We start from the raw sequence: 68,894 nt of genomic DNA on the forward strand, positions 1-68,894 counted from the left end.
AGGCCTTGCCCTATAAGACCCGGGTCAGAGGAGGAATGCAGGAGGTCAGGTGCTTCCCAGCTGCACTAGGACAGGAATGTGCTTTGAAATTCCCCGCGCTCCAGGCAGCCCCTTTCCCTGTCTGTCCTCAGCCTGCCCAGAAGAGGGAATGGTTCACCCTCCGGAGCTTAGAGCAAGCGCTCTCCCCGGGGGTGTATGGAGGTGGATGGGGCAAGGGTCACACTCGCAGGGACCCTGGGGTGGGGGGCAGCTGGACTCAGGGTTAACTTTCTAACCCGGTGAGCTAGGTTCACCCCCCGTGAAGGGGCCTCCCAAAGGGGTCTCTCCCCATTGCTCAGCCCGTGGCCTGCCTGGGGAGGTGTGCAGTCCTGGGTCTGGGAGGTCGGATGAACCCCGTGTCTGCCTGGAGGGGCCTCCAGGGGTCCCTGTGGCCTCAGGACAGTGTCCGAATTCCGGGAAAGAGCATTCGGCTGCAAGGACTGTTCTGACTGATGCGAACAAGGCCTCACTCTGCTCTCTGGGGATCGAGAGGGACCCCTTCCCTGGGAAGGCTCAGGGGCCCTCTGCCTGGAGGGGGAGTCCCCGTGGGTTGGAGCATCATGTATTTAGAGTCCTGGCAATTATCTATCCCTCCTACCGATGAGGAAGCTGAGGCCCGGGGAAGGAAAGCCGCTCACCCAAGACTTTCCAGCAAAACCACCCTCCGGTGACAGATCCCAGACTCAAACCCAAGCCTCCAAGCTCTCACTGAGGGCCAGTTAAACTAGTCTCAGGGTCCTGTCCCTGCAACACCTCCTTGGAAGCACCCAAGGGAACGGGGCCTCCCCCAGCTCTGACACCCTCTCAGAGAGGACCCGGGGACTCGGGACAGAAGGGCCAGGCCGCAGGACACCCCTCCCCTCTCCAGAGCCTGCCCGAGCCTTACCCAGAGCAGGAGCCGCCGAAGACCGGTCCTGCGGTGTCTGCGCGGCCTCGCAGGGTCTGGACGAGGGCAGGGGATGGAGAGGGCTTTAAGCAGACACGCGGTCGGCGGGGAGCCAAGCCCCTCGGTGGAGGAATGTGCAGCAGGAGACACCCTGGGGGGGCGGCGGGGGCAGGGGGAGCGGGGCTGCTGGCTGCTATTTTGGCAGGTGCCGGGGACAGGGCTGAGGGAACATGCACCCCAGGCCATATAAGCCCATGTGGTCGTCCAGCTGCTCAGATAAGCTATTTAAAACCAGGACAGATAGGCAGGGGACAGGAGGCGGCAGGCATGTAACACAAACCAGCTGTCCCTCCTGAGAATCCCAATAAAGTGGATGCCAGCGGCGGGGTGGCAGGCTGGGGGCAGGGCCGGGGGCACAAGGCGCTTTGTCAGTCTCTGGGCGGGGGTCTCGGGAGCAGAAGCAGGGCTTATCTGCAGCTCGACGGAAGTGATGCTGTGGATGAGGACGCCTTCCAGGCTACTGGCTGCTTCGAGCAGGACGAGCAGCCTTGTGGGGGAGGCAGGCTCTGCTGGCCTCAGTGAGCACATCTACAGAGTGGGTCTTCTCCTTGACCCCCAAGCCACGTGGCGAGCCCTCCTTACTGGGCAGGGATTAAACCCAGTACAGGAGGTCAGATTCAAGGTCGAACGTCCAGCCAAGAAGGAGGGTTCTCCTCCAAAGGCAGCTGGTTGAGGGAAGGGGCAGGGGAGACGGTTGAAGTCCACGCCGCCACGGCTTTAGAGTTAGGCCCCGTGGGACTACGATCTGCTAAACCCACTCGATTACAAGGCCCGTGAGGCCAGCACCCAGGGCTTTGGTGTTTGCTTGCACGTGTGTGGCTGCCTTGGGAGCCACACGCCGTGTCCACCACCGACGTCCTTGAAAGGGTCCTCCACGTGCTGCTCACCCACTCTGCTATCAGACGTGCCCCGTCACTCAGCTGAAACGGTCCTTCCATGGTCCCCGGTGGCCTCTGAGCCCAGGGGTCTGACTCCCCTCCTCCAGGCTCAACCCCCGCCATGTGGCCCTGTACTCTGCCAGCAGATCCGGGGCGGGGCAGGCCGAGGCCACATGCCTGCTGCCGGCCTCCCTGGGCAACAGGGAGGAACACTGAGTGCAGCCAAGCTGCCGGGAAGGAGGGGCGACGCCCCACCCCCCGCTCTCCCGGTGCAGCCCGCCAGGACCTAGCCTTGCCCTGTGTCCTGGCCTGGAACCTCCTGGAACCTCCTGGAATTGAGGAATCACTTTGCCTAAGTCCTCCCGTAACTTGAGCTACTTCAGTGGGTTCCTTGTAAGCTCAACAGTCCTTCAAGTGGGACGTGATTTGCTTGCACGGATGCCTAGGACACAGATCTGGCCACCTGAATCCCCACGGGGAAAACCTGGTAGGTTCCTGGCATCCCTGGACTCACTGTGTGAGGCTCTCGATAAGTGTCCTAAGGTGGGAATTTGACTCGGACCGTGGGCAGCAGTCACTCAGCTGCGAGTCCAGCCACCCTCCAGCCACCACACCCGACCTGCCGTGGACGCCCCGTCCCTGCAAACAGATGTAACGTCACCCCCTCGTGCTAACGGTAGAGGGGAAGGAAGAGAAAACAGATGGTGCTTGGCCAGAATTTTACTGGAAGAAGCAGATGCTGGTATGGAGCTTGCACATTTGAGGACCCACAGGAGGAGAGGCTGCTTGTGAGGTCCTGGGTCTCCGGGCAAGAAGGCAGGCAGGCAGGGCTCGGAGTGTGGGTGGGAGGGTGGGGACCAGTTCTGTCCCCGGAGGGAGGGGCCTCCCCCCACCTCGTCACCCAGTCACCCCCAGGCTGCACGCTCTGTCTTCACACTGTCACCAGCTGAAGTCATCCTGGGCGTGCATCCATCTCCCGGTTCACAGACCATCCCCCGATAAGGGTGCGTGCAGGGCCCTCGTGTGTGGGATGCACGAGTGCAAGGGGGCAGGAGTCGTGGGGTGCTGTCCCCCACACCCTGCCCGGCAGTCAGCCTTGATGGGCACCCCAGTGCGCGGCTGCGGGCACCAAGGGCTCCACCCCCGAGGGCAACAGCTACCGGACACCCAGATCCCCAGGACCAAGCGCAGCCCCTCGGCCCGTTCTCGGGTCTCCACGCTGGAGGGAGGGTTAGACGACAGTTGTGCTGGACAAATTCACCTGCTGGGACTTTCCCAAGTTTAGAACGGGAACATTCAAAACCCTGCAGGTCCCTCGTCTGAACCCCGAGCTCCTGGCAGGGCCCGCCTGGCAGGGCCCGCGTCTCTGGGCAGCGTTTGCCCCACCCCTGGCTTCATCCTGGAACTCCAGTCGGTGGCAGGTGCAGGCGTCCCGGGCAGGCCCTCCAGGTCCTGCTGCCCCCCGGCTCCGGGCAGGCACAGGGCCGGCCCCAGGAAGCCCACAGCGAGAGACGGGCCAGCCTGGGGTCACGGACGGGGCCCCGAGGGCCTCCTGTGCCCTGGACCCCAGGATGCAAGACAGGAGCCTCACTCAGAATCACAGAGGCTGGACAAGGCTGGCCGTGTCTGCCCCACAGGCCCGGGGGCCTGGTGACCCTTCCAGCTGTGCTCTGAGGAGCCCTGGGGTTTCCCAGGTGGGCCTGGGCCGGGGGTAGAGGGGCGTGGGCTCTGCGCCCGTGTTCCCGCAGCTGGCTCCGGGGCACTTGGGAACAGAGTTCTAATTTAGTTCTAACGATTAAAAGAAAACACATATGTGCACGCGTGTGTGTACGTACACACACACACACACACGCACGTACGCTTGTGCGCACACGTCTACCTTTATCACTACAGCACAAAGGGCTTTGACAGGCACCAGACTTTCTGAGTTTGCTTTGTCCTAGGTTCTCAGCTGGCCCAGTGTCCGCCAAGCCCACAGGAGCCACGAGGTTAGAGGAACGGAGGACCGGATTTGGGGACCGTGTGTGTTGGGATATGACAGCAGGCCTGGCACTGTTTGTGGCAGTTCTGTCCCCACTCAGGTCACCATGCTAGACAACTGGGTAGCAACCCCCGTAAACGTGAGGACACGTGATGAGGAAAACGCCTCCCCGCTGCACGCCCGCAGCCAAAACAGCCCTCCCCGCACGCTGCAGACGGTCCCCATTAACAGCAAAGCCTCCAGGGAGGAAGCGCTTTTAAAGTAGTATCAGTCACTTACACCTGAGAGTGAATGAGTTTATCGGCTCTTTCCTGAGAACAGGGGGAGGGGAGCACAGGATGGCTTGGCCAGAGCAGCAGGTGGGGATGTGAGGGGGAACAAAGCAGGGGACGGGGCCAAGGAAGACAGTGCGATGCTTCCAGCCTGGCCAAAGCAGGTGGACAGGCCTCTGAGAGGTACACGGAGACACCTGCTGGGCTCAGACCAGGCAGGGACCCGGGGCTTCTTGCAGGACGGCGCCCCTGACCCTGGAAGGGACTGGGAGGAAGAGCCATCTCTGGACGGGACGCTGAGGCCTGAGGTGCGGACGAGAGTCGTGCTATGCCCAGGCTGGCGCTGGAGCCCAAGATCCACTGTGCCCACAGCAGGACAAGGGGCCAGGAGCACCTGCCCCAGAGGCTGGGCAGGGAAGGAGCTGGCTGAGTGCCCCCGACGTTCCTGGTCCCAGGTCCAGGGCAGAAAGGGAGCGGGGTGACGAGACAAGGCTTCTCACACCTACGGGGCAAAGGGCTGTTAGCACAAGACGGGTTCCTAGGGCTGGACAGGGAGGCACCCCTGTCCCCAAGCCCCGCACCCACACTGGGCCAGAGGCCCCAGATCTGCTGGTTGAGGGGGGTAGGGGCTTGCACAGCTGTGGGGAAGCGAAGCCAGCGGAGGGTGCAGCCAGCGTTCCCCAGGTTGGGACAGCCCAGCCTGAGAACGGGGCTGTGCAAACACAGGCCAGTCGGTGTGCGTGGCGCTGGGCGTGTGGCGTCTCCGCAGGGCAGCCCCCCCACCTCACCTCGGCATCCAGGGAGGGGTCTGCTTTCTTCCTCCACTGGATCCTCCTGGCGGCTGCTGACTCTTTCTGCACCTCCTGGTTGCAGGCATCAGGGCGGAGACCAGAGGTTCAGGCTTACGGCACCGGGGTCCCCAGACCCCTGCCCCTCCCGAGGGAGGACCCCAGACCCTCCTCTCTGCCTTCTGGCCCGCAGGCTTATCCAACGCCGTTCCCACGCCCAGAATATCTCCACTACTTTTGCGGCTGCCCCTCCTCTGACAGGTCATTCTGCCATGAAAGGGCCCGTGGTGAGACCTCAGGAGGGCCGGGGTACCTGCGGGTCCCCATCTCCTGACTCCTGGGTCCTGCTGATCCACAGGTTGAGCCTCGATGTCACAACCCCTGAGAGCCGGAAGTCCTCCTGAAAAGAGAGCTTCCGTCTCGGGGTCGGGTGGGCGTCTCCAGAGGCCTGTGCCTTGCCCACACCCATCCAGCCCAGGGCGCCGGGCCCGCACCCCCTCACTGGGGCTGTGCACACAGCCAGGGGCACGGGGGCTCGTGAGCAGGAGTGGCAGGGAACTCAAGTCAGCGGCAGGTTCTCCCAAACTGACGCACGAAGACACAGAGCTGTCTGGCACTGTCCAGGCCAGGGGCCGGGTTTTGCAGACACCCAGCGTCGTCGGCCTGAGCCACTCACCCTCCGGCTGGAGGCTGGTCCTTCTCGGCCCTGACCCACCAGCTCCTTCTCAAAGAGGTGGCGCTTGCTGGCGACGTCCACGGGAGCCACCAAGAACTCAGCGCGGGAGGGGCCCGGAGACCTGACTGACCCTGATCTCTGAGAGCGGAGAGCACAGGCCGCTGACCCTTGCGGGTGGGCGCCGACCACGCCCACCACGCAAGGCAGGTTCCCGGCCTCGCCCACCTGTACAGCTGTGTGGTATCTCTCCAGCTTCTGGCCCAGTGTGGAGGAGCTGGCCGGGAGCCTCATGCTGGTGCTGCGGGACGGGAAGACAGGGCAAGACAAGCCAGGTGAGACCCCCGCCCCCAGGGAGACCAGGCCTGCGCCCACACCCCCAGCGCTTCGGCAAAGAGAATGTGGCCTCAGTCACCGAGTGAGACCATGATGACTTGGCCAAGGTGACGATCTACAGACTCCGGGGGCTCCCCGGTCCTCCCTAGAAACAGTCCATTCAGCAGGACATCAGCCACCAGGTCGCCCCACCCCCGACCAACCCCATCCTGTCCTCAGGCCACCGGACGAGCGTACAAGACTCACAACCTGGCCGTGCCTGCCCTCCTGACACCAGTGTCCCCCCACCTCTTTCTCCCCATGCTGAGGAGCCCGCCAACCGGACACCGTGCATGTCACACTCCACGCCTTTCCTCATGCTGTCCCCTCAATCCAAAGCTTCCTTCTGCTTGGAAATCTCCCTCTAGTTCAAGTCCTTTCAGATGCCAATCGCTCTGGGACCGAGCCCCCAGCTCTCGAGGGCCGAGCTCCCGCAGCCATGAGGGGCTCCAGCCCTCAGTTCCCAGGCCCATCCCGGCACCTCCGTGCTGTGGGGCTCTTGCACGTTTCATGTCTGATGTGAGCCGCTCGAGGGCAGCAGCGTGTCTCATCCACCTTGTACCCCAGCGCCCATCCCCACCCCCAGGCCTCGCCCAGCACTGCTGCCCTAGAGATAGGCTGGGGGCAGACGGATGCAATGCATGAGCATGAAATTCCCAACGCATGAGCACAGCTGCTCTTCAGACCCCATTTGTTGTTGGTTATTTAAAAAAAAAAAACACACAGTCTTCCAGCTGCTTGCACAGACGCTGTGGGCGGAGGCGGGGGTCGGGGGGAGGTGGAAGCACTCATCAAGCTTGCAGAGTCCCGGGCGCCCGCGCCCTGCCTGCTGAAGCGGCTGTGTCCCCTTCCTGCACTGGTCAGTCTCCCTCCGCACCCCTGCGCCTCAGGACAGCCCCACCCAAGCCCCGCCTCCTCCAAACAGCACCCCCATCCCTCCCCTTGTGCCACATCTCGGGCCTCAGTCCCTCCCGCTAACCCTGCAGCATAAGCAGGACGGAGCAGACGGGAGAGGACAGCCTCTGGGCCCCTGACCTGCGGGTTAAGGCTGCCTCTGAGTGGTCTCTCCGGAGGCTCATCTGAAACGAGAAGGAAGGTGCCCGTGAGTGGGGTCAGCCGCGGCCTCCTCAAAGGGAGGGTTCAGCTTCAGAACACATCCCCCTCCTGGGGCCTCCCACCCACCTCTGCTCAACCCCCAATCCAACCCCCATTAAAGGGTCTGGGACACGGCCCCACCCACCAGGCCGGGTCAGCAGCCCCTCCTTGTCGCCCCCAGGCCTTCTTGGGGCAGCTGCAACCACCCGCTTCCCGCTTGCTTACCCACCGCCCCGAGCCCTGTAGGGCAGGGACAGGCACCGGCCAGCAGCAGGTCTCCTGCCTCTCCCCAGGGCCTGGCACAGCGCGCGATCAGTCAAAAAGTGAGTGAGTGACCCAGTAAACAGAGGAACCAGGAGTAAATTCTGGCATAAAGCGAGAGGACCAGCCCTGGTCCACGTGATTTGTACTCCTGGGGCAAGGCAGGGTGGCAGGCACCGGGACAGCTCCCACCCACCTCCCTCCTGGAGGAGAGGCTCTCCCCACAGTCCGCCTGCGCCGCCCTCCTGCACGCTAGCTGTGCCCACCACCTGGGGCTGCTGGGTCTCGTCCACACCCACCTCCAGCCATTAACCGGTGCTTCACTTGATCCAACCCCATCTGCTCTTGGCCACCCTCGGGCATCCAAAAGCCCTGTGTCTGCGTACAACGTCCCTGGTGTCTAAGCCAGGGCCCTGGGCCGTAACGGGGGCTGCTTTCCTCGGCATGCCCTCCAGCGGATGGGAGACAAAGGGACCCAGGCCTCACCCGAAAGGAGATGGTCCTGGGGCTGGTGCGCTTCAGGGAGCTGCTGTAGGTGGCCTGGGTGGGCGAGGGTGTGTCCGCCTCGTCCTCCTCGCTAGGGATTTTCATCTGGATGGAGCAGGGGGAGTATCACATGGAAGGCCAGGGTACCCCGAGCCCGAGCTGCCACGGGGGCACCACTGGCCTGGCTCATCCCAGGAGCTGCAGGGGGAAGCAGGTAGCAAGACAGCCCCGTGCCTCCTCCCAGGTCCGCTACCCTGACCATGGTGGAGCAGGTAGGGAGAGAGGAAGAAACAGCCAAGGCCGGCCTAGAGGCAGGAGGACAGGACTAGAAGGGTGGGCAGGGGCACCGCCAACCTGGAGAGTGATGGGTGGGAGGTGGCAAGTCACAGCCGGACGCTCTGCCCCCAGCTCCCGCAGCCCCGCCGAGGACGGGGGCTCCTGCTCGGGGCCGGCCCTCCCCTGCCCCTTAGGGGTGGACGGGCTCCGCGCAGAGGCTGGCTGCTCCTGGGCCTGGGGCTGCCCTGGGGCCGCCGCCCTCGCTGGGGCCAGCCGCGTCTCAGGGGCCGGGGTCTTCTCAAAGACTGCTGCTTTCTCAGACGTCAGTCTCTTTTCTGAGTCCGACGTCTTCCCTGGGGACGGCAGCTTCTCCAAGACACTTGTTTTTTCCAGAACCAACCTCTTTCCCAAGATGGTTCTTTTCTCCAACACTGCGATCTTCTGGGACACAGACACTTTCTCAGGGCTGGGGGTCTTCCCGGAGGCGGAGATTTCCTTGGCGTCCAGGCTCTTTGCAGGCGCTAATGTCTTCTCTGGCACAGAGGGCTTCTCTGAGCCCCCCTTCCTGCTGCATCCCGGCTCCCTGCCCACCAAGCTCTCCTCCTCCCGGACCCAGGAGCTCCGCTGCTCCCGGCTTGGGCTCCGGCAAGGCAGCAACCCCAGCTCCTCCTCGGGCGCCAGGGGCAGCTGCCTGGCCTGCCCGGTGCCCGCGCCGTCCTCCTCCTCTGCGGCCAGCTGCTCCCGGACGGGGGCCCGCGCGACCTCCGCCTCCCGCGGCCTCTGCCTCCGCTCCTGCCGTGCCCTGAGGACGGCCCGCCCGTCCTCGTCCTCACCTCTGGGGTCTAGGGGTGGTCGGGGGGAGACCTCCATTTCCTCCACGCTCGGCAGTCTGAGTCGAAAGATGGGAGATGGGGCGGGAGACAGGGTCAGAGGCCGGCAGAGGTGGGAGAGACCCTGGGGTGCCCTCCGACCCAGTGAAGATGCCTCTGGGGCCACGTGGGAGGGGCGAGGAAGGAAGGCCGTGCCCCGCCCCCAACCACCATCGCTTAAATCAGGATCCCTTTTATCTGCTTTACGCATCGGGCTTCTAAGGTATCCTTTGAACAAAGCACATGATGCTTTTAAAAGAAATGCATAAACCCCTGAAAGGTGTGACCATTCCATGCTCAGCCCCAATCAACAAACACCTCATCTGTGCCAGGCCCCGCCCCTCATGGCTTAGATCAGGACCAGAGACAGTCAGGGAGCTGGCACAGGTCACACAGCTAATGGGCGGGCCTCTGACGTTGCTCCCGGCCCCGTCAGCCACGTGGGTGCAGCTCAGGATGCACACTTTGTGGTCCCTCCTCTGGGGGACCCAGGGGAACAAGGGCAACATGAGAGGCCCTCAGCCCCCAGCAAAGGAGACTCTTCCGTCTCCACCACCTGCTCGCCGTGCGACTTGGGGCAGGATAGTTCACTGTCTGAGCCTGTTTCCCAGGCTGCAAACTGGGCTTCTTCGGAGGCGAGAGGAGACTCATGGCAGGAGCAGGCGCTGTCCTGACAGACAGGAGCACCCGGTGAACACGGCCCTTCTCCACCTTCCCCTCTTGACCCTCAGATCTGGTGGCCAGACCAGCCCCCACGCTCCTGCGGTCAGAGGCGGACCACGGAGGGTCCGGGTTAGAGGGAGGCAGCCGGCTTGAACAGGGCCTGACAGACGTGGACGACGCCCGTGGCCCCCGCTCTCCAGGGGGACAACCCGTGCGCTCTCTGACCAGCTTCTCTACCTGTGAGACGGGTTAGGACCCTCCCTCTCGGGAACCTGGAAGGACTGAGTTACGCTCACAAAACGTCCAGCAAAGGCTGCGTGTCTCATGAACACTGGTCCCACTGGCTGTCCTGATGAGTGTGGGACCCACGAAGTCCAGCCTGGTTCTCCAGGCAGGGGCAGCCGGTCCGCCCGTCAGCCGGGACCGGAGCACCGCCTCCCCACCCCGCACCTCTCTGGGGCTGCCGGGGCTCCATCCTGGGCAGGCTGGGCCACCTCGTCGTCCGTGGTGGAGCTCAGGTTCCGGTGTCGCCGCCGCCGTTCCCGTTCCTGTTCCTCGTCATCCTCCAGGGTCCACTGCCTGGCCAGGCTGGTGGGGGACAGGGGTCAGTGCAGCCCACACGGCCCGCCACCCCAGCCTGCACGGCGACACCCCCAGGGGGACGCTGGGCTAGACTCCACCCTGGACCCCCGAGTGGGATGGGGGCCCATGCTCCGGGGCGCCCAGGGACGTGGGAGGGCAGGCGCAGCTCTGCCTGAAGGAGGTGGGTGAACCTGACAAGCTGCCCTCTCTCTCTGGTCCGGGGAATTAGATGAAATCCCTCAGTGGACAACTGCAGAGAAACATCCTCAGCTACACAGCTCCCCGTGGGACTTCTCGGCTCTCCAGAGGGGGAGACTCCACACTGAGACCGGTTACAGCCGGGGAGGGCCCGGCAGCACTCCCTTCACCTCCCAGGAGCCCCGGCAGCCTCTTCGGCTTCCGAGAACCAGCTCTCAGGTGCCGGGGGCAGGGGCCACACCCTGCTTTTGGTTCCTGCATCACAGGGCCTACCAGCCACCCACCCCCGCCTTCAATCACGCAGCCATCCAACCTCCTGTCCCTGCAAACAGCCCTCCCCCATCACCTCCACCGCCCTGCCCACCCGTCATCCTTATGCACCTATCCCCCCACCCCCCGCCCCGACCCATCCCCACCCTCCATCCCAACCAAAGAGCAAATATCCCCGAGGAACTGTGCTGGGCCAGCGCCCCGTCGGAAACTGCGGCTTCACAGACCGGGGCAGCGCCCCTGCCTGGGAGACACCTGCCAAATACTGAGAAAGACAAGTGTGTCCACCAGTAGCCCCCCAGCTCTGCACAGGGAGGGAAAGGTTACTGGGGCTGGTGCATCAGCAGAGGCCCCAGCAGAGCCTGAACGCGGGCTGAATCTCAGGAAGGGGTCAGGCCAGGGCCGGGAGAAACCCGAGGTCCAGGCAGAGGGGAGGGACGAGCAAGCCTGGAGGTCAGAGGGAGGGAGGCGATGCTTCACCCAGAGCCGCAGGAGAAGCTTAGGCCGTGAGGACTGGGAGTAGCCCCCCAGTGCTGGTCTGGGGCCCAGGTCAGAAGGGCCTCCGCTTGGTCCTCCTGCCTGCGGGCAGGTACCTTCCTTGCCTCCATTTTCCCCGCTAAGAGGAAGAGGAGCCCCCACACGACGGCCCTGATCCTTTTTTCCAAGTCCAGCATCACATCTGCTGATCTGATCGTCACGGAACTCACATGTTTTGAGCTCAGTCTACAGGCAGGCAGGTTCCGGGGACTGGGAAGGAGCCCGACGGGGTTCTGCCCTTTGGGGCGCGTGCCAGGTGGGGGAGTCAGACAGGGAGCAAGGAGCCCGCACGTGAACAAAACGTCAGGAAGAGACTGAGGACGCCTGGAGGGGAGAGGGCCCCAAGGACCAGAGGGCCTGGGTCAGGGGGAGGGGGCAGCACAGCACAGGCCTCGGCCGGAGGGCCGTGCTCAGGGGACGGGAGCCAGGGCAGGAGGCCCGGGGACGCGGGAGAGCGTGGGTTTATTCCAGGGTGCGGGAAGACACTGGATAGTTTCACACCGAGCGGGACGTGGTAAGACTTATTATGGTCACTATTTTAAACCTCTCCGGCTGCTGTATGGTGATAGGACTGCAGAAGGCGGAGGAGAGGGACTGGGCCGGGGGTGGGGGTGGGGGGCCCTTGCCAGGGCGCGAGCTACAGTGATGTGACCTGGGGTGGTGACAGTGAGATGGGAAAAGGGATGGATTCGGGACACGTTTTGAAGACAGAGCCAACTGGGTTTGCTGATGGGCTGGATGGGGATGAGGGGCGAGGAAAGGAGAAAAATCAAGGCAAACTAGATTTTCTGGCCTGAGCAGTTCCTGGTGCTGCTCTTAGAAGGATGGGGACCATCAGGGAGGAAGGGGTTTGGTGAGATGTCCGCGGCAGTGGGAGAGGAGGGAGCCAAGGAGGAAACCCGGGAGGAGTTGACCTGGAGAGCAGCCAGCCCTGTCCACACCGCTGGAAGGGCAAGACCACCAGGAGGCAGTGTTGAGCACAGAGGCTTCTGGACCCTTAGAAAGAGCCCGACTGCACCAGTAAGGGGAGAAGGGGACCCGAGAAAGAGGAGCTGGTGACGGCCGGCAACTCTGCTGAGAAGGTTTAACGAGAAGAAAAGCCACCAAGATGACACAGTACCTGGAGAAGGACGTGGATGCAAAGACGGCTGCCTTAATTGAGGTGTCGGTTACATACAATAAACAAGATCTCAAGTCCTGTTTTCTTTTCAAAGATGGGCAAATGAGGCAGAGTGGACAGGGTATGAAAGGTTTGAAAAGAAAGTGTGGAGGAGTTGCCCTGCAGGGAGAGAAAAGACCGCAGGACGGGGCGCGTCCACCACGGCACCACCCGGAACACACAAGCGCCACCAAATGTGGAACCAAGTGCAAGTGTCGACTTCGGAGGGCAGGGCGCTCCTCCACCCTGGGGAGGGCGGGGGCTCACCAGATCTCTGCCTTGATAAGCAAGAGCGCAAAGGGGGGGCAAACCCTAGGCACCCCCCAACGGCAATCTGCCCACTGCCCCAGGCAGCCTTCCAGAACCGCCCAAGTCTGGGGTCAGGGTAGCTCTGGGTGAAAACCTCAGTTCCTCCCGCTTCTCAGGTCTGTACTCCACCTGCGTGGGGATGGGGCAGGGCTCCAACCTAGGACCCACGGCCTTGACCGCGGGGTTTAAACCAGATTCCCGGGGCCTCCGTGATCATTCATCCACTCACTCCACGGGAACCCATGGCTCCTTCCGGCCAGGCCCCAATGCCCCACCCCTTCCTTGCTGCCCGGGTCCAGATGAGAAAGGTCCACTTCAGCTCGCTTTCCTCTGGACCCACCTAACTGAGTGCACACTTTGGGGTCAGCTGTGCCCTGCAAAGCTGAGGGACCCCACCCCCCCCGAGGGAGACCGGCCCACCGAGCGGGGGCTCCTCCCCCGATAGGCGCGTCTGGGCTGGAGCCCCCGGGATTCCTTGGGCCTGAGCAAGCCCGTTCCCACACAGGCCGCTCAGCCCTCAGGGGGGCCACCGGTTTGCCTGTGGGACCTGGGACAAGTCGGTGTGTGATCTGTCAGAGCCTGGTCTCGGGAAGTGACTCACCCCAGGCGGGTCCTCGCCCTGAGGGTCTCGGGGCCTCGAGACCCCCAGCTTTGCCCCAAGACCCCGCCGCTCACCCAGGTGACGTGGTCACCCCTCACCCCCACCCCAGGAGAAACGTTATCTCCACCAAGCAAAGAGCTCCTCCTCTAAAGAGGAGAAAATGGGGAGGAGAGGGTGGGAGGGGGGAAGGCCAGGCTTCTGGGCGGCTCCGCAGGAGGCCCAGGAATAAACAAACAGCAACTAAGGGCCTTCATTCAGGAGCACACAAGTATTTGTTGACTACGGTGACTAACGAATCAATAAATAAAGGCAGAAGTGAGGGCTCTAACATGTGCTTACACAACACTGGGTGCTGCTCCCAGCGGCTCCCAGATACCTCTGACAAGAGGCCCCCGGCAACCTGAGGGATGGGGTGGGGGGGTCACCTCCATTCTGCAGGTGAGGACTCTGAGGCTCGTGGAGGTCAATAACGGTCCCAGGACAGGTCAGCTTGTAAAAGAAGGAGCCAAGCTTCCAACACAGGCCAGCCTCTTAAGCACAAGGCTACAGGCCAGGAAGGATGCCCTGCCCCCTTCTCGGGAGCCCAGCAGTGCAGAGGCAGGGGGAGGAAGGGGCTCGGGAGGGCCTCGGAAGGTGTGGGACCCTCCAGCCCAGCGCAGGCCTGAGCTCGTGGCGCAGCCTGGGGAAGCAGGTTTGGGGAAACCCAGCAGCCAACACGTCGCCCTCTCAGGCGCCAGGGCCAGGCCAGGGTGGACCGTGTAGGTCCCACGCCCCAGGGAGTCCCAGCCACTGTCACCAGCTGATGCCGCAGCCCTGGGCGGCCGCCCCCTCTCAACAGCCCTTTCCTCCACCTCCTGGCCCTCCTCTGGGGACACACATCCCTCTCTTTGCCTCCAGGGAGGACTGCTAGCCACCCTACTCCTGACCTCACCAGCTCCATTCTTAGGGCAAGGGACCTCTTTTTCCCTTAACGACTTCTGGAGGACCTCTGCCCTGCTGCTCAGGCCACAGCTGGTTCTGCTCCCTCCCAAGGGCCACTCTCCCTGAGGTCTATCCTCCCACTCAGCAGCAGCTGAGTGCAGGGGTGTAAGTGCTGGCAGCTTTACCAGGAGAACCCTGCTTTCCCCAATTGAATCGCACACAGGAGCCCATTATATGACAGACCAAGGCTCAGCTGCCCTGGTTACAGCAGGGGAAGGGTGTGAAGCCTGCCCCAGAGCATTCTGTGGAAGCCTGGGGCTCAAGGAGCTAGGATTTGCAGAACTTGGAAGGAGAAAAGGGAGCTCAGGCCTGGCACCGGGCTGAGAGACGCAGCTCTGATTAGCCGCGTGACCTTGGGCCAGTCTGCAGCCCCTGAGGGCTTCCACGCGACGAGGGGCCACGCTGGGTGGTCCATGAGGTCCCTTCTAGCCCCCTGGTCTAGGGAGAGGTGTCAGGGAGAACCGAGCAGCTCGGGAGGTGGCAGCGCTGCTCAAGACCCAGGCAGGGAGATGATTAACGCCCCCCCCCACTGCCCAGACCCACCCCTCGGCCCCCGCGGACGAGCCCGCCCCGCCTCACCCTCACCAGGCCAGCCCAGTGAGGAGAGGGCAAGGCTGCTGACCAGGGCACCCGGCCAGGCAGCTCACCACTGCCCCGCCCCGGGGCTAGAGCGTCTGAATTTCTACTCGCCAAGGACAGGCGGCAGGCTGGCCCTCAGCTGCCCACCTGGGCCCTGTCTGGGGCCACGCTCCTCGCACCCTCCTCAGCGCCCCCCCAAACCCGACCCCAGGAGGGCCCGGGAGGCTCCGTTGACAGTGACTCACAGCCCTTCCCTCCTGCCAGCTGAGGCTTGTTCGCCAGGGAGCAGGGCGGGAGGGTCCTCGGCTCCAGCTGCCTCATGGGGTGAGCGTTGGTCACAGCTGTGTCTGCCCACAGGGCTGGGGAGGGCCAGGGGGTGGGGCCGGGGCTGGTCCCCGGGGCTTCCCGCTGCCTGGTGATCGCCGCCCCCGGCCCCCCCTGCAGCCACGGGAGACTGGGGCCATCTGAGCAGGGGACCAGCTAAGACCAGACCCTGCTCGCACTTTAAAAGTTCCAGCGCCCCACGGCCACCTGGCACACACCCTGACACACATCCAGGCATGTCTCAGACACAGAGTCACACACATCCCAGCAGACTGGGGGCTCCTGACTCAGCCATGTCTGCTTTGTGGGTTTTGTGTTTTGTTTTGTTTTTTTTTGCGGTACGCGGGCCTCTCACTGTTGTGGCCTCTCCCACTGCGGAGCACAGGCTCCGGACGCGCAGGCTCAGCGGCCATGGCTCACGGGCCCAGCCGCTCCGCGGCATGTGGGATCCTCCCGGACCGGGGCGCGAACCCATGTCCCCTGCATCGGCTGGCGGTCTCTCAACCACTGCGCCACCAGGGAAGCCCTGCTTTGTGTTTTTAACCCAACGCCCTGCACTGTGGTCTTCAACGGACATCCGAATGGACTTGGACTCCCAAGGTCCAAACTCGGCAACGTCAGAACCTACCATCCACCCAGACGTGTCCGCACTACACACCCCAACACAGACAGGCCCCGCCTGGAAGCAGAGACGCTCCCACGTCAACACCGGCACCGTGACCCACACACAGAGTCCGAGACCTTGACCCCCACCTCCACCCTCAGTACAGACCCTCCCTGGGTGTGTCCAGCCTCTGAGGCGGCCGGGCCCCTGTCCAGGGCACAGAGCTCCTCCTTTCTTGGGGCGTATCCTTCCCCTCTCTAGACCCCGCGGGCCCCTCTGCAGCGGGGTGACCGGGCAACTGTGCTTCAGAGCAGTGAGATCTGAGGGTCTGGGAGGCCCCCGGCCCTGGAGAAGCTCTGGAGCCCTTGGGAAGGGGGTGGGGAGAGCCAGAGACCTTGCTGGGGAAGGCCTGGGAGGGGCTGCTCCATGCCTGTAAAGGCAGCCTGGGCTTCCACCCACACGCCCACCTGAGAGGGGTCAGCTTCTACCCGCTAGAACCTTCCGGGCTCCGCTCCATCTACTACGTGGGCCTCAGTCTCCTGAGGGGGCAGTGGGGGGGGTTTGCAGGTGAAGATGCTCATGGAAGCACCTCTGGGGGAGGTGCAGGGTGGCCCCAAGGAGTTCAGGGGTCACCAACCACATGAGGGGGCTGCCTTCTGGACACGCCCCCAGGCTTCTCTGACCCTGACAGGATGTCCCGCAGGCAGGGATAAGACACCCAGTGCCCAGGCCCTGGGAAGGACAAGCTCACAAATAAAGGCTGAAGCCCAGAGCGGGGCAGAAGCTATCGTGAGGTCACCCAGCCCAGACCCCACCCCGAAACGCCACACTCGGAACCCGCGCCTCACCAGTGGGAGGGGATCTGTCCCCCCCCCCACCCCGGTGCTATTCACCAGCGCTCCACAGTGGTGCTGTCCCGCTCCTGGCACGGCGCCCCACCCTCCTCCCCGGGCGGGGCCCCTCAAACTCTCTACAGAGGAACGCGGGCCGTCAGGGGGGCTTCTCGGGAAATGAGGCTGGGCCGTAACTCCGGAACGCCTCCCCAGTGCCCCGAACCGGCCTCTAGGGGCCGACGGCCCACCCCAGGCACCCTGCTTGTGCCTCAGCCCCCAAGCGGAGGAAGGAGGCGGTGGGGCAGGCGGAACACCTGCGAGCTTTCAGGTGTGGCCCCGGCTCTGTGGCCCCCAGGAGCGGCCCGGCCCCCGGGCTCACCTGGACAGCGCGGCCCAGTTCTTCCTGCTGACTGACATGCCGCCGGAGCCCGAGCGCCCGCCGCGTGCGTCGTGTCCGCTCGGCGCCTACCCGCGCACAACCCGCCGGCCGCCGGCGCAGGTAGGCTCACCTGGCCTCTTATCCCCCCCCCCCGGCCTGCGTCCCGCGCAGCCGCGGGCCGCCTGCTGCCCCGGATTGGCCTGTGGGTAGGCGCGTCGCAGAAGGAGCCGCCCCGGTCCCCGCCCCAGCCGCCCGGCCGCGCGCCCTGGACGGGCCGCAGCACCGATGCACGAACGGACGGCCGGGTGGACGAGAGCCCGGGCCGCGCGGGGCGGGGCGGGGCGGGGCGGGGACTTCCTGCTCCGGACCTGTCTGGCCAGCCCTCCCGGCCGCTCCCTCCAGCGAGTGCCGCGGACCGGGGCCGGGGCCCGGGGACGGGCCCGCTCTCCGCCCGCCAACCGGGTCGGCCCCGAGAATCCCAGACGGGAGGCGGGCGGGCAGGTGGGAGCCGGCGCGCGTCTGGGGTCTGGAGAGCCCTCCCGGCTCTGCGCTCCGGCCCGCCGCACCGAGACCCCGGGAGAGCGCGGGGCGCGCTTCCTCTGTGCCGCGCGCAAAACTGCAGGCACGCCCGGAGCAAAGCCCACCCCTCCCGAAAGGAGAGCCTGGGTTCCATTCTGTGCACCCTGGAGTGCCTCCGGCTCTGAAAAAGCCAAGACGTCGGAGGCGGCCTCCTCGCAGGCTGGTCTGGACTTTGGGCTGGAGGGGCTGAGTGTGGAACCAGGCGGGGGAAGCTCGGCTTTCCCCGGAAGGGAGCAGTGGACAGGGAACTAGCACTGGAGTTTGGAGCAAGTGAGGCACCACCTGGCTCCCTTTAAGTGCGCATCCGGCTGCCGGGTGCCACGCGCCGCCCGCCCGGGAGCCGGCCTCAGGGAGACCAGGGATGGTCAGTCCCCAAGTCTCGGAGTCTTATCTTCCCGACGCATCAGAACTGGTGCAGCCCCAGGCACCAGCAGGAGAAGAGGGAGGTGGAACTGACAGCGTCTGCCCTGCTGGGTCTCGCTGACCAGCCTGGCCTCCCTGTGGCATTGATCCCGAGCTGCTGGTCTCTACAATACCCTCCAGCTCTGAGATCTCCCAGTAAAGGGCAAGCCAGCCTCTAAGCAGAAGCTGGGACACACACACACAGCTAGCCTGCTAAGGCGTCTCTGTCCCCAAATGCCCCCTCCTCCAGGGAGCCTTCCTTCTTGGCCAAAGGAGGTGAGGAGTGAGGTTCAAGGAATGAGAGCTGGACTGGGAGCCTGGAGACGGGGCTTTGGGCTCTGACGTGTATGAAACATGTGACGTGGGGCAAATCTGTTTCCTCATGTGTGTAGTGGGAAGAATGATACTTTGCCCAGCTTCCTTCCAGGTTGTGGGGATCACACGAGTCCGTGGTTGCGTGCTGGTGATCCTGGGGTGAGCAGTGGGAGGGCTGACAAGACTCCTGCAGAGGCCAAGGCAGGCCCTGGGCCATTGGCTCTTCCAGGGAAAGAGAAAGAGGGGCTGGTAATAACCCAGGTCCCTGGATGCTGGGATTTGGGGCCCAACACTTCCTGGGGAGCCTGCTGACCCCTGGGGACCGAGAGAATGTCCTTCCCATGGTTTGTCAGTGGTAACATCTCAACAGAGAAGGACAAACGATCCCAGTCACTTGAAGCCTGGCCTTTCCAGGGACACTTCATGAAACCAGCAGAGAGTAAGCGGTGTCTCCAAAAGCCCAAACTCCAGCACCCTGTCTATGGACACAAAAACCCAAAGACACGGAAGATTGGTGTGTAGACAGCTCCAGAAGTAAGGAAAAGTGAATTATGGGCATGTTAGTGCCCCAAAAGTTCCTTGAGGGCAGGCATTGTATATTCACTAGACCCTTCCTGTGTCCCAGGCACTGTGCTTGGTGCTATGTCAGGGCGGTGGTGACAAAGCGTCACCAACTAGGTGGCTTAAAAACAACAGATATTTATTTTCCCACAGTTCTGAAGGCTAGAAGTGCATCAGCAGAGCCATGCTCCCTCCAGAGGCTCTAGGGCAGGACCTTTCTTTGCGTTTGTCGTCCTGCTGCTGGTGGCTGGCCACCCTGGGCCTGCCGCCACGTGACTCCATGTCTGCCTTCTTCAGAGTCCCAGGGAGCCGTCCCGGTGTCTCTGCGCCCGCGTCCAAAGTTCCCTCTTCTTATCAAGACATCAGTCCTTGCATTACAGCCCACCCTGATCCAATATGACCACATTTAAACTTGATCACATCTGCAAAGACCCGATTTCCCAGTGAGGTCACATTCACAGCTACCAGGGCTTAGGGACTGACCATTTTTTTGTGCGGGAACATAATTCTACCTGCTACAATCAGCAAACAGCGCTGGCTTTCAATGACACAAAGATGGTGGGGACTCGGATCCTGACCCCAAGACAGTCCCAGCTTGGCAGTGGAGGCACACACATGCTGGTGCACGTCCACATGTTCTCCTAACCCACATGTGTTCCTAATCATGCGTACACACACGTGTGCATAAGCATACAGACACACACGTGTGCATAAGCATAGGTACACACATGTACTCCTAAGCGTCCTTACATCCAAGCCATGTTCAAGACAGGCTGTGATGAAAATTGAAACTGTCATCAGGAGAGATTAGTTCTCGTGGAGGGGTTGGGGATGCCTGCAAGGGGAGGGAACATCTGGGTTGGGCTTGAAGGTTGAGTGGAATTCACTCATCAGAGAAGGGGGCGGGGGACCCGCTACAGGACGGGGCGTGAACGGAGATGTGGGGTCTCGAGTGGAAGGTGGTTCCACAAGGAGAGGGGCTCGTGTGCCCGAAGCATCGTGTGGCCGTCACGGCACCGGGAAAGGGATCCTCATGCTGCCCTGAGCTCAGGACTTGGCCATGACCCTGCACAATAGCTGACAATGACAAGGCAGATGGCCTCTGAGTGGGAAGGCCCCCGAGACTTTGAGAGCAAGACTGACCAGGCTTCAGGGGGGAGACCACCACCGAGGGGACTACTTTTAAGTCCATAAAAAGAAGGACTTGAGCACAGAGGAGGGGAGGAGGGGTTGGCCGGAGGCCTGGAAGGCCGAATGGTCATGGGGCTGGCTGCTGGGTGGAGGGGAGAAGGCCAGGTGACTCCCACTTGCTACCTTGAGGGGCCAGTGAAGGCTAAGGCCGGTGACCTTAGCCCGAGGGGCCTCAGCCTCAGTATTGACACCTGGGGCCTGAGAGCTCTTGGTGTGGGGCTGTCTGCACCCTGTGAGGAGCTCAGCAGCGTCCCTGGCCTCAGCCATTGGAATGTGAGGGCCCCAAGGACAGCCCGGGGAGCTGTCCAGCACATGGCTGGACATCGGGGCGGGGCTCAGGACAGCCTGGCCTGCATTTTCCACGGCACCCGAGGACTTGTGCAGGGCGGGCGGGAGAAGGGGACGGTCACAAGGGCAGGGGTGGTGCTCAGGGCATCCGTGCCCGTGGTTCAACGCCCCAAGCGTCTTGGGGAGAGCAGGAGTGTTTCATTCACCCCCGTGTCTACACTAGCACTTAGCGTGGTAGGTTTACAGAATTGCACTAACTTGCTTTTGGAAGGAGAACAGGAAACCCCAGACAGCCCGAGATCCCCTCTGTGTCACCTGGGAGGCTAGGTCAGAGCCTCTCAGCGTCTAGGACCCTTCTCCAGGATCTGGGTCACCCTGATGGTACATTGCTGCAGGAGTGTACTTGGAAACCAGCAAGTGCTGATGGCCTGGCACCTTGACCATGGGCACCAAGCAGGAGCTCAGAACATCCAAGGTAGCACTGGCTATTAGTAGCAAAACTCTGGAAACCCCCCAGAGGTCTATTCACAGGAGAAAGTGTGAGTAAATGGTGGTATTTCATCATTTCGTTCTTTCACAGGGGAGAAGTTTACAATCTTCACCTCTAATGACCTTCGAGGCAGAAGCATGCATTTCGAGGCCCATGAGAAGGACGTGGAGCGCTCGTCTGCTGTGCAGTGCAGCAAGGACATGGTGTGTGAGATCTGCATGGAGGTGGCCTATGAGAAAGCCAGCCCCAGCGAGCACCGCTTCGGGGTCCTCTCCAGGCGCAACCACACCTACTGTCTCAAGTGTATTCGCAAGTGGAGGAGCGCTAAGCAATTTTTAAAAATTTATTTAGGGCTGCGTTGGGTCTTCGTTGCTGTGCGCCGGCTTTCTCTAGTTGTGGCAAGCAGGGACTACTCTTCGTTGCGGTGCACGGGCTTCTCACTGCGGTGGTTTCTCTTGTCGTGGAGCACGGGCTCTAGGCGCACCGGCTTCAGTCGTTGTGGCACGTGGGCTCAGTAGTTGTGACCCATGGGCTTAGTTGCTCCGCGGCATGTGGGATCTTCCCGGACCAGGGCTCGAACCTGTGTCCCCTGCACTGGCAGGCGGATTCTTAACCACTGTACCACCAGGGAAGTCCACACTAAGCAATTTGAGAGCAAGATCATAAAGTGAGACTCCTCCCCTATCTTCATTTGTGCTTTCTATCTTGGGGAAGAATTTAGTATCTTGTGCCAACTTTCAACCACATTTAAATGCATGCATTTTATCTTGAAACTGGGGTATTCTTCTAAATGGGATTTCTTCTTTGTATTTCAGCTTAGCTTCTAGATTAGTTGGTATATCTACTTTTATTGGAATGAGGAAGCCCTATGTATCAGTTAGTAGAATCTTCATGCTTTTTTCTGAGGAGATTGTGTTTAATGGATTAGCCAGTTTAGGTTCAGAGAACAAACTTATCTAAGCTCTGAATGTATGTTTCCTGACATTTTACATTTTCCACTTTCTTATTCCATCCATTAAGCTAGCCAATAATCCACCATCCTGTAAGGATTGTTCTCATAACTGAACAAAAACTACATAATCTAAACAGAGCAAAGTTACAAGAAAGAAATTTATTTAAACAAACAAACAAACAAAAGCATGCATTTATGTCAGGTCGACAAAAAGACACAATGCATTGTTTTGGGAGCCAGAAACATCGAGAACCAGGGGAATAAAGCACGCAAAACTGAGGATCGCGGGCTTCCCTGGTGGCGCAGTGGTTGCCTGCTGATGCAGGGGACGCGGGTTCATGCCCCAGTCCAGGAGGATCCCACGTGCTGCGGAGCGGCTGGGCCCGTGAGCCATGGCCGCTGAGCCTGCGCGTCCGGAGCCTGTGCTCCGCAACGGGAGAGGCCACAACAGTGAGAGGCCCGCGTACCACACACACAAAAAAACTGAGGATCGCTTTTACCTTTGTGGAGGGGAAGTGTTATGGTTGGAGAGGGGTGTGCAGGGGCTTCAAAAGCATTTGCAATAACCTAATTCTTTTTTTTTAATCGAAGTATAGTTGATTTACAATATCGTGTTAGTTTCAGGTGTACAGCAAACTGGTTCAGTTATACATATATATTTATGTAATTATTTACTTACTTATTTTCAGATTATTTTCTGTTATAGATAATTACAAGATATTGAATTGCAGTTCCCTAGTTCTTAAAATGAGTGGTTGACACAGAGGTGTTCACCGTATAATTCTGTGCATCTGTTAATAGCTGTGAGCCTGTGCTGGCCACTTCCCCTGGGGAGAATCCAGGAAGGCAGGGCTTATCACCCTGGGAATCCCCTGGTCCAGGAGGGGAGTTTTCAAGACTCCCCAGCCGGCACGAGGAGGGAGCCCCCTCTCTCTTCCCCTCCCAAGGAAGACATCGGGCTCTGGAATCCCCAGCCCCAACCCCTGTCTACACAGGACATAAGGCAGCTTCTTTCTCCCCAAAGAGGCCAGAGTGGAGACCAGGGGATCCCCGGCCCCAGGCCAGAGGGGTTGGAAGTCACAGCCTGACTGTGACTGGGAGGTAAGACCCACACCCTAAAGAATCCAGGGCAGTGGTTCCCTGGCTTTGGGTTTCACCAAGTAATAATACTTTTTAAAATATGAATACACAAATGGTGTTGCCACCATTTTGGGGTCTTTTTTGTTTGTTTTTTTTTTGTCTTTGTTTTTGTTTTTGCGGTACGTGGGCCTCTCACTGTTGCGGCCTCTCCCGTTGCAGAGCACAGGCTCTGGACGTGCAGGCTCAGCGGCCATGGCTCACGGGCCCAGCCGCTCCGCAGCACGTGGGATCTTCCTGGACCGGGGCATGAACCCGTGTCCCCTGCATCGGCAGGCGGACTCTCAACCACTGCGCCACCAGGGAAGCCCCACCATTTTGCTTTTTGAAGTAAGAAATTAGAAGACAACAATTACCACTTCCTGTGCTCCCACCCCTTAAGTACAGAGTATCTTGATACTAAAATAATAGAATGAATGCATGCATACTTGAGAAAAAGAGAACCCTTTTCACTGAATACATGTAGCTTTATGGAAACTTCACTGCAGTAACCCGGTTTCCTCAGCGGGCAGTGGAGCAGTAGAAAGTTGGGTCACAGAGATCCAATCAGGAGAATTGCATCCGGAAAATTCTAAAACGAGGGCCATGTGGGCATCCATCACACTGAAGGGCAAGCAAGCCACCACCCTCACGGGCACACGGACACACACACCAGGCTCACCCCTTCCGATGGACGGCCACGAGCGCATATGCGCACGCACACACACACACACACACACTCCTCCCCGGGGCTCCCGGGTTGGAAAACCTGCCCTGGCATCTAGGTGTGGCCATACTTCTCTCCTGAGCCCAGAGCCAAGGGTGGGGCTCACCCAGCCCATGTCAACCGGTGGAGCCAGGTGGGTGCTGACCCGGGGCCAGAGGTGGGCCACCCGCTCAGGCCCCCGGACCACTGCCTCTGGCCGGGAGACCAGAGCTCTGTCCACCTATGGGGAGTCCAGGGCCCTGTTCTGTCCCCCTGGCTAGGCCTGTGACCTTGAGCAATTCAGTCTCCCTCTCTGGGCCTCCAGAAGCCGGCTACAGCCCTGTGCACCAGAGCCACGGGCAGATGGGGGCTGCGCTGCTCAGCTGTGGCCTCAGGGACCCGCTTAGGAGTGTGTCTCGGGATAGAGTGCCCGTCACCCACCTCCAGCAGAGGGCCCGCTGGCCGGCTTTAGGGTTGCTGAGGAGGGAGCCCTGCTGGGGTCAGGAGAGGCGGCTGCCGTCCGCACTGGTCCCAGCGGCCTGTCCCAGGCTTCAGCAGCTTGGTCACCCACCTGGAACAAACCTGGCCAGCCGGGAGCCCTGCGGGGAGCCTGACTCACTTCGTGGGGGGCCGTTGGGGCTAATGTTTAACGGGCTTCCTCCTTGGCGGGACACTCCAGTCCCTGCAGCCCTGAGCCTGGGCCTGCCCTGACCATCCTGCTGCGAGGTGGGCCCCAGACAGACAGTGGGCTCGGCCTCCTGCCCCGTGGATATAGCGACCTGGGGGGCGGCTGGCCTCCTGGGGCTCTGGGGCAGGCAGGGGTGTAGCAGGTGGCGCTCTGCCGTGGTCGTCCCTTCCAGGAGGCAGGAGCTCCCCCTCCAGCTGCTGCTATAGGTCCACGTCCCTGCTGTTGGAGAAAGTCGGCCCCTTTGCCCATTTGGGTGCATTTGCATCTCATCTGAATGTTTTCTCCTCTCTGGGGACAGGCCAACTCCAAGGTGCATATGCATTGCCCTTGGTCCCCGGCCACATCCCTTCTGGAAAGTTACAGGTCGGGCTCTGTTGAGGCAAGTCTGATCCCAGAAAAGGGTGACCCCCAAGGCAGGTTGACCCAGGTCCCTGTCCCCAGCCTGCAGCCGTCACAGCCCGTGACTCGTGGTGAGTGACTTCAACTCTCCCAACCTGTCTCCTCATGTGTCAGTGAATCTGAAATAACAGGGTCTGCTCCTTAGGTGTTGGTGAGAACTTAGTGATGTGATTCTGATAAGGCATGTTATTAAGTCGTGACTAAGAGTCTGGGCTCGAACAGACCAGCTGAGTTCGGTCCCGGCCCCTCGTTCACTAACCGTGTGACCGTGGAAAGGTGTTAACCTCTCTGTGCCTCACTGTTCCCATCTGTGAAATGAGAGTGGTTGTGGTCCCTGTCTCATGGGGTGTCGTGAAGGTCAGATGAGCTAATTCATGTGCAGAGAGCAGTGCCTGGAGTGGAGTGAGGGCTGCGGCCGCTGGTCTTCAGTGGGGCCCAACTCCGGCTCCGCTCTGCTCGTGTCCAGGCTGGGTCCCTGCGTGGTGAGTGGGGACCGGGTGGAATCGTGGTTCTCTCTCTCCAGAGACCACGCCTTCCACCCAGGCCCTGCTGTGGCCACAACTAAGCCAGCCCCGCCCACTGCCACCCCAAGGAGCCCTGTGACAGAGCCCCCTGGCCGTCACCACTCAGGGCTCCATCGCACGGGGGGCAGGCTAGGTCTGGCCCTGCCAGGAAGCAGAACGGACTGGACATCCTCCCGGAGGGCTTTGGGTGGGGCTGGGGCCCTTTCCCAGAGGACCCTCCTCCCACGGGCTCTCTGCGCCAGGCGTTTGCTCTGAGTCAGGCCTGGCTTTGCAGGCCAGGGTGGGGACCCCAGCGTGCTGGGCCCTGGGTCAATAGTCAGGGGGGCGGAACCGAGCACAGCCTTTGCAACTCGGGGCCAGGATCTCCCAGGGCTGAGAGGAAGCAGCGGGGGGAGGCCACGCTACGGACCCGGGCCGGCCGCAGTGACCTGTGGGTCAGGGAAGGGGGGGTGTGTGTGGCTGCCAGGCGCGAGACCCAGGCCAGGCTCTGTGCCTGGACCAGCCTCGCTGGGCTCTCCAGGTGTGTGTGTGTGTGTGTGGGTGTGTCTGGGTGTGTCTGGGTGTGTCTGTGCCTGAGAGTTTCCGTGTTTCTAGGAGTTGTTTTCTTTGAGCACGTCCACCTTTCTGCCCACTGAGCTGTTTGCAGCAAGGACCCAGGCAGGGTGTTCTTCCCCCAATACATCTCAGGCTGCTGGTCCTTCAGGGGCTGGCCGGGTGCATGGCTGGGAGCCAGATCCCGGCCCAGGGGCCCCTGGTGCTGCACTTTGCTCCCAGCTTCTGGCATTTATGGCAGATAATGCACTGGGAGCAGAGGGCAGAACAGGGACTCACAGGCAGGTGGAGGGCCCTTCACACGGCCCAGCCTCTCCTGGGACCAGTGCCGGGCGGCCAAAAAGCCAAGGGCCGGGCCGGGGACCAGCTGCTTCCTCGTAGGCAGATCTCAGGAGTCACATGACACTGCCCGGAAAAGCCAGGCTCTCTCTGGCCCAGACGTTGGTCTCTGCTCCACGGGAGCCGCTGTCCTCCATGTGTGTGGAGGGGTGCCCCCAGGCCCCCCATTCCACCCCAGCAGACTTGCACCCCCCACCGGGCTTTGGTCCAGATGTCAGTGGGATGGAGAAGGACCTGACCTGGAGGACAGACAACTGACTGCCCCCCCGCTCGGGACAGAATCAGTCCTGGGGGACATGGTCCGTCAGGAGTGTGAAGGAAAGACAGTTAGGCAGGGTGGATGCAGGTGGACAGGGCTGGCCCAGGGCCCAACGGGAGAGCCCAGGGAAGGCGTGAAGAAGGAGCTGCCTGGTGGCCGGGGTGGAACTGCAGGGCATCCCCCTGGCTGGGCCAGGTGCTGAGCAGGACACTGACCTGACGGCTCAGCCCCGAGGGTCAGGTACACCAGGGCACCCGGGAGAGGGGAGCCGGGGGAACGGCCCTGTGAGAGCAGCAGGGCCAGGGGCTGGGAATGGAGGGGCCCCTTGACAGCTGCAGGTCAGGCTGGGCTGAGCTGAGCCCCCTGGGGGTGAGGCTGTGCTATGTGGTGTCACCGGACCAGATGGAAGGGGGACCAGGGGGACCTCAGCAGGTGGCCCTCCATGCTGCCCTGAGCTGCTGCCTGAAGCCCAGCACAGCCTCCCTCACAGGCTCCCTGCCTTCCCCCTCCCCCAGGTGCTTACAGCCAGAGCTGCAGAAGTGACCAGGACACTGGTTTTAATGGAGAGGCTGTGACGCCCACGGGCGTTTGACATACAGAGTGGAGGGTGCATGCCTCCTCGTGGGCTGGTTGCCCCACAGCGGCCGGGAGCCCCAGGGAGCCCACCCGCCAGCCAGGCGAGGTCTTCAGACGCTGCCGTTCCTCCCCTCTTAATCCCAGTCCCGCCGGAAGGCGCTCAGGCTGGAGGGGAGGCGTGGGAGCAGGGGGGGCGCTCTGCAGTGCAGGGGGGTATGCTGAGAGGCCGGCGGGCGGGGCTGGAGGAAGGAGCCGCAGGGCACCCGGAGCACAGCTTGGCCAGCTGCCTGGGGGACAGAAAGGCAGCAGCCTTCAGTTCCCAGGCCTCACGCCGGCCCCCAGGCTGGACTGCTGTCCACAGGGGCTCCGACGAGCCTCAGCTCTCCCCCTCTCACACCCTCGTCCCCACGGGGCTCCTCGCACCTGTCCGCCTGGGCTTTCTCCCACGTGTGGCTAATCCCCACCTCTGAGCTCTGGGTGCACCATCAGCCCCTGACATGCCCTCCTGCGGCTGCAACCCCGTCACATCCTCGGAGAGCGTGCCCCTCCAGGAGGCTTCTCAGACGGACAGGGCTATCGGACAGACCCTGCCCTGTTGCATGTGCCCTCCGCACGCCCAAAGAGGGCTTCACGTGTCCTAACGTTGCTGCTTTCTCCAGCAGCTTCCTCGGAGAGTGGGTGGCCTTGTCTCCTCTGAATAGAAGCCCCCCGACCAGTGCTGGGCACTTTGCAGGATTCCCCAGGAGGCAGTTAAAAGTGCTTTAGACTTTTAGAAAGTCAGAGCTGGAAGGCCCTGGGGGTCATGGAATCCAGGGGTTCTAAGCTCTGGCATCAGAGTCACCCAGGGGCTGATCCCACCCCCGAGTCTCAGATCCAGCAGGCCTGGGAGGGGCCAGATCATCTGCGCCCCAGGTGATACACCTGGGGGATCACGGAGCTGATGCAACCGCCATGCTGCAGGTGAGGGAGTGAAGGGCCCCGAGGCAGGAATGATGTGCCCGCAGTCTCGGGGGACCAGGACTGAGCCACCTCAGGGCTCCTCTTCCCCGCCAGCCACTGTCCTGGCGTCCCTGCCGCCCTGTTAACTGGGGCCTGGGAGCGGGGAGCTGGCTCTGCCTACCTCTACTGGGAGGTCGGGGACTTAGCGGCATCAAACATCTTCTTGCGGCCCTCCATCCCGGACATGGCCTCCACGTTCTTTCTCCAGTCGCCCACCTCCACAGGCCGCTCCTGTGGGCGGCCACACAGGGGACACTTAGCGCCAGGCCCTCCCTGTGCAGGAGCAGCTGGGTGATGGGAAGTCAGCCTCCCCTAAAAGGTGGGACATCCCAGCCCTCCTTCTCCCAGAACAGGGTGGTGAGGCCTCCCCTGGTCTCCCAGGGCTCCTGGAACGTGCTGCCAGCTGGCAGGGCTCCTGCGGGGCCTGCAGGGCTGGCCGAGGCCGCGTCGGGTGAGGTCGGGGGCTCACCTTCTCCGTGTCCTCCTTTTTCACAGACTTGAGGTTGGCGCGCAGGTCCATGGACACCTTGTGCTTGGAGCCCAGCAGGGCGCGCAGCATGGCGTCGGCCGAGACGCGGACACGCCGCAAGGGGGGGCGCTTGAACTTCCCGCGCAGGTCCAGCACCTTGAGCTTCAGGTCCTTGATCTGTGAGGAGGGGGCAGCTCAGGGTCCCGGGCCCCAGCCAGGCCCCACTTCTCCAGGCTCCAGGCCAGGCCCTCGGGGATGCCCAGCCCCACTATCTGTCACCTTGCAAACAGCCACCTCTGTTCTAACCTATTCTATTGGTACAGGGGTGAGTGGCACTCGGAGAGGGAACTCCATTAGCCGTGGCGGCCATGGCGGCCATGCAGGGAAGACAGAAGTGTCATTCGGAAGCCCTGTTTGCAGTGGGACGGGCCACTGCCTCTTATTCCCGCTTCTAACCAGTCCCTTCCCGGTGAGCCTTCAGAGCAGCTCATTGAGGGCACAGCCCTGGCCCAGCAGGATGGATAAACCCCATGTCCGAGCCCCCTGGGGGATTTTCAGGGTGCAACCTCAGGAGGAAGTTCTGGGGGGACCCGTGAACCCACAGAGCGTCATTCCTGCTGGGGAGAAGTGGGAAGGAGGGAAGTGGCTCCAGTCCCTCCCCCGCCTCTGCTGGAACAGGAGCCCACGCCAGGTGCAGGAGCCCTGTCCCTCCGGGTTCTCCCCACCACACCAGAGCTGGGTCTGGGTGGAGCTGACGCCCTGCGCCCCCTGCTGGGGGAGTGCTGAGTGACTGGAGTCGGGGTCAGAGGCCAGGCCCATGCCAGGTCCCCCTCTGTGTGACCCGGGCCGAGCTTCTCAGCCTCTCCGAACCTCAGCGTCCTCGTCTGTCAGGTGCAGATAAAAGCACCACTTCGTCCACAGGCGTGCAGGGAGGGTCAAAGGGGTTCAGGGAGGGTCAAAGGGCCGACGCACGTGAAAGCCATCTGCAAGGTGAGGCGTTACTAACAGGCTGTGGTTATTTGTGTGGGTGAATGAAAGGGGAGACTTCTCTTCCACTGAAGAGCCCACCTCATAGGTTGGAGGAAGTCTGTGCTTTTCATCTGTGTGAAAAGCGTCACTTTCTCTCTGCCCAACCACAGCCCTGGGGGATGGAGTGCAGGGACCAGAGCTTCCTAGGTGCCACTCCCCAGACCCGGCAGTGGGAGGGGGGCCTGGTCCACAGCTGCCACGTCAGTGCACACCCGACACCCACCTGACCTGCACCGGCTACGCCTACCCCCCCACACACCACCCTGTCCCAGCCAGCCAGCCTGCTCCGGCTGTGCCCCTGCCAACCCCCAGCCCCGGCCCGCCTCCCTGGTGTTGCTACCCTCCAGCCCCGGCCCACCTCCCTGGTGTTGTGCAGGCACTTGGCCTCAATGTCATATCTCTCCTCGTCCACCACCTCCACCTTGGCGTGCAGGTCCCGGCACAGGTCCTGGGGAAGCAGGGGAGTCAGGAAGGGAGATGAGGGAGCCGCTCAGCCCCCAGCCCCCCTTTTCCACCTCCCAGCCGGGGGCCCGGCCCCTCCTCCACCTCGGCAAGACCTGAGCTGTGGAAGGGGCTGGTGGACCCCCTCACTCTGAATGGAAGTCCTTTGTTTTCCTTTCCGAGGGTACTTATCGCTAAAACGTTTTCTTATGATAAAAAGAATGTAAGTTAATTGTAGAAATTTTGAAAATTATATATTAAGCAAAAATAATAAAATAAGGGGACTTCCCTAGCGGTCCAGTGGTTAAGACTCCGTGCTCACAATGCAGGGGACACGCGTTCGATGGAACTAAGACCCTGCGTGCTGCGCGGTGCAGCCTAAACAAACAAAAAAACAAAAAAATACTACTACTAATAATAATAAAATAGGAATAATTAGTGATAATAATTATTATTATTTAATTAATAATAAAATAGGAATTATTACCACCAGGCAGTAATAACATAGGTTACCGCCTGGAGGTAACCATCGGTGACATGTTGGTCTACAAATGGTGAGACTTCCCTGGTGGTCCAGTGGGTAAGACTCTGAGCTCCCAGTGCAGGGGGCCTGGGTTCCATCCCCGGTCGGGGAACTAGATCCCGCATGCCACAACTAAGAAGTCCGCAACTAAGACCTGGCACAGCCAAAATAAGTAAATAAATGTCTTTTTAAGGAAATGGTCCCTGACTTACGATGGTTCAGCTTGTGATTTTTTTGCCTTTATGATGGTGAGAAAGCAGTACAAATTCAGCAGAAAGCATACTTGGAATTTTGAATTTGAATCCTTCCCAGGCTGTGATGCCCGGTGCTGGGCAGTGCAGCTCCCGGGCAGCCCCGCGCTCATGAGGGTGACCACCCCCACACTTAAAGCCATTCTGTACCAGACAACCATCTGCTTTCTCATCTTCAGTAAATTACATGAGATATTCAGCTCTTTGTTATGAAACAGGCTTTTTCTGGTAGTTGATTTCGCCCAGCTCTCAGCTGCCTGAGTGGTCCTCACACGGTTCAGCTGGGCCAGGTGAGCTGTGACGTGCATTGGGTGAGGTGTAGAAGGTGCGCTTTGGACCTACGACAGTGTCACCTGACGCTGCGCTTCTTGGGACAGAGCCCCATCGTAAGTCAAAGGAGATGTGTATTTCCTCCCGGGCCCTTCACTCTGCAGTCACTGGTATTTAAACTCCTATCAGTGTTATAACATTAAAGGCCTATTTGCAGGGGAAGGACGGGCAAGTCTGGAGAAGTGGGCCCTCCCGAGCGTTGCCCAGCTCCCCACTCTGCACCGTCACGCTGCTCTGATACACGACCTGGCCCCCGCTCAGCCCCCCACCGCCCCCCGGCACAAGCAAGCCCCATCTCCCTGCTGAGGCTCCCTTCCCACTTGTAAAATGGGACCCAACGCCCCACCCCAGCCCGACCTCGCCACACGGCGTTGTGAAGACTAAGGAGACCAGGTAAGGGGGAGCCGCTTGTAAAGCACAGAGCTTCCAGCCCAGCCAGGCAGAGCCTCTGCCGCTGGCCTGCGGTCCGCGGCCGGGAGCCCCTCCCCCTGCCCACCTGCAGGGCGCTGAGCGACAGGCCTCGGGTCTGCGGCGGGGAGATGCGCTCGGCCAGGTAGCGCTTCTTCTCGGCCTCCCGCGCCTCGTGCTCCTGCTCCCAGCACTCCTTGGCCTTGGCCAGCATCAGGCTCTGCGCAGGACACAGCCGGTGAGCGGGGCCCGTCCCCCACCTGGCAGCGGGGCCTGAAGGGGAGGCGCGCCCCCCACCGCCAGCCCAGCCCCGGACGAGGCCCGGCCCAGGCAGCGCTGGGCGCCTGTGAGCGAGGCGGCAGCCGAGAGTGGGAGTGTGTGCGCGGCCACGTGACGCAAACCCCGGGGGACCGCACACGAGCACCCGCGCCCTTGGACCCCGGGCCTTACGTCCTTCAATCTTCCTCTTACCATTTCTCACCTTTTTGGGCCCCAGAGCTCCTAAGGAAGAATCTCTTACCAGAATAAAGCAAGCCCTGTGCCCCCACCAGGGGTCCCACCCTGAAGTTGGTCCCACCTCCTGCCAAGCCCCGGGTAGGTGCCAGGACCAGAATGCCGGGTTCCCACCCTCTGACCACAGGCTCCGGGCTCCTGCCAGACTCCCTCTGCTGCGTCCTTCTCCATCCCCTCCTCCTCCATCTCCTCCTCCATCCCCTCCTCCATCCCCTCCTCCTCCATCCCCTCTCGTTCTCCATCCCCTCCTCCATCCCCTCCTCCTCCATCCCCTCCTCCTCCATCCCCTCCTCCATCCCCTCCTCCATCCCCTCCTCCTCCATCCTCTCCTGCTCCATCCCCTCCTCCATCCCCTCCTCCTCCATCCCTTCTCCTCATCCTCCACCTCCTCCCCACTCTGGTCTCCCTCCTCTTTGACCTCCCACGACCCTCCCCCGCAGAGGTACACTGCACCCCTCTGCCTCCGCGGACGCCTCCCAAGAGCCGGGACCCTGCTCACCTTCAGCAGAAGTTTGCGGGAGGCAGTAATCTTGGGTTTACTCTGAGGAGAAAGAGGAGGAGAGACGGGTGAGGTGGCGGCTACAGATCCGGAAATCTGGAGCAGGCCGGGATGAGCGCCAGCCTGTCACCATCCTTACCCAGAATCCTCATCTCAGGGTCCCTTAAAAGCTCATCTTGTGATTGCACCCCTCAGATTCAGAGACTCAGCTCCCTGACCGAGGGGCTGAATCCTGCAAGACACTGTGTGGGTCACGGGGTCTGGGCACCCCCTTCCTCATCTGTGAGTCAGGATGCTGAGACCCACCTTACCCGGTCCACAGAGGGACTACAGACAGAATGAGATCATGGGTGAGCACCAGCTTCGAGCAGCGTGCATGAGGCACACGGCCTGGCGCTCCGGGGCAATGTTGTGTCACGTCAGAGAAGTAAGCCGTGAGTTCCCTCAAGAAAGAAGCTCGTCTCTTTAGACGTCAAAACTTTTCTTGGCCTGTGCTCCGCAACGGGAGAGGCCACAACAGTGAGAGGCCCGCGTACAGCAAAAAAAAAAAAAAAAAAAAAAACTTTTCTTGATGTCGACACAATCCATATAGATGGCTCTCAGTTATGAAGACAATATTTTCTCTTATTAAAAATGCTTGACACCTCTTGCTGACTAGATACATCCTAATACGTCTTGGCCCTGTGGCAGCGTCCCCCAGGGAAGCGAGAGGGTAGCTGCTCCATCCCTAACTCCGAGGGCTCCTGTCTCCTCCTGGACACAGGCTTCTCGTGCTACTGGTGACCGCCGCCCCCCCACCACCTGCAGCTACTCTGCTGAGCCCCGGCCACAGCTTGGGTTTGCTATTCTTGTGCGTAAAGTAGAAGCAATCGGCTTTGAGCCGTCCCTGTGGGAGAAAATGAAGGGGCTCTCGTGCCTGGGACATGCTTCTAATCCAGCTATTCAGGGTGGTCTGTCTTCCTCTCCAAAAGCCAAGGGTTTTGCTGTGTGTCCAGTCCGCGTGGTTGCGAGGGAATGGCCTGTTGCTATGAGCATCACCAGCATCTCCAGCCGCGGTTTACGCTGTCCTGCACCCACGGAAATGTCTCACTGTCTCCCCACCACCTCGCTGCCCATCAGTCCCCAGGGACTCACTTTCACATGAGCCTCAGTGAAACTTAGAGATTCACACGACTATGGAAAAACAGAATCTCTGCCGAGTGTCCCCTCCATCCCTGCTGCTAACTCCCAGCCTGCCAGCCCTGAGTCCACAGCTCCCCAGCTGCAGTCCCCACCCCGGGCGGGGCGGGACACAGGCTGTGTGTCCTCAGCAGCCTAACAGACCTGGGCTCTATGGGGGCAGGGCTGTCTAAGACCCGAGGGGAGGGCAAGGATTCTCTTGCTCCTCCCTCTGTGTCCGGTGGTGGGCGGGGCTGGAATAACCCAAGGATGATCCCCTCCCACCTTTCCAATGTAGATCTGCAAGGACAGGACGGCCCCCAGAGCTGGACACGCTCTCAGACCCGGTGAGGGAGAACTGCTCGGTGGTCAGCGTGGGTGCAGAGTCACACCACCTCTGTGTGGTCCCAGCCCCAGGACCACCTTGCAGGGACGTGATGCACTGGGGCGCCCCACCCCCGGACCTTGAGGAGCCCCACGTCCAGAATCTTCCCCCAAGGTTTATATTCTCCAGGGAATTTGCTCAGCCACCGAGCGCCCCTCCCCAGGCCTTGACCCAAGCTCTCTCTCCTCAAATGCCCACCCTACCGTCACCTGTCTAACGTCCACCAGGACAGAGGCACCCCCAGTCTTACTCACCTCGCTGCAGGCATCCATCACAGGAAGGCCAGGGTGGGCGGGGGGCGGGGGGGAGAGCAGAAGACAGAGTGAGTGTGAACAATGCACAGCATCCACGCGACAGCCGACCGTGCGGACAGGCTGGGCGAGGGGCGCGGTGACAGCACAGCAGAAAGAAAGCAGACAGACATCGTGCAGGGGGACCAGTTCGAGGACAAGCAGAATAGAAGAGAAACCCTCAGGCCCTGTGGGCTACTGGAGGCCCTTTTGGGAAACACCAGCCACTGTACGCTGGGGAGGATGGAAACCTCCTAGGCTGTGAAAACTTCCGGCCCGGGCGAGTAGGTACCTCCCCAAAGCTTGTTCATCTACTGGGTAATGTTAAATCATGGCCTGGGGCTTGTGATCCGTCCATCTGATCAGTGCACACAAACTCTAAGACACAGGCCAAGAGGGTCTTCCGGCAACAAACTGGGAGCCAGTTCTGCTCAAAGCCTGGGAGGACACGTGGACCCTGGGGACCCTGGGGACCCCGGCTCTCAGGACTGTGCCTGTTTCAGGATCTGGTCTCCCGGGGAACTGCTTCAGGGACCGAACAGATGATGTGAAATCTGCAGCAAGGGCACATGCCTTCCTGGGCCCTGGGGCGGGAGGTGGGGAGACAATAGTACTTACACTTCCGGCATGGTGGTGGGGCGGCACCTGGGGCGGAAGGAACCATGGATGAGGGAGAGTTACAGTTCCTGCCCTCACCCCGACCCGGCTGGGCCGTGGGGCTGTGTCAGCCGCCCAGCCTGGGAGAGAAGGTCCGATAGCAGAAAGGAAAAATCAGACATATCGCCTTCCAGCGGGTCAGGATGGGGTAAATACTTGTCCATTTGCTCTTTTTTCTCTCCATTCATTTACTCACTCATTCACAGGGGAGAGAAACCTTACAAAGGCAAAGAAACAAGATGAGAACCAAAAGTGGTTCTGCTGGGTGTTTGTGTAGGACCAGGATCTGCAGACTACAGCCCACAGGCCAGGACTGGACTGTTTGCTTAAAAGACTGTAAAGCAAAGAAGAATATGCGACAGAACCTTATGTAACCTGCAAAGCCTAAAATATTTCCTATCTGGCCCTTTCCAGAAAACGTTTGCCGACACCTGTGGGGAACAGAATGGGATACACAGAAAATGCGTCTGGAGTTGGGGGCTGGGTGCTTGCTCACGGGGCCTCGAATGACAGGGTGAGACAGACTGTCCTGTGGGCAGTGGGTGGTCATGAAGGTCTCAGAGAGGGCAGGGTCTGGAATAGTGAGCACAGGCCACAGGAAGCCACCACAGGGCACACCTCCAGGGGGCGCCATTCACATGGATGGTGATGAGCTGGGACAGGTCTGTGAGGGGGCCCTGCAGGGGGGTCAGGCCAGGAGCCAGGGCAAAACCCTGTGTCCCACTCTGGTCTTCACCCTAACCCTCTCCGGGCCAGCTTTTCCCTCTGCAAAATCAGGGGTTAGAGAACTTGTTTTCCATTTAATATTTGGTTCTTGAACCCTTTGTTCAAAGCAAGTCCAATCAATAGAGCGGCCGGCCCTGGTGGAAGGGGCGTTAGCCCAGGACCCCCATGCTCCTCCGTGAGGTCCTCTACCCGTGGAGCACAGTATGAAGCCCCCTGACCTGGGACCCTGGGACCCCTTTTAGTCCGAGAGTCTGGGGCTCAGACCGAGGAGGGGGTCCTCGAGCCGTAGAGGGGGATGCTCCTCAGCCAGGCCTGACCACCCTATGGCCCAGGCTGGACAGAGAGCATTCCAGCGGATGTGGGGGGGGGGGCACTGTGCCAACGACACAGGGAGGGAGGGGCACGGCTGGGGTGGGAGCCGGTGTGCAGGCGGGTTGGGAGCCCCGAGCTGGGTTATGAAGTGGAGGATCAGGGAAGGGGTGGGGCCAGGGGAAGGCTGAGCTCAGGGCCAGGATTTTGGATCTGGTCCAGAGCCTGGTGTGGGTAGGGGCAGGCTGACCCTGAAGGACACGTGCAAAGTGGCCACCGTCACCTCCTCCAGAGCCGCCTCCGCCTCTGCCTCGATGCCACCCTTTCCCCTCGTGCCCGGAAGCCTGGGTGGGGCTCAGCCACCCCCCCCCAATCTCCCATCCGAAAGCCTTAACCACGCCCCATCTGCCACTGCCTCGGGGGTGGAGGGAGTGTGACCCAGAGCTTCAGCTGTCACCCTGGGGCACAGAGGGGAGTGGAAACAGTCCGCACATTCCCGAGATGCTTGGCTGCAGTTAGATTTATCACCAGCTGTTTATTCTAGGGCCGCACTCCTCTGAAGACACCGAGGAGGTCCAGAGCGGAAGAGCAGCCAGGGAAGAGCCCTCCCCACCCCGGGCCCCTCTTCCGTCACCAGCCCCCGCAGCCCGGTGCCCGGGGGCACAGATCTCACTGAGGAGGGACATGCTCGTCCTCGGTCAGGGGGTGGGGGGTGGGGGGGCTTCCGGCCGTGTCCACACTCCCTAGACAGCCACTACCAGTCCGGCCAGGCCAGGCGTCCTGCCGAGCTCCAGGCCCGCCCCCAGCCTGCCTGCTGACAATCACCAGTCCAGGGGGTCCCAGCCTTGCGCTGGCACCCACCAGACGGGACCCCTCGACAGGTCCCCTGGAAGACAAGCAGAGACAAGATAAGAACTCAGGATGGAGCCAGCAGCTCAGAGGGCGGGAGAGCCGCGCTCCCGGCCCCCAACAGCAAGAGGGAGATAACGGGACCCACGGCGGGAGGTGGGGCTCCCCGGGCTGCCCTCCCCCGGGCGCCATGGGTGGGACAAAAGGCCAGCCACGCCGTGAGACCGAGACTGAGGCTTTGTGTGGGTCTGTGTGCGTAAGTGTGAGTGTGTACGTGACTGGGTGTGAGCAGGGAAGGGACCACAACTTTCTACTCAGGCTTGTGCTCCTCCCCCTGGGCGCCCACACCCCCGATCTTGGACCTCAGTTCAAGGGCATTCCGGTCCTCCCTGACTGACTGCTCCCAAGGCTGCGGCTGTGGACCCCCCAGCACCCTGAGCTCTGAACAGGAAAGCCCGCCCACAGCTGCCGGGGACAGTCTCCCGGCCCCACCCCCACCCGCCACCCTCCCCCCCACCCCATCCCCCGCCTCAGGTCCTTACTGGTGTGCTCACAGGCTCTCGAGCTCCCACCCCAGTGCTGTCCCCCCTGCCTTCCCCCAAGAGCCCCCCTTCTGCGCCAGAGCCAGGAGGCTGGCTGGCGCTCTGTCCACTGTGCAGACAGCAAAGGGCGCCAAGCGAGTTGTCAAAGACAAAGAACAAAGAGGCAGGACGGCTTCCTTGGCCGGTGGCGGCGGGCATAGGTGCAGCCTTCCGGCCCCCGCGTCCTGCCCTCTCTCCTCCTTCTCCTCCGACCCGGGCGTCGCCCCCTGCACTGCTCACCAAACTCCCCCTCAACTTCCAAAAGCAGCCCCTCTGCCCCTCTGGTCCCCAACGCGCCCCTCTCCCTCCTGGGACGGCTGGGCTGCGGTGTGGAAAGATCCTCGAGGCTCTGCCGGGGGCTCCCTGGGCAGCCTGGAAAATCCTGCTCACGGCTCCAAACGGGCAGGGGGCTCACCTCCAGCCACAGTCTTGCAGGGCAGAGGCCGCCCTACGCTACTAAATGCTGCGGGACAGTCTTAAGACCATCTACCAACAAACCCAGTGGCACAGGCGAGACCATCTTCTTCGCCATCCCAGCCCTCGCTTGCTCCTGAGTCCGGAGCCCCAGCTCCACTGCCCGGGCGGTGGACACTCACCTTCCTGGGTCTCCGTGGGTGAGACGGTCTCGCCTTGCGGTTGACTGCAGACTGTGCAGGGCAAGCGGAGGGGAAGCTATGAAAACTACGGCCCACAGCAACTGGCCGGTAAAAATAGAACAGACACGCAGCCCCTCCCCCCTCCCCGCTCCCCCCCTCCCCACCCACCACACATACACCTCACGAAGGGGACACCGCAGCATGCGCAGCAGCCGGCGGGCTTGAAGACACACGTGTGCCAGGCTCAGGAGGACACGGCGCCTGTGCACACAGCGGCCACCACCTAGGAGACGGCAGCCCCGGAAAGCGGGAATGGATAGCAGACTAGATGGGGCTCCAAGCAGGGATGGGGCCAGGGCACCGGGAGGCCCGGGGGAAGGGGGGCCGTCTCTCTGGCCCTGCATCCCTCGCAAGGGAATGTGGAAACCAGGCCCCACAGCCCAGGCTCCAAGAGGGCAAAAGGCTTGACATTCGGGCATCTTCTGAGGCTCTGGTACACGTGCGCCGGGGAGACGCCTGGACCTGGGGGTGGTGTAAACAGTGCTGAGGGGGTCCAGTGAGGGTCCTGGGGCTGAGCTGACCTTCAAGCTCGTGGCGTCTGAAGGTCCACAGATGCCCTGCACCCTCTCCTGGTGGGTTTCCCAGTCTCCAAACGGCGCCCCACACCCCGTGCCTGGAACTTGGTGAAACTAACTCCCTCTCTCCCCTGACCCAGCCTCTGTCACCAGCCACATGCCAACGGCATCCAGGGGGCTGGTGTGCAGGGGCTGCACCTGTTTACTGGTTATTTTTAGGATGATGGATGAACACCTAATACCCACCCTACGGTCAGGGGAAGACAATGCCTGCTATGCTAATCCAGTGGCTATTATTGTTGGTCATCTCGTGGGCCAGGAGCCCGGGCTGGGGCAGGACAAGCAGGACGCTGACCCCTCTCGGAGGCCAGGAAAGGCCTTGCCAGCAGCAAGAGGCTGGGGAGCTCTAGCCAAGCGTCAGTCGGGTGGGAACAGAGCTCGTGGACAGGGGTGCCCTCAGGGGACATACCCAAGTGCCATGGAGGGGTACAGGCCCCTCCCTCTGGGCCAGCAGAGGTTGCTCTGATTTGGCTTTGGTCAGGTCACCTTTGGGAAGCCTCCATGCAAGAAGGCTGCCAGTGAGAGAGAATGGGGTCTGGGAGGTTATATTGGGGGGCGGGGGGGAGGTACAGGATTCCAGGTGGAGGGGCTGGGATGGAAACCAGAGGAGCAGCTGGGGGTCAGAGAAGGAATCTAGGGGCTGGGGATGAGTCTGTGGGAGTTTATTGCATTGGTGTATTAGGTTTATAACTTTTGCAATAACTTTCATACAAAACCTTAATATGCACAAAAACGAAATGAATCATCTGTGTGGATTATCCCGCTTTTTGAAAAGGAAAAACAAAGAGAACAGATTGACAAATAGAAGAGTGAAATAGGGGCAAAACAACCTAAAAAGTAGGCGAGCAGATGATCTCAGAAAGACATGGTGACTGGGACCCTCCCAGCGGACACTCCCCTCCACAGGGACCACGAGGAACCGCGGCCTCGACGAGGCTGGATTCATCCTCAGGCTTCATGGGGACCCCTGTCCCAGGCCCCCGTGTCCTGACTCCACCCACACCTCCCTCACCCCACCTGCCTCCACCCTCAGACCCACACGGGCCTTCAGCCCTGCTCAGCCACGGAGGGAAGGAAGCCCATGCCCTCACGCCCACCCACCTCTCCCGGGCCTCTCCTGCTCTCTGCCCAGAGATGGCCTTCAAACATGGGGCTGTTAGGCCCTGTTGCCCTGGCACCTGCTCCTCTGTGTGGGGTGGGCGCAGAGGCCCCAGAGCCCACCCGTAGGCCCGCGATCTCTGGCTGCAGGCTGCCCACACCCAGCTGTGAGGCCCCCGGCTGGAAGTGGCAGCCCCAAGACCCCGCTCTCTGTCCCAGTGCCTCTGTATCCTGTCCCCTGTGCTTGCTTAAAATTGTCCTCAGAAGGTCCTCCCACCTCAGAACTCATCTGCCCAGGGGCCAGGTCAATCCCCTCCCATCCTGCCTGTGGACAGGAGCTGTCCCCGGGGCTATGAGGCCGAGTCTGGCACAGACGCGCCTCCCCAGACACAGAGCCAGAATCAGGGTCCGTGGCCTGGAGAAGCGCAGGCAGAATTCCCTGTGGTCGGCTAAACAATGTACCACCCACCCCCCAAAAAAACCATAATGTCATGTCCTAATGAAAATGGGACTATGTCACCTTCTAGGCAAAAGGGACTTGGCAAATCTGATTAAATAAGGAGCTTGAGTCGGGGAGATTCTCCTGGATCGTCCACGGGGGTCCCACTTAACCACACGGGTCCTTAGGAGATGAAGGCATGAGCGTCAGGGTCAGCGGTAGGGGATGACAAGAGAGGCAGAGGCCAGAGAAGGGAGGATGCTGGCTGTGAGCAGGAAGGGGCCACGAGCCCAGGCGGCAGGAAACAGATTCTCACTCAGAGCCTCCAGAGGGAGCAGCCCGGCGACGCCTTAGCTTTCAGCCCAGTGAGACTGATTTTGGGCAGCTGACCTCCAGAAACGTGAGACACTAAACTTGTGCAGCTTTGGAAGTAGGAAATGAATACCCTCTGGGATGCTGGGCAGGGCCCGTGGTCACGGTCCAGGCGGGCTCGGGGAGCTCAGAGAGCAGAGCCTACCCAGGCCCAGAGACCTCCCACGTTCCCGGCCAGAATCCAGTCCTGCCCCAGGGCCCGGCCTCCCCTGGCCAGCTCTGGTACCTCCGAGAGGATCGTAGGATGGAAGACCATCCAGCCTGGTCACTGTGCCCGAGACGGACGGTGGCCCAGAGAAAAGAGGCTGCATAGCGGGGTCAGGCCTTCCAACCCCTAGCCCCAGGCTCCCGTCACACTGCCCCAAAGCCGGTCACTTCCGGACCTGAACTCTAGCCCAGTTCTGACCCGAACACCACCTCCTCTAACCCTGACACTGTAACCGGACCGACTCCACGGCGCACAGACCCCCCCCGACGGATGCAGCACCCCGCCCCACCCCCCACCCCTGCACCCAGTACCCAGCGTTTCGGCCCCTCTCAGGCCTGCCCGGTTGTTCCGTAAGGTGAGTAATCCACACGTCTACACCGCGGCCCCAGCCCTGACCCCTAGAACCTCGTCCCTCTGGTGGTCTCCCGAGGCAGCCCCTTGCCCTCTAGAAATCTATTTTGTGCCGTTTTGTGTGAGATGCTGAAACAGAGCTTATCCTGTGCCTACTCCAGCCTCATCAACAGCCCCTGCTTGGGCCCGGGGTAGGGGGCTGGCCTCAGCTCCCCACCCAGCATTCACCCGACCTGCAGCTGCACGCCGTCCACACCGCACCCCAAAACCCAGCTGCACGGTGTCCTCCAGACCCCAGCTTCCTCATCCATAAACTTGGTTCACCATGTACGGTGACCGGGCCGGGCCTGGCATCCTCGGGGTGAGGTTGGCAGCCTTCCCTGGGCCTCTTTTTAAAGTCCAGGGGGAGTCCGCGGCAGCCACGACCAGAAGCCGGGCCTGTGTGACCGGGGTCCTCTCAGATCTGTGACTTCGCGGCACAACTGTCAGACCAAAGGGCTGAGGACCAGGGGGAGGGGCCACTCGGGGGGTGGGGGGGGCGGGAGGAGACCCGCAGTGGGTGCAGCCTTGGTCCGCAGGCTTCCAGTGTCACTCTTGTCCCCCAGGGTGGGTGGCCACAAGGCAAGGAAAGAAGTGTCTGACCAAGGGAGCAAAACTCGGTGAGGCCATGGGTGGGGGCCATGACCCTCCCCTCAATGGCCGACACCCGTCAGCCGGGCTCTGGCCAGGCTCTGGTCTGCAAGGCGGAGGAACCCAGCTTAGCAGGAGCCGAGGCCCGGCCCACCTGCCTCCCTGCTGCCAGGGGCCCCTCAGGGACAGCCCGCAAGCCCCTCCTGGCTCCTCCACCCACCCCCACCCCTGTCTTGAGCCCACCAGCCGGCCCAGGGGCAGCTCAGAGGAGGCGAGGCAGAAGGAACGAAGAACCGAAAAGGAGTCACCCCTCAATTTCCTGCCACAGACCATGCTCCCCAGCAAGGCATTAGAGACGCAGTGAGTGGACGCACAAGCTCAGAGGCAGACGGCTCTGCCACGCACAGGGATGCCCATCAGGGTGGCGTCTGCACCTCGTTTCCTCACCTGGGACATGGGGGTAAAGCGCCCGCCTCGGGGGTCCCTGCAAGGCTTAATGAGGCCCCCTGTACAGAGGGCTTTGCAAACGCTTAACAAATGTCAGCCGGGATGTTCTCACGGCAGCCACCCAGGAACAGCCTGAGGCAGGTGCTGTGATGAACTCCATTTTATTGATGAAGAGACGGGGCCCAGAATGGTTAAGCAAGTCCCTTAAGGCCCCATAGCGAAGAGGAAGCAGAGCTGAGACCAGCACCCAGGCCTCTGTGCTCCCTCACCAGCCCCGCCCTGTGACGTCTGGCAATAGACAGGAGCCACCGTCACTGCCTTCATGTGTTGTCCCCAGCCAGTGAGTGTGCGGGCCCTGGGCTCCCAAGCCCCGTATAATTCATCCCTGCACGAAAACCGCAAGTGATGTTCTGAATTACCCACTGATTCTCTTCCTACCAAATTGTAGGAGGTTGGTTTTAGACAGTTTTCACTGCTGAGACCCCTGAGAAGGGGCCCTTCCCTCCCCTCCCGGGAGGACTGGGGGGCTGGTGACGGACCGGGAGATAGGGGGTGAGTCCCTGCTCAGCTGGACGTCAGCATTCCTCACTGTCTCCTCCAAAGCCTGCACCCCCCATGTCACCTCTCCACACCCAGCTCCCTCCACAGCCCCCCCTCCCCAGTGATGGGACTTCTAACCTATATCTGTCCCCTCAGGACACAGTGTGGCGTGCGGCAGCCCAGGCCTCTGCTGGCCCAGTGGACTGAGGGCGTCAGAACTCCTGCAGGGCTTGGTCAATGCAGATTTGGGGTCCCTGGCCCAGAGCTCCTGATTCATCAGGTCCGGGGTGGAGCCTGGAAGTTTGCATTTCTAACAAGGTCTCGGTGATATTGCTGCGGCTGCGGGTCTGCGGACCACACTTGAAGAACCCCTGTAGGTAAACCAAGTCGGCACCCCCCACCTCACCCCCCGTCAGACTCAACCCTGGGGCTGGAAGTCTGGACTTCAGCCTGTGCTGCCCACCTGCCCCCGGCCACAGAGCCCGTGAGCCGGGCACAGACAGCCCAGCCGAGGACTGCCCTGATCCATCTCCTGCCTTTGCCCCCGACTCTCCAAAGCCTGAACTCTGGGGGCGCCCACACTCCCCACCATCGTTCGCTCGTTGATTCCTTCTTCATACCTGCGGGAGGCCCCCTGCATCCCAGGCACTGACCCAGGCCTGGGGTTCCATAGCAAGCCTGGGACCCTGCCCCTCTGCCGCCGGGCCTAGAGGGTGCTCTTGGGTGCCCTGACACCCCCCTCACCCCTTTCACTCTGGTCCTCCTTCCCAGAAATGATTTTCGTCTTCGTCAGAGGGACAAACTTAGTCCCAGAGCTAAGAGGGGAGGGTGAGTCAGTGGGGACAGAGTTCCAGCCGCCCTGGCACTAAATCTGTGTCTCCTGCCTGGGGGCCCCGAGGTGAGGCCCGTGTGCCCAGCGGCCATTCCACACGCCCCCTCGGCCCCTGCCCCTCCTCTGGTCACCACGGCACAGAAAATGGCATAGCCACGCCCAGGCGCCAGACCAGAAACCTGAGGGCCATCCCCCGCCCCCGCCCCACGGTCAGCGGAGCTCCGAGCTCTGCCCTGCTCCCTGCCTGGAGTCCCCCATCTGCCCTCTGCCGTCTCTGCTCAGCCACCCCACTTTGCCAACTTCGCTGCAGCCTCTCCGGGATCCTGCGGCTGCCTGAACCATCCTCCTAAAATGAGGACACGGTCCCGTCCCCAATTCCTCCAGCAGTGGCCTCAGGATGAAATGGAAACCCCGCAGTGGGCTCGCCCACCCTTTGTGACCTCCTCTCAACCTCCCCGCCTCCACACACCCTCAGCTCCGGACACGGGACTTCTGGAAGCTCCTGGAGCCACAGATGCTTCTCAGAAGGCCCTTCTCTCACCCCACCCGCCTCTAAGTATCAGTGGAGCATTGCCTCTTCCAGGAAGCCTGCCCTGACCACCCTGACCGGCCTAGGAGCCCTCCTCCAGGCCCCGGTGCATCCCTCCTTCCCTGCACTTAACCCGCTGACATCATCTATTTCATCATCTGGAGAAACCTGAGTGTCAGCCCCACGTCATACTCCTGTTTGTATACTCAGCGCCCAGCACAGTGCCTGACACACAGTAGGTGCTTACTCAGTGCTCATGGAGTAAAGGAAAGGACGGATGGAAACATGGAGAGGAGCCTTCTGACCAAAGAGTGCAGGAAATCGCCTCTCAGGGCTCAGGAGGGATCCTGCTTTTTCCTGGGGTCCTGGAATATGGTCGGGGTGCCCATGGCCAGGGGCCCGGGGGAGGGGTCGGCTGGGAAGCTTCTCGTTCAAGCTCTTGGCACTTGGAGTGTCCAGGCCCCAGCTGCCCCCTCCCCTAGGGAGGGGCAGCCGCAAACTCTGGCTGACATTGACACAGGTGATGAGCCGTTTTCCCCTCCAACAATGAGCTCAGACAGACATGGAGACAGCAGCTGGGCAGCTGGGCCTTCGTGGATGTGAAACTGAGCCCTCAGAGGTCACCGTGGGCTATGCCCACCCCCCTCCACCTCGCGTTCAGGCCGGGGCCAGGAGTGCCGGGGGGACACGGATGCCAACGCAGCAGAGGGCGCTGCACTCTCTCCGTCCACCACTCTCACCCCAGGACGATTTTGCAGGCACCTTGGGGCAGAGCTGGCTAGAGAGGGGCCTTCTCAAGATCAGAGGCTCTAAGGAAGTTCCCTCAAAACCCAGCCAGAGTGAGATGACCTCTCCAGAGCCCCGCACCTCCTTCTGGGGCCGGCTTCGGGGGTCCCGCTCTTTCCACGCTGGGGCCGAGGAGTGGGAGTGGCCTTGGGAAAGCGGAGGCCCCTTCTGTGTGTGCCCTCCCCCTGCCAGTGCAGACACCCAGCCAAAGGTCCGCTCACGGCTTCCACCCGCGTTTCCTCTCCTTGTCAGAGGGGTTGTCTGTAGGAGGGTCCACAGCCCAGAGTCCTGCCCTCGCCTTGCTCCTGGCCGGTCCAGCAGGGGACACGATGCTGCAGACACAGAACTGCACCCCGATGCAGGCTGCAGGAAACCAGCAGGGCAGAGGTGAGCCTGATCCTCCCGGCAGACCCATCTCTTCCCCATCATGGACTTTTGAACAGGTAGCGCAAAGGCAGGCACAGGTAAAACCGCTGATGGCACAGCAGGAATCAAGGTCTCGGCAGCAGACTGTTTTCCCACCATGCGCTCACTGGGGCAAAGCCAGTTTCACGTGAGCGTGTCCTTGATGAGACAGAACAAAGTGCTAAGGGAGCTCTGTTGAACACAGCTGGTACACGGTGAGCTGGTCCTCTGTCTGCTTGTAGGTGTGAGGACACGGAAGCCGCCGCTTTCATGTGTCATTTTCACTTGATTGAAAACTATAGTTAGTCGGACTTCAATGTTGGTAGATTTTTTTCTCAAAAGTGAATACAGTGGACCTGTCACCTCGAGGGAAACAGCTGCCCATTAAAAAATTCAAGCTTTCGAGGGAAAATGCAAATCTGGGAAAATTTGTATCTGCCATTGTGAGCTCGACAGTTTCCCAAATATGTAGACTTCTCTGATAAGATTGGCAGTGGTGTTAAAGAATGAAATTTTTACAGACTCGCTGTATGATGTATGAACTGTGTTCACATTGGGAAGATCTGCATGTTTTCCAAATGACCAATGAGGAGTGTTACAGAATCACCCTGTAAGAGATCCATTCAAAGTGCAGGATAAATGTGGGTTTTAATGCAACTTCATTGAAGAATGAAGACTTCGTTGATATGGTTTCAGATTCCACATTGGAACTAACCTTCAAGAAACTTCCGCCTGTTGAGTTTTGATACAGTAACCCAAGAAGAGTATTCACAATTCTCTGATAAGATGATTAAAATATTCTACTTCTCTCTTTTCCAACTACATATCTGTGTAAGGCTGGATATTTTTTGTGAACTTCAAACAAAACATATTACAACAGATTGGCTGCAGAAGCAGATATGAGAATCTAGCTGTCTTCTATTGAGCCAGACATTAAAGGGATTTGTAAAAGTGTAAAACAGTGCCACTCTTCTTATTAGATATATTTTTTTAAAGATTTATTTATTATTTATTTATTTTATTTATTTTTGGCTGCGTAGGGTCTTAGTTGCGGCATGCGGGATCTTTCATTGCACCGTGCGGGCTTCTCTTTAGTTGTGGCACGCAGGCTCCAGAGCGTGTGGGCTCTGTAGTTTGTGGCACGTGGGCTCTAGTTGAGGCGCGCGAGCTCAGTAGTTGTGGCGCGCGGGCTTAGTTGCCCCGTGGCATGTGGGATCTTAGTTCCCTTGTCCCCTGAGGTCGTAAGGCGGATTGTTTACCACTGGACCACCAGGGAAGTCCCTTGTTAGATATTTTTGCTTTGTAATTTTATTATTAAAACTATTATTTATAGTAACTAATGATAATGTATTTTATTTGTATTTATACATTTGTTATTTATATATAACATTATTAAAAATATTTTATTTATGTTACACAGGCTTATGTAAACCTATTTGGGCTTACATAATAAGATGTAAGATGGGCTTATTATTATACTTATTAAATAACTCAATCAATATTGAAATTCTTTTCCATTTCCATTTCTAATATGGTAAATATTGGTAATCATGACCGACAAACAAAAGATTTTTAGAGCCCTCAGTAAAGTAAAGGGGTCTTGAGCCCCAAAAGTGTGAGAACCACTGTTCTGTTTTTAGCAGCTTATTATTGTTATTATCCTGATTAATTTATTTTATCTATCAAATAAAGCTTAAAAATAGAAAAATGATCAACAAAAAGTGAAGTATGATTTTTGCTCCTGTCTAGTGGCAGCCAAAAACAGGAATAATTAAGAAATTCTTAACTTCCAAGTTATTGTGTGTGGATTGGCCACGGCTAACCTGGGGATTTTTGGCTTTGTGGTTTCACAAGATGCGCGTTAAATGACAAGTTAGAGAGACTTTGATAAGGAACCGCATGAAACTGGGGTTTTCACTTCAGTCCTTCTGGGCGAGAAAACTGCCTAAATTTTAGTTCTCATCATCGCCACCAGAGGGCGCACCGGGGCGCGTGAGTGTGTGTGTGTGTGTGACTTACTCGTGACCCAGCGACCACGTACACACGGTCGTTTATGTTCCTTCTCTCCACTTCACCCCTCCCCACCCACCCACTCCGCTGATACACAGTCAGGCGTCCCCAGTCGGGTCCGAATCCATCACGCGCTCAGCCTTCCCTGCTGTCCACACGTGTTCACACAGGTGAGCTGGGCTGAGCCCAGCGCTAAACCCAGAGACCAACAAACACAGCTTATGGTAGACGCGTTTGCAGTGCAGTTACTGTGACCCCCATGTAGCTGCTTTGACAGTGGTTTACCTTCCTTAACGTGAGGGTACCTGCGTCTAAAAGTCCCCCTGAGGATCTAAGTGGTTAAGGGGTTCTTTATTTGGGAGGGGACTTAGAACTTCCTTTGGAAAGTTTTGAAATCCGTAACATTCACACACGTCATTTGGAAGTCGTCCACGTTCACAGGCACACCGCAGCTGGGGGCTCCAAGACCCTCCGAAACCCAGTCAAGGACACACGGTGGGGGGGTCCGATCCAGTCGTGTGTACACAGCTGTCCCCAAGGACTCACAGTCCTTCCAGAGAGGGGACCCCTGCGCCCGGCTCCTCTCTGCGGTGACCGGGTGATGCTGAGAAAGCGCTGTAGGGGAAGGGCCGGCACTAGAGGGCGGTGCTGAGCGGGGTCTGCAGGGAGTGGGCGTTTTCTGATGCCTAAGAAGCAAAGGTATGAAGAAAATTGCTGCTGCTTTTACACTAAGGATATTAAGGTCCCAGAGCAGCATGGAGGCCAGGGAACCACGGTATTTCAGAGCCTGTGACAAAATGATATTCGTTCTCACCAACACCTTTCCCCATGGACAATCACCTCACAATAATTCAGGGGGTCCCACCCGGGGTGAAGTGCACACTTGCTACACCTCACCTATTATCCACTCCCCAACCTCGATAAATGTGAATTCTTCATGATTCAGACTAAAATCTAGACAGACGCGAGCCTTCACCTCCTGCTTTGTTGTCCACATAAATATATAAAAAACTCCCCAAACAATTGTAATAACACTCAATACCATATGTGCTTTATTGTAGTACTGATGAGGTGTGATGAATTCTCTGAGAGGAGACCAGGTTTTTTAGGAATCATCAGAGTTTGTCAGGCAACCAAGGAGAAAGGGCATTACAGACCCAGGGTGGTCTGAGCAGACACAGTGGCAGGAAAATGCACGGGGCGGGGGGCGGACTATAGGCAGCTTGCTCTCGCTAAAGTGTGAAGGACTAAGCTGGGGACAAGCAGGAGGTGAGTTGGGAGTGGCTGTGGGGTGATGACAAGTCCCAAAACCTGGTCTGCACCCCAAGTGCCAAGGGACCTGGACTCCGTGCATTTACTAGAGGTCTGTTAAAGGGCTATAGACCGGGTGACACAGGAAGATGTGAATTTTGGAAAGTTCATGCAGACTGCAGAATAAAAGCTGGATCCGAGGGTGGAAGAATTGGAGACCAAGCGACCAGTTCAGAGGCAATTACAATAATAATGATAATAAACAAATACAGAAAAATTTAAATATAAGTCATATAAAACACAGTAGTACCATAATAATAATGATAAGGGTAGCTGCTGAGGAGGACCTGAATTAAGGCAGCAGCAGTACCATGAAACAGACAAGACTTCGACTGAGGAAAATCACACGAACTAAACGTTAGGAGTTACGTTATATTTGGGTGGGAAGGTGTAAGAGCCTGGGCTCACTGAAATCATTCCTGAGATACACATCTCAGCTCTCTAGGGCCAGTATCCTGTTTTTCTCCATCCTGAGGCCCCTCAGGGCGCAGCCTGGGGGCCCGGCTGCAGTGGCTGCTGTTACCGGAATGGCAGACAACATTTTTTTATGAGCAACATAGATCCAGGAGGATGATCGTCAGCTCTAGCTGTTGACCGGTGTGTGTTGGGAGGTGAGGGAAAGAGGCAGTGGGGAGGTGAAGGAAAGAATGTGGACCAATTGGCTGAGTCGACAGGATGGGTGTGGTGCCTTAAACTGGAAGCAGAAGTACATCACAGAGGAAGAGCTGGTTTGGGAGGAAGCTGACGAGGTCCACACTGGACAGACGGCACCCAAGATGCTCAGGGGACGCACCAGCAGCCTGGCCGGTAGCTGGGAGGGGTGGATATCCCAGTGCAGAGCTCCAGGGGGACATGGTGCCTGGACAGGCAGACTGGGAATCACCAGTGCATCCAGCGAAGGCCTGGAGAATACGGGCAGGGTGTGGGGATAGGAGAAGAGGGGGAGGGGGGAGGGAGGGGGAGGATGACACCCCGAGGGGTCGGACACGCAAAGGCAGGCAGGGGAAGGAATTCAGAGGAGGAGATAAAGAGATGTGGGTAGAACTAGATCAGCAGGATGCCCTGGAAGGCAAGGAAGACAGCAGGTGTCGGCACAGTCAATGACACAGGCGCAGGCAGAGCTCAGGATACGGGCATCACACCGAAAACAAGAGGACGGAGCACAGTTCACGGACGGAGCGGTAATAGCCACCCCTCCCACTTCTGCTCCGGAAACGCTGGCAGCCAGCCTCAGACGCCCTGGCAAGAGGGTGGAGATTCTGATCCAGGAAAAGCAACCATCCCGAGGAAAGCACTGACGTCTGACAGGCCTGCAGTGAGGCCGCGGGACCCCTGGAGTTAGACCGCAGGACCCCAGCCGCACCCACACACAGAGCTTCCAATGGCCTTTGAGTGCTTCGGATTCCTTTGTATGCATGGATTGAGGGACCGCCAGATATTTGAGGAAAACATCTAACTTGAAGGGAACTAAAACATTCAAAAGTAATCTGGGGTAAGCACAAAATGCAAGGAACGGAACAAAACTTCAGAAACAGATTGAGGAGATACCGTGTCCGTGAAATGGGAGAGAATGCTGTAGAAAAAAGGAAAGGAGCATTCGGAAAATAAAAAGAGCTCTCGGAAATTAGCAATACGATAGCAACAATAAAGCATTCAGTAGACGGGCTGGGTGGGAAAGTGGAAGAAACCTTCTGGAAAGTAGAAAAAGAAATTGATCAGGAAGGATAAGAAAATTAAAGGCCCATCCAGGGGGCCCAGTATTTTACTACTTGGAGCTGTGGAGGGTCAGACAGCCTAGGAGACAGTCACCAGAGATGCTGAGCCCACACCTCTCGGAACTGAAGCGATGAGCCCAGCTCCATGAGGACCAGAAACCCGAGGACCAGGAGACCAGCCTCCGGAGAGAAAAGTGGTCACACACAAAAGCCTGAACACTTGGGCAGCTACAGGCCTCTCAGTAGCAATACCAGAAACCAGAATACAATAGAAAATGCCTCCAAAATCCTACGGGACGATGATTTCCAACTAGAATGCCTCAGATGCCCAGCCAAACCATCAACTGACCGGGACGGTGGAGGAAAGATGTTTTTAAATATGCCAAGCTTCAGAGTTCTCGTGTCTCTTTTCTCAACAAGCTGCTGGAGGGGCTTCTCTGGTGGCACAGTGATTGAGAGTCCGCCTGCCGAGGCAGGGGACGCGGGTTCGTGCCCCGGGCCGGGAGGATCCCACGTCGCGGAGCGGCTGGGCCCGTGAGCCATGGCCGCTGAGCCTGGGCGTCCGGAGCCTGTGCTCCGCAACGGGAGAGGCCACAACAGTGAGAGGCCCGCGTACCGCAAAAAAAAAAAAAAAAAAAAAAAGAAGCTGCTGGAGGCTGGGTTTCACCAAAATGAAGGAACAACCCACAGAAGGGGAGGGCTTGGTGCCGGGAACAGGGAGGGAGTCACTAGGGCAGAGGCAAAGGGAAGTCCCAGGTGGGTGGGGAGGAAGTACCCAGTGACCAGCAGCTGCGGCCGAGGCCCAGCATAACCAGCACAGGTTAGAGCGGGGGCGGGGCGGGCGAGTCATGGAAGAAAAGAAAAGAGGGGGAGGGGAGGAGGAAGCTGTCCCAGATCCCCTGTGGGTTCCTGTGAACTGAGTTCTCTCTGCCGCCGGAGAAACGGAAGCTCATTGAGTCGTGAACACACAGACAACCAAGCAAATGCAAACAAGGCAGAACTCAGCTTCAGAGAAAATCATGGTGCTGGAAAAAGGGAATATTAATCATAATATACTATGCCGGCTCTGTTGTGAAAAGTATTTACATAGTCAAATTATATAAAGACTTTTAATTTAACCAGATAAAAACTAAACTCACTGAGAAGACGTGGGAGGGATGGATGGGTGGGAGGGGGGAGGGGGGTTACACAGCACGTGTAGGAAGGTAACCGTGGTGACTGTGGGGCTGGAGACCCAGCCCACCAGGACTGCAGGCAAAGGGTAGGCAGAGTCGTGGGGTGACCTGGGTGAGCTGTGAGCCCCCTGCCCGGGGTGGAGGCAGAGGCGTAGGGAGGGGTGCTCAGACGTTTATCTCGTGGCTCTCTGCCAGTTTCCTGGGGACCTCAATGCCTTCATTGTCACTAAAGTGTCAGTGAGCAGGTGTGGCCCTGACCATGCCCAGAGCATTAAAGTCTTAACAGGGGAGCCTGGAGGAGGGAACTTCCTGACTCTGCAGAGCTGACCCACCGACCAGGTGACCCTGGACGGGCCACTTAGGCTCCCTGAACTTCAGGCTCGTTTGTAAACCGAGACTGCAAAGCTGCCATCACGGGGGCTTCCCTGGTGGCACAGAGGTTAAGAATCCACCTGCCAGTCCAGGGGACACGGATTAGAGCCCTGGTCCGGGAAGATCCCACATGCCGCGGAGCAACTAAGCCCGTGAGCCACAACTACTGAGCTCGCGCGCCTAAAGCCCGTGCTCCACAATAAGAGAAGCCACCGCAATGAGAAGCCCGTGCACCGCAGCGAAGAGTAGCCCCCGCTCGCCACAACTAGAGAAAACCCGCGCACAGCAACAAAGACCCAACGCAGCCAAAAATAAAAATAAATTAATTTTTTTTAAAAAGCTGCCATCACGGGTTGTCGCGAGAATGAAATTAGATAACGTCCAAGGAGAGCCTTTGTGGGCATCGAGAGTTCCGAGGGTCTCATGCTGAAACCAGATGGAGTAAGCATTGCCTGGAAGCTCCAAGCCTGAGCAAAGCCGGCGGTGAGGTCCCACGTGTGCCCTTGGCAGTGGGAGGCGGGTGGTCCCACGTCTAGACAGCTGACACCCCAGGAGGCTCAGAGGTCAGGAGAAGGATCTGTGGACTCAGGCATCATGGACCAGTAATAACTACCAGAGCTACTGGCCAACTGGACACAGCCAAGCCTCAGAGCTTCAGGTACCTCCACCATCACCGAACTCTCACCTGACAAACCCTTAGCCACAGCACCTGGGACACACAGGGCTGGGTTCCTGGGGGCCTCTGGTCACAGCGTTTCACCAACCTGTCAACACATGACCTTGTTTTATGTATATTTCTGTTTAAAGACACTTTATCTAACATGTACCGAAGACTCATTAACATTGAACTCGTGGCCAACAGCCCTAGATCTTACACCTGAACGAAGCCCATCTAACGTGTTTCCTCCAAAAATCACGTCCCAGCTTCCTTGAGCTCAGGACACCAGAGACCCCTGCAGCATCAGCTTGGGGGCCATTTTAAACACTGGAATCACCAACAAAATCACAAATATGCAAAAAACGTGGCACTAGATACTTGTTTACAGTATGAGACGGAAACCAGAAGGCAGACATCGTCTTGCTCAACATCAGCTGGGAACATGTGCCGCAGGTGACATTTTCCGCCCCCCTGCACGTGAGTGACCATGAAGGCCCCGTGAGTAGTGATCAGGGATTACAAATAAATTTTAGCAAGTGGGCTAATTTGCAAATACGGATTCCACAAATAATGAGCAGTGACTGTTATTAAGCCCATTTTACAGAGCAAGAAACTGAGGCTCATCCAGGCAAACAGCTACACCTGACCCACAAGTGGCAGAGCCGGGATTCAGACCGCCCACCACTGCAGCCCCATGTGCACCAGCCCCACGATAGCTTCTCATTTACAGCTAAGGCCCCAAGGCCCAGAGAGGATGCTGAGTCACCTAAGGCCGAACAGATGTTGGGGGCAGTTCAGGCTGCACCCTGGCCCTGGACCCGGGGCGTGTCCTTCCTCACAGCTGCACCCCTTCGGCATGAAGCGCCCGACCGCCTGCGTCGTGGGTTCTCCCCTCCCAGAGGTCGGAAGATGCCCTCAGGCTGGTGTCAGCAGCACAGCTCCGGCACTGCAATGAGTGCCTGCAGATGGGGACACCAGGGGGCGCCCCCCTCACCAGCGCCGAGTGCCCCCCAGCCTGAGCAGTCCAGGAAATGGGAGGAACAATGGGGTGATTGATGCAGGCGCCCTGAAAGACAGATTGTTCAGATGAAGAGCATTCCAGGCTCCCGCCAAACGCCCAGAGTGTGTGGAATTTCAAGGAAAAGCTGAGTAAATGAAAGCCGTCTGGCTGGGACCCTGGCCCCCTCTCCGGGGTGTTGCAGGCTCAGCCTGGGCCCCAGAGGCCAAGCCTGGCCAGGTGGAGGCGGCAGGGGAAGCAGAGGGAGCCATGGGTGGGAGGAGGGCTCCCTCCCCACCCTTCAGATGGCCTCCGCCTCTGGATACACTCAGACACGCACCCAAGTCCTGTCCCCGCACCAGCGCCGGCGTGAACCCCAGGGTGGCCTTGGGTAGAGCCCTCCACCTCTCTGAACTCTGTTTTCTCATCTGTAAGGTGGGACTAAGCATCCCTCCCCTTTGTGCTCAGGGCCATTGTGTGAGGGCCAAGGAGGAAGGGCTGGACAGTTCAGCATCAGGCTGCTTTCTGGTCAAGGCAGGCCCCCTCGAGCCGCACCAGGACCCAGCCCCTGCCCCTCCGGCTCGCTGCCCAGCCCCGCCTTGCTCCCCAGACCTCCAGGGGACCCGGCCCAGCACCGGCCCCTGGCGTGAGCTCCCAGCCTCCTCCAGCCCAGGATCTGAACTTCCGACCACCGCCCAAGGCCAGGGAGGGGGGTAGAAGGATCTGGGCTGAGGGCGCACAAGGGTTCCTTGTCCTGCCGGGCAGCCTGGCACCGCCTGTCCTGTCCCCAGAAGGAGTCTCTCTGGGACTATTGTCTTTCTGGTGTGACTCCGGGGAGGGCAGATCAGGGCCATGGGGCCAGGCCAAGCGGTCGTGGCCTGCTCACACCGCACGCCACCCCCTGGAGCGCTGGGACCAGGTTTCATCCGTCCCACCCCAGCACGGGGCCCAGCCAGCACTTCTGTTCCTCGTGGTGGCTCCGCCCCCGGCCCCTTCCCTTCCGAAAACCTCAGCTCCCACACTGTCTTCACAGCCTCTGTTCCACCTGTGTTCCTTTGCTGCTTTATTAATTGACTTATTTACAGTTCCTACTGTGCACCCAGCAGAGTCCCAGCCCTCATTAGCCTTCAGTAAAATGTACTTATAGCCCAGCCGCCAACCTAAGTCACCCAGGCAGGGACGTCAACTCCCAACCTTTACTCTGGCCCGGCGTTCAGGGTTTGTCACTGTCCCTCCCGGCGGCCGGCTGCTCCCCGGCATCCCCTTGCGGCTCAGCCCCAGCCCGTTCTCGGCCCACAGACCCCTGTTCCGACCCAACATCAGGCAAGCGCTACGTGATTTTGAGCAAATGACCCAACGTTTCTGGAGTGTGTTTCTTTATCTGCAGAGTGAGAAGGGCTCATCTCTGCTCCAGGAGGTGGGAAGATCTAACAAGATGGTAGTGATGAGAGCCCCGTGACACTTGGTCACCAGCCACACAGCAGGGAAACCGTCACTATGGTCCACGTGCTAGCAGGCAGCCTCCCCAGCCACCTGGAGACGAGGCTGTCCTGGTGCAGCTCCTCGGAGACTAATTATAATGATCCCCGTGGTGGGCCGCGTCCCGACTTCACGAAGCATTTTCACACCCTTCAGACCATTGTAACTTTCCCAGTGGATCCAGCGACAGAGAGGTGGGGAGGGAAAATGGTCTGGGACAGCTGGAAACCTTCAGCATCACCCGGGTCATCTCTACAGGATTTACTATCTGCCAAAGATACACAAGGCCAACTCCCTCGACACACACTGGTGAGGGAGGAGATGGGTAAACAGATCTCAGCAGCCCCACTCTGGGGCCAGGACGGGCCCTTCCAGCTGGTCCACAGTCCCTCCCAGGGCCCGACAGAGTTCAGTCCTGAACAAAGGCCTTTTGGGTGCTGGTGGTGACCAAAGAGGAGGCGCATGTGCCCGGGGCACACCCTTCCTGTCAGGGTCCCCGCCAGCCGCGCCCGCGCCCTTCCTGGCTTCTGGCAGGGTGGGCAGCTTTAAGTCCCTCAGGAAACAGCGCTGGGGCCGTTTGCCAGCATCGCATGAGTGAGCAGGGACCCAGGCCCAGGGAGCCATCAGCAGGCCTGGGGAGGGTTACGTCCACAGGATGTGCCTGGGACCCAGGTGTCCGTGGGTGTGGGTGGTCTGGCGGGGGACTTAGCAGCCTCCGCCTCTGCCGGGCTACCACACCTGCCCTGGGGAGAGGTGCTGCTCTCAGGGAAAGGAAAAGAAGAGGCCGGCTCTGCGGCCAGGCCTCCCACGCAGGTGCCAGGGGAGGTGGGGGGCAGCCAGCAGGGAGATGCCAGGACGGGAAGGCAGGGCTGGCTCTGTCTGTCCCGACCTCCCTTCATGTGAGGACAGCCGTTGGCAGCAGGGAAGTTGGTCTGGAAGTTCAGACTCCGGGCCTCCCTTGCTGGGTGAGGATACGATGCTAAGGATATGAGACCATGCTCTGTGCCTCAGTTTCTTCCCTCCTGGGCACACCCTCCAGGGTGTGTCTCACAGACAGCAATCAAGTTGTCGGCCAGGAGGGGGTCTCATCTCAAGGTCTGACCAGGAGGGACCTGCTTCCAAACTCACATGGTTGTTGCTGGGACCCAGGTCCCTGTGGGCCATTGGTCAAAGGCCACTCTCGGGCTTCCCTGGTGGCGCAGTGGTTGGGAGTCTGCCTGCCGATGCAGGGGACACGGGTTCATGCCCCGGTCCGGGAAGATCTCACGTGCCGCGGAGCAGCTGGGCCCGTGAGCCATGGCCGCTGAGCCTGTGCGTCCGGAGCCTGTGCTCCGCAACGGGAGAGGCCACAACAGTGAGAGGCCCGCGTACCGCCAAAAAAAAAAAAAAAGGCCACTCTCAGTCCTGCCACGTGGGCCCGTCCAACACGGACGTTTCCTTCATCGAAAGGAGGCAGGGAGAGCACCGCAATGAGCGGGACGAGCGTCAGGATCTTCCGTGGCCCTAATTGCAGACGTGACAACCCATCCACTCACCAGGCCAGTCGCTCTCGAGGGGCGGGGTCCACACAAGTCCTGCAGGGGGCGGAGACAATGGGGGCTGCTTAGGGTCTGCCTGCCACTGGGACTCCCAAACTGGGTCTCAGAGGAGCAGCGGGGACCAGCGAGGTCAGCGGGAGCGCGGGGCTCAAGAAGAATGTGGCGGTCGACTGAGAAACCAGAGCAGAAGGGCTGCCAGGCAGAGAGCAGACCTCAGGGAACCCACGTCCGGCCCGAGTGCGGCCCAGGAGTTTACGTTTTACTATGTGCCCACTTGTGTGTCCTGACCTTATTTATTCGCACAGTGTCCCTGGAGAAAGAGAGGATTATTGCTCTGTCTACATCTGTGAAAACCGGCCCCAGGCAGTAAGAGTGTGGCCGAGGACACCTGCCCACGTGGGCCCCCTTCTGCAGGGAGTATTTGATAAAGATGGAATCTGGCAAAGAAAAGCACAAGGCAAGCGCCAGTCTGAGGAAGACACAGGAAATGGAGGAATGAGGTCGCCCTTGCAGCCAGGACCCTGACCTCTGAGGCTAAGTGAACGCATAGGAGCTCGCCGTGTGTGAGAGTGTGTGTGTGTGTGTGTGTGTGTGTGTAAGACACCACTCAGCAGACTCCACTCACTGGATCTCCACCAGACGCCTGGGCCCCAAGCCCCGAGGCCCGCACAGCAGCCCTGCGTTTCCTGCACCCCAAGCGCTTACTCTCCCCCAACCCAAGACCCACCACGTCATCTATCAGGAAATCGTCCAGCATCACGGGCTGTTGTGGTAAGATCACATCTGAAGGTTCCTGAGACTCAGAGGCCTGGGTGGAAACACAGGGTGAGGACAAGGATTAGAGGATGGGGGAGGGCTCCTCAGAGACCTTGCTGGGAGGGGGCTTGCTGGAGAAACAGACCATTGTGGCTGGACCCACGGGAGGGGGGAATGCATGTTGTCACTCGCGGTTTGGAAGTGGGGAAAGCATGGTGTCTGACGTCTCCCTTTGCACAAATAGCTGAAAGCTCCAAACGGCTGCCCCGAACACCCCAGTCAAGTATAACTAATTGCTGCTGTTCGAACCGCTTTCTGAGCTCCGTTTGTCCTTTTATCCATCTTGTTAGCGCGGAGGCCCACCTCCCTCGCCACAGGGCACCAGCCAAGGCTCCCAGGGCTGGCCTGGGTCCCATTCTGCCCTCTCCTGTGGGCTTGGTGGGTGACAGGCTCTGGGAACTCAGGCGTGGTGGGTAAGTTCCTGTGCCCGTGGTGTCCCCGGGCAGGGGGACAGGCGTGCATGTGCACGTGTGTGTGTGCGTGTGCGTGCGTGTGTGCGTGTGTGTGCAGGGCTCTGGGCCACTGGAGCGCAGCCCGGTGGGGATCGTGGCGGCGCAGCTCAGTCTAATGACGAGGAATCTTGACGGATCCTGACCTGCTCTCTCTCTCCAGACTCCTGTTAACCAAGGGGGCCCCGGGGGCAGTGGGAAGAGCCTGGGTCCCCCCACCCTGGGCCCCTGCTTCCACTCTTCCTGGTGGCACTTCCTCGTCTGGACAGGAGGTAAGTCTGGCAGAGTCTGTGTGTAATTTAGGCCGCACCCCGAGGGCTCAATGTTGGTCCTGAGTACATTAATTACACGCGGCTTGCCCCCAGATGGGGATCAGGCGGGCAAGGTCGCGGGGAGGATCTCTACGCGGCTGTGCTCACAGATGGCCATGTGTACCACCTGTGTGCTGTGTCCTTTACAGGCACTCTCTCCACCACATCTCACAGTGATCCAGGAAGTAGACCATCATCGTCTCCGTTTTAATGGGAGCCAAGTAGCGTAGCCAGAAAGACACGGCAGGATTCCCACTCGCATCTGTGATTAGCGCTTTGGTGGTCAGCGGCCACCTGCACACCTGCACGTAGGTGACCTAAGTCACTGCCCACACGGGCATTTCCTAAACGGCTGCTGTCTCACCACCGTCTCCCTGACCCCCCCAGTCCCCCCACGGCTCCCCACACCCATCTCCCTGCCCCCAGGTCTCCCTCCTCTGCGACCACCAGCCCTTCTGAAGCAGCTCACCGGCACCCACCCTGTTCTTCAGCGGGTCCAGCCGTGCCGCTCTAAGAACTCTCCTAAAGAATCTGCATGGGGCTTCCCTGGTGGCGCAGTGGTTGAGAGTCCGCCTGCTGATGCAGGGGACACGGGTTCGTGCCCCGGTCCGGGAAGGTCCCACGTGCCGCGGAGCGGCTGGGCCCGTGAGCCATGGCCGCTGAGCCTGCGCGTCCGGAGCCTGTGCTCCGCAACGGGAGAGGCCACAACAGTGAGAGGCCCGTGTACCAAAAACAAACAAACAAACAAAATCAAGATATAATACACATAGTGACCCATGTGTGAAAAATAATTACGTATTACAAATCATATATAATTATATATTACATATATATTTGCATAGGAGTAAATGTAGAAGGAAATATACCAAAATGCTAGCAAAGATTATCTCAAAGATGGGAACACAGAGATGATATTTGTTTCCCTCTTTATAATTTTCTGTCCTTTCACATTTTTCTTCAATGTAATAAAATAAAGGTGTGTGTGTATAAGAACAGCGGCTTTGAGATGGGCTCCCCCCTGCCTGGAGAGAGAAGCGGAGATCACGGCGGGGGGCTCCAAGTCAGCCACCTCCTCTGTGCTCACCTGTTGTGCTCCCAGGCTCTGTGCCACCTCACCTTTTCCAGCCCTGGCAACTTGGCCCAGGCCAGGTCTTCCCCCTGTGCATTCTCCGCCCCCTGAGAGTCAGACCCCTAACCCCCTTGGAAGGACCACCGGGAACGTTCCCTGCATCCCACCCCACCCCCAGAGCTCTGCCCCCGCCACACAGCCCTCCTCGCCGTTCAGTCCGCCTGCTCTGGCTCCAGTACCTGGCAGGTGGCGCAGTCGCGGCACTGGTGCGGCAGGTGTGGAGCTGATTGGAGAGCCCGGAGGACACTTGGTTCTCCTTCCTCCCTGCAGCCGGGACCTGACCGTCCTCTGAGGACGGCAGGAAAGTCTGTTGGCGCCAGCGTAGGGGTCAGAGGAGCCCATGGGCCATCGCACAGTAGCTCACAGCCCGGGACTCTGCATGGTTCCTTCTCAGGGCCGAGGGCTGTGGGCGGAGCTGACTGCTGAGATGGGGAGGGTGGGAGAGGCCAGGCTTCCTGACCCTGGGCAGGGCTGGGAGCGGGGTGACCAACGGTCCCAGAGTGCCCAGGAGTGAGGGGCTTCTGGGGACACAGAGCTTTCAGTGCTAAAACCAGGAGAGTCCCAGGCAAGCCGGGATGGTCGGTCACCCCAGCAGGGGGCTGAGCCCTACCTGTGGGGCTCTGGGACCAGGGTGCTGCCATATGGGGTCACATCTGCTGAGCCCAGAGCCCTTGTCCCTGCAGGATGGGGTCCCTGTACCCAGGTGATGAGACAAACAGCATTTGGGCCAACACAGGACCGGCACTGTCCCCAGCGTTCTCATGCCCCTCCCCCGACCCGGGGTCCCTCCGTTGTTCCAGGGGATCCTGCCCCAACCTTGATCCTGTGGGCACCCACAGATCCTCCCAACCCGGGGACACCTCGCTGTGTCTCCTCCCGTCTCAAGGCCTGGCTGCAGTCACCCCTCCACCCCTGCAGCCTCCTCCACCTGACTCTGTGGAGGGTCCCTTCTGGCCCTCACGCGGCCCCCAGGCCTCAGTGCCCGCCTGTGAGCTCCCTTCTCCCAGGAAATCGCGGGCAAACTCACCCTGTCACTCACCCGCTCATCCTGTGAGAAGTACTCGCCTGGTGTGGATTCAGACAATACACCTAGAGGCCCACTGCCCAGTCGAATCCTGGCCCCTCTGCCAGTTGGCCGCTGTGTGACTCCTAACAAGTCACATAATCTCTCTGGGCCTCAGTTTCTGAATGTAAGACCTAATCCACAACCTCAGCGGCTGGACGTTCCATGACCCCCAGTGCCCACGGAGCAAGCTCGGTTACCGTTTGCCATCGTGAGGATGAATCGCCTGCCTTGTCCCAGGGACTCGGGGGCAGCAGGAACATACAAGTGACGGGAGTGACCGGCTGTCGCCGGGCAGTGTGGTGACGGGAGAGCCGTGGCTGAGGAGCAGGGAGCAGCAGTTCCTTGGCCTGGACTGAGCGGGGAGGCTCCCCATGGCGGGGGGCGGGGGGTGAGCAAAGGCCCCCAGCCAGTTCTGGGACCTGGCGCTTCCCATGCAGGGGTCCCGGCTGGGGACTGTGGGGACGGACACTGGAAAGAGCCCTGACCTCGGAGGGCACACTTCCTGGGAGCTGGGACTTCCTCCCTGTGCGCCGGGGAAACCTCGGGAGGTTTTAATCCGGAGGATGAACTGCGTCCTGGGCGGGCGGGACACTCAGGTGGCTGGGAGGAGGTCAGCTGGGGCTCACGTACAGCCTCCTGGCAGCTCTGCGCACAGCGAATCAATCTTGCCGGGGTCCCTGCACCCGGGCCTGGTGGGGCGGCCGCCAAGGTGCCTCTACACCCCAGCTTCCGGGAAAGGCCAGCCTCCAGGGTCACAGGCGCGATGCCCACTCCCTCCTGCTGTAGACCCTCTGCTTCCGGCAGCTCTTTGCACTCGTCCCCATTCCCTGCAACAGGCTGGCTCTTGCCAAAGCCTCAGCTCTCAGCCCAGCTCACCTGACTAGAGCCAACCGGGCCCTTCTCCCCCGCCTCCCCACCCAGCCTCAGTGGATTCCCAGCTGCCGCCAGGCTGGGACTTGCCCCATCTCATTTTCCCATTGATGACTCAGAGATCAGGCAGGGGTGAGCCGTGGCTGCCGAGGCAAATGGAAAGATGGTGGCGACTGCCCCGCCCTGGCCTTACGGCGTCCTCGGGGCCCCAAATGAGCGAAGTTTTTCCATCTCGTGCATGTCTGCTGGCACTGTTGGGGCCCCTGTGCCCCCAGAAGACCTTGACCTTGCTCTGTGGTCCAGCCGAGCACTCCTGGGGTGAGGGCCCGTGCTCCTTGTCCCAAACTCAGTTGCCAGAGTGACGAAGACACCCCTGATCCCAGGAAGCAGAGAGACACCCCAGAGAGGTCACATATCTTTTAAAAAATGAAACTCACTGTGCAAGCCCCGATCCCCGTGCTGTGAGTTCTTGGCGCCTCCAAGCAGCTACGGGGCTCGAGTGATCGTCCCCATCCCAACACCCGCCACCGGCACTAGTGTCTGCTGAGAGTCTGTTTGAGGGTCTGTGCTGGGGTCCTGCAGCAGCACCCCCCTTACAGGGGCTGGGACCTCCTAGCAAGGGGAACAGCCGAAGCTGGGTTTGGATAGGAACCAAAGCATACTTAGAACCAACAGGGCTGGCTGTTCCCCAAAATCAGGGAGGGCCAGGAGTTGGGAGCCCACTCTCCCCCTGTACTGCGTGTGCCCCCGCAGACATCCCACACTGGCTGTGCCCCCTGCTGTCCTGAGCTGCCAAGCTCCGGAACCACCCCTGCGAGCTCCGCTGAGGACCGGACCGTGCCGGGCAGAAGGACACCGCCTGGGCTGCTCACACCCCTCTACTGGCACAGCAGGCACTTCCTCGCCCTGGGCTCTGGGCTCGGATCAGGTGTTTCTTCATCTCCACGCCCCAGCACCCAGTGCAGCCCCTGGCTGCCAGACGCACTGGCATGTCTGCTGGATGAGTGTGTCCTGCACCCCGGTTCCACCTGCGCACAAACACGTTCCCATGTCTGAGTGTCTGGACGCCTCCCTGAATCCTCACCATCACCATCACCATCAAAGTCACCTTTGGGCTCGGTGGAAAGAGCAAGGATTGTTTTATTTATTTGTTTGTTTGTTTATTTATGATTCTAGTTTAGAGGCTGCTGTTTTAGAGCAGGATGGAGAAGCTAAGCCTTTCATGTAGCTTGAATCAAGGAAACAGTGGCAGACACCATGCTCTCCCCACACATATAAACAAGAGCTGCCAACCTCCCCACCTTCCTCCCAAAGCTCATGGCAGACATCACCAATTGATCACAGCACACTAGCTGGCACAGACGGTGATGCTTATTTGCCATCGTGGGCTGGGTATGCAGCCTAAGGAGATCGTAAATGAGATATCTGTAAAAATTCCTTGGTAGCTTGTAAGTTCTCATTTGATTGTAAGATGTAGTTCACATATCAGATAAGCAAGAAGCCGCACAGGACTCTGAGGGACGGGGACAAAGGACAGAGATCGTGATCGGACAGGAGGAGGAATCTGATGGGGACCAAACAGGGTGGAAGCACTGAGGGAGCCCGACTTGCTGCAGGGGACATTCAAGCAGCCACCGCTTGGCAACAGGGGAGGCCGGACGTGGGTTACCCCATCAGCAGTTTCTGTGTAACTCAGGACAGCTGTGTCTCTGTACCTCGGTTTCCCCACTGCTCAAAGTATTCCTTTTCAACCATCCCGTAGAGAAGACTTAACGGTGTTAACGTACAAGGCCCAAGTGTGTAAATGACAGAGACAGGCCCTACCCAGAATGCAGAGCCGCGCCCCCAGGAGAGCAGGCAGAGGGGCATCTCTCGAGACCGAGTGGGCCCGTGCAGGCCTCATGGTCCCTCCCCTAGGACCTCTGAGTCCATGTCCCCTGGGTTGCAGGGTCTCTCCCTCCCCAGGCTGGAGATTTCAGGATGGGGTGTGGACTGGGAAAGTGGGGTGAGGACACAGATGCTCCAAGCACCAGGTCTTAGCGGCGGGCAAAGAATTCCACTCAGCAAGCAAACAGTGTGGTCACTGCCCTTTGCAGGGCATCTGCATTTGTGGACGGGTGTGAAATGGTAATGGCTGACCCCCTCACCACCCCGCCACCTCCAGGCCTAGTACCGCAGTGGGGGAAGAGGGGCAGGAGGGGGGAAGAACTGTGCAAAGAGAGGCCTGGATGGGTGGGGGTCCCAGAAGGACCCAAGCAGCAGATGACCCCCAGGTGTGGGCCTCAGACCCATCAGCTACCCCCGCCAAAGTAAATCCAGAGGCGAGCCCAGGTGGTTCCTCTTCTGAGCGCCAGCCTGGCCTCCCGAGTCCTGGGGCGCTGGCTCAGCGCCCCCGGGGGACTGCCTTCCTCCAGGCATGGCACCAAGCCAGGGGGCTGATTAGCAGTCTGCAGAAGAGACGCAGGGCCGTGGCGGGAGGGGGCTTGGATGCCAGCTCTCCATCACGATCTCGGAGGCCAGGCCGGTGGCCGGAAGGTCCTGAGCGAGAGTCTGAGTACCTGGGGGCTGGATCTTCATCCTCAGCCCCTTGGGGCCTTTGACCTGCTCCCCGGCCCCGGCCGCCCCTTACGCTCCAACGCCTCCTCCACGCGTCCACGGCCTCTACCTCACCAAATGGAGCACAGTCACGCCCCGCGAGCCAAAGGGGGCATGGAAGCTGGCGAGAAAGAACAGCAGTCAGGGCAGGGCAGACACTGGGGCGGTGAGTATCCACAGTAGCTGTTTGTACCAGAGCTTCCCAACCTGCTCCAACATTTCAGGAGAAACCAGCATTTGTACAACACCCTGTGATCACTGCAGGAAGCTGTTCCTCCCGGCCTCTGAGGCCTGGGGGATCAAAGAGGATCAGCTCTAAGGACAGCAGGTCTGCCTCCTGCCTGGCCCCTCAGTGACCCCTCACTGCCCCACGAGAGGCAGTTAACAGGAGGGCCGGGGGTGTGCAGCACCGACCACCAGGCTCAATGGACCCTGCTTGGTGAAGTGAGAAGCTGCAGGACAGGGAGAGTCAGGAGGGTGGTGGTACTGGGGCGAGGGGGATACAGGTTTCCACGGGAGAAATGACAACTAGATCCTTCCTCAACCTGCGCCCGGTTCCCCCGGGAGGGAGCGGCATCTGGGGAAGAGGGCGCAGTGCCAGGAGCCACGGTTTCTAGGTTCTATTCCTGGGCCCTCCCCTGGGCCTTGCTGACCACAAACCCGCCCCCACCCCCTCCTCCAGCTTCCCTTCTCGGCCCAGCCAGCATGGCGGGCACTCTGGGGCAGGTGGACAGGCCCACCCTCCTTGGCATCAATGGCCTGGTCTGCGCATCTCCTGGTTTCCCCACATTTCAGCCCTAGGACCCAGAACCCACCACTGAGAACAGGGAGTGGAGCTCCCAGGCACATCCCAGCTCCCACCAAGGTCCCACCATGGGAACTATGACTCCTTGGTTCTGGTCCCAACCCTGAGAACCCTGCCACTGAGGGAGGCTGTCTTCCTGCCTCAATCCCACAGTCAGGCTCCAGGACAAGCGTCATCACAGCAGAAAGGGGTGGGGGGCAAGCTCATCCCCCCTCCGCCCTCCCCAGCTCCCTGAAAGCCACAGCCCAGGAGCCCTGCCTTGGTGGGGGTAGAGGCCCAGCCGCCTGAAGGTCTGTTATGCCAGCCTCTTCCACCTGAGTCAGGGCAGAACCAACCTGGGGAGGGTGGTGCTTATCCTGCCCATCTTCCTCTCAGGCACTGCGGGCACATTCAGGACCCCTGCCCGGCGCCCCAGGGGGAAGGCCGGCTCTTGGCCCCAGGCCCAGGCACCCAGGGTCGACTCCTGGGCTTTCCCTCCCCACTGGCCCTAGGACGGCCAGCTTTGAGGAGGCATGCTGGAGTGGGGGTGGGCGGGAGGGCATTTCATCCGCAGGGGAAAGAGGAGACGGGAGGGCAAGAGGGAAGGAGGGCTCAGACCCCAAGAACTCACCTGACACGACCCACGACACCGCGTCCATGGCCGCGGGAAGCGAAGACGTTAGCCTGCGGTCTAGGACACGAGGGTCCCGGTCCCGAGGCTCTGCCGGGCGCGCACGGTCTGGATGGCCTGCTGGTTCTTGAACTTGACCAGGCCCAGGGTGATCTGCGCGTTCCAGCCGGGGTCCTCGGGCGGGCAGCGGAAGTCGATCTCGCCGCCGCCCTCGGTCACCAGCGTGAAGTAGATGTGGCGCCCGGTGCTCTCCACGCACTCCACGGCTTTGATGCGGGCGAAGCTGAGCTCCTTGGGCCGGCCGCCCGCGCCCTTGGCCTCGAAGAGCTGCAGCCCGCGCTCGGTGAGCACGCAGCGCTTGCGCTTCCACTGCTGCAGCAGCCCGCCGCTGCGCTTCTCCAACACGCCCTCCCGGAGCACGGCCGCCGTCATGGGAGCGCGCGGGGCCGGGGCCGCGGCGCGCCCCGCCGGGTCTCCCTGCGGCCCGGCCGGCGCGCCCGGTGCCTCCCGCGCCGGGCTTCGGCCCCCGCCGCTGCTCCGCGCCCTCCCGCCCGCTCTCGGCCGTTCGCCCGCTCGCTCCCCGGGCCGTCTGCGCGTCGGGCGGCAGCTCGCGGGATGTGCCCTCACATGTCCCGCGCCCGCCTCCCGCCTCCTGCGCGGAGCATTCCTGCCCGGCCGGCCCTCCCCTCTCCTCCCCTCCCCTTCGCTCCTCTCCCCTGCGCGCCCGGGGGCGGGGCGCCTTCAGGCCTCCTGTCTGCCGTTTCTGGGGACCACAGCTCCTCCAGGCCTTGGACTCAGGGGGGGATAGTGAGGGGGAGGAGGAGGGGGCGTCTTCCAGACGTGAGGGGGTCGCTGCTTGGGGGGGAGGGGGGTTGCTCCGTGGTCGCGCACTGGCACCGGTTGGGACTCGCACGGGATGTGGGTTGCCAGACAGCTGCTGGAGCTTCCCAGGCCGCGGCAGTCCTGGCCCCCAGCCTCTGCCCCCTCTCCTAGCTTGACCAGCTCCCCCTTGGCGTTGCGCAATCAGAAAAATGAGGCCGGTCCTGGGGTTGGGGCGGGGGAAGGGGGGGATCAAGCCTAAGTTGGGTTCCTCCCCCATCTGCAGATTTTTCGGTTTGGGCCCCAGACAGGCTGCCCACAGCTGTCTCTGCTTGGACGACCCACTGTCCTGCGCCTGCCCCCATCCAGTGCGGCTGAGGAAAGCAGAACCTTGAGGTGCCTCGGCCTCCCCTCCCCGCGGTGGAGGAGGAGGGGCCCGCCCCCCACGGATCACCTGGCAATGGCACTGCCTGCATCCTGGGCACACACTGGAGGGGCCTGCAGTTCAGCCCACCTAGACCGTGCCTGGTGGAGTCAGCCCCAGGCCAAGCGCGACCGGGCCTGTTGCTTCCCCTCCGTAGATTCAGTCAACCTCCCTCCATCCTGCGCCTCCACAAGAAGGGACTTTTCCCCGGATGCTGAGCTGAAGACGGAAGGAGGGGGCGGGATGAAGGCTCCCCCCCCTTTTCTGCCTGGAGAGTATGGTGTAAAGATACCAGCTCTGTAGAGTTGGGTTCCAACCTCAACCCTTCCGCCTTGGTGGCTGTGTCCCGCCCACCTCAGGCAACTTCATCATCCTTCAGTTTCCTCATCTGTCAAATGGGAGGATTAATTGATTCTTATCTCACGAGCTCTAGTGAATAAGTTAGATTACATTTGTGAAAAGCCCAGGACAGAGCCTGGTAACTCTCAGAGTCTCAGGAAATGTTATTCCAGGGAATTCCCTGCTGGTCCAGTGGTTAGGGCTCCGAGCTTTCACTGCTGAGGGCTCCAGTCCGGGAACTAAGATTCCGCAAGCCATGAGGCACAGCCAAAAAAATAAATAAATAATTGAAAAAAAGAATTATTCCACCCCTTCCCCCAGTTTTACTGACTTTAGAGGACGATGAGGACCCCGGCCCGGCACTGGGAGACGGCTCCCTGGGTCCTAATGCTGCCCCATCTTGGTCAGCTCCTCCAGGACTTCCCATTTCTTAGGGACCAATATACATGTTAGTAATAGTTTATTATGGGAATAATGATTTATTCCCATAATAATGATAGTAATAAGGCCTCTTTGTACCCACACCCTGTGTTTCCACCCTCCTGCCCACTGATGTGGAGCCTAAGGGGCACAGAGAGGGTCCAGTGTGGAGGGGAGGGCGCCCTCCCCGGCAGCACCCAAGTCAGGAGCTCTCATCTTCCCACCCACAGCTCTGCAGCCCGTGTGCTGCAGGAGACACACGCGTACACATGCACGCACGCACACGTGGGCCAGCTAACCCTCCTAACTCCCAGAAGGCCCCTCCACGGGAGGGAGTGGTCAGGCCATGAGAGAAGAGAGGCAACCAGATAGACAGCTCCAGAGGGCGGCCGTGGAGGGAACTCAAGGGGCCCGCAGCCCTGCCTTAGGGACCCCCAAGGTCTCAGCCTGCCCGCCAACCATGCCCTCCTGTGGCCCTCTCTCCAGCCTCCAACACCCACGCCCCCTACTCCATCCCTCCATAGGCATCTCCTGAGTGCACCAACCCAGCACAGTCCTGCATGATCCAGAATCCTACTGAGGAAACAGGGCTCCAGACCAGCTCTGTTCCTGACTGTTTTATCGCTGTCGTTTCCTCCTCCTCCGGGCCTGGCACACATTGGTGCTCTCTTTAGACCCAGGTGAATTCACAAACGTATAGGCTTGGAAAGTTTACAGAGCGCTCTCACGTGTTTTTGAGTCTCGTGGCAGATGAGATCAGAGAGGCCGAGCAACCTAGATGAGGTCACACAGCTTTGTAAATGGCAAAGCTAGGATGAGATTGTGTGGTGGCTGAGAGGACCCAGGATCTTTTGCTGACATCACGCCACCTCTCTGTAAGCATCTGGGTACACAGTGTTCCTTTTAGACATGAACCAGCCACCCACACTGTCCTCTTCAGCTTCCTGGCTGGAGGGGTGCCAGGCTTTTGGACATAGGAGAATGGCCGAAAAAAGACAGAAGCACTGGGTAAAGGGGAGGCCATGGGAGGAAATTCAGCAGGGCATACTCTATTGCTGGAAAGGTCGTTACCAATTAAATGTCCGGTTCCCAGCCTCACGTCTCCCCGGTGTCCTGTGTAGGTCCTTGGAACCTGGGAGTCCTGCCCCCCACCCCCACCCCCGGGGACGAGGGGAGATGGTTCATTCTAAACCTTTCCCCCAGACTGGTGTCTGCCTGGTGGCCCCATCTGGGAGAGACTCAGGCTCAAGCTGGATTACTTGAGCCTCAGAAGGATCTAGAGGGGCAGGGTGCAGGGGGCTAGTGCTGGCGCTCCCTGCCTGCCAGGGCATCTGTACCCCACCCCCAGGGAACACGGCCCCTGGGTACCAAGTCCCTGGGTACACTGCCCCCAGGAATGGAGCTCTCACTCAGCCTCTGGGGCTTGGCTGGGGCAGTGCTGAGTCCCGGAGACACTCACTCAATTCTAATGGACTTGCTGACTCCACAGGGGACTGCTAGACAGAACCGGGGCTGGCTCTTCCCTCTGCCCCCTGCACCCACCCTCCCAGGGAAGTTGGTCTGCACCGTCAGTCCGTCTGCATCCAGCTGGAATGGGCTGGACTGCAAAATGGTCCCAGGGAGCAGCGGGCTGGAGGTGCTCTGAGCCTCCCTAGTGGGGAATAAGGCGCCCGGTCCACTCCAGGTGGCTGCCTGGGACGGGGTAGAAAGGAAGATGGGAACAGGATGGGATGGACGGGGCCCAGAGAGGCTCAAAGAGTAAAATCTCTGCTGTTTTCTACAATGTTTACTTAATCTTATTATAAA

At 60.0% G+C, this 68,894-nt stretch overlaps 3 protein-coding genes across 3 annotated transcripts; all 3 read right to left on the reverse strand.

Moving 5' to 3' along the window:
* Window positions 1-4,141: 4,141 nt before the first annotated feature.
* On the reverse strand, window positions 4,142-17,089 carry LAD1 (ladinin 1). Its single transcript, XM_082614752.1, has 10 exons — window positions 16,959-17,089; window positions 10,053-10,190; window positions 8,149-8,959; window positions 7,795-7,899; window positions 6,988-7,031; window positions 5,806-5,878; window positions 5,581-5,718; window positions 5,218-5,304; window positions 4,905-4,979; window positions 4,142-4,618 (listed from the first exon to the last, which is right to left on the reverse strand). Exons 1-10 carry the CDS (start codon window positions 16,994-16,996, stop codon window positions 4,613-4,615), a joined length of 1,515 nt encoding a protein of 504 aa, XP_082470878.1. The 5' UTR covers window positions 16,997-17,089; the 3' UTR covers window positions 4,142-4,612.
* A 10,928-nt stretch (window positions 17,090-28,017) lies between these two features.
* Window positions 28,018-31,565, reverse strand: TNNI1 (troponin I1, slow skeletal type; the record flags this gene model as incomplete). The annotated part of the gene is made up of 4 exons (XM_082616321.1): window positions 31,434-31,565; window positions 29,751-29,840; window positions 28,364-28,540; window positions 28,018-28,125 (listed from the first exon to the last, which is right to left on the reverse strand). Exons 1-4 carry the CDS (start codon window positions 31,557-31,559, stop codon window positions 28,018-28,020), a joined length of 501 nt encoding a protein of 166 aa, XP_082472447.1. The 5' UTR covers window positions 31,560-31,565.
* Window positions 31,566-63,151: 31,586 nt separating this feature from the next.
* On the reverse strand, window positions 63,152-65,742 carry PHLDA3 (pleckstrin homology like domain family A member 3). Its single transcript, XM_082616094.1, has 2 exons — window positions 65,087-65,742; window positions 63,152-63,792 (listed from the first exon to the last, which is right to left on the reverse strand). The coding sequence occupies exon 1, from the start codon at window positions 65,516-65,518 to the stop codon at window positions 65,147-65,149; it is 372 nt and encodes a 123-aa protein (XP_082472220.1). The 5' UTR covers window positions 65,519-65,742; the 3' UTR covers window positions 63,152-63,792; window positions 65,087-65,146.
* Between the last annotated feature and the right edge of the window lie 3,152 nt (window positions 65,743-68,894).

This window comes from Mesoplodon mirus, assembly GCF_964341445.2.
Source record: "Mesoplodon mirus genome assembly, chromosome: 3".
NCBI lineage: Eukaryota > Metazoa > Chordata > Mammalia > Artiodactyla > Ziphiidae > Mesoplodon > Mesoplodon mirus.

Bases quoted from the DNA above. Each gene is read 5' to 3' on its own strand.
- LAD1 (XM_082614752.1), bottom strand. From the start codon at position 16,996: ATGTCAGTCAGCAGGAAGAACTGGGCCGCGCTGTCCAG. The intron at 5,879-6,987 runs GTCAGGGGCCCA...CCCGTCCCGCAG, and splicing joins GAGGCAGCCTTAACCCGCAG to CACCAGCATGAGGCTCCCGG. The intron at 4,980-5,217 runs GTACCCCGGCCC...GCCTGCAACCAG, and splicing joins CAGGAGATGGGGACCCGCAG to GAGGTGCAGAAAGAGTCAGC.
- PHLDA3 (XM_082616094.1), bottom strand. From the start codon at position 65,518: ATGACGGCGGCCGTGCTCCGGGAGGGCGTGTTGGAGAAGCGCAGCGGC.